The sequence below is a fragment of the Crassostrea angulata genome, chromosome 10 (genome assembly GCF_025612915.1).
Source record: "Crassostrea angulata isolate pt1a10 chromosome 10, ASM2561291v2, whole genome shotgun sequence".
In the NCBI taxonomy this organism is placed as follows: Eukaryota; Metazoa; Mollusca; class Bivalvia; order Ostreida; family Ostreidae; genus Magallana; species Magallana angulata.
In genome coordinates, this window is record NC_069120.1 from 33,335,459 (window position 1) to 33,401,319 (window position 65,861).

Consider the following 65,861-nt stretch of genomic DNA (forward strand, 5'->3'; position numbering starts at 1 on the left):
CATAGGAATATGTAGAGTAAATCTTTAAAAATCTTCTTCTCAGAAACTAATCAGCCAGATGATTTTTTATAATTGTTAAGACTTTGGCCACAGGACAATTCTTCGGCCATACAAGAAGGTTCAGAGTTCAATTGTTAAGGATCTTTTTGAGAACTACTTAACATGTGATTTGACTACAAAATCATCCTGTTTGAAAGGGGACTAATGATTATAAACATAAGAATATCCAGGGAGAAAATGGATTTTATTTATACCGGATCTACATGTATTATTGTGCATTGTCCAGATAGTTTGTATTATGACTCCATTAAGCTGATTTTATCATACCTATTGTTCCTCAGGTGAGCGATGTGGCCCATGGGCCTCTTGTTTAAATTTCTAATTATTATACGTGGGAGAGGGTATGGAGGAAGGTGAATTCCCCGAAGCCCGTGAAGATCTGGCTGCCCTGGAGAAGGACTATGGGGAAGTGGGCGTCGACTCCGTGGAGGGGGCAGAGGATGAGGAGGGAGAAGAATACTAAATGTGTTCCAACCTTTTTGACATTAATACATTGATCATAATTCAGGGATTTTTTTGATATAATTTTCACCATGTTGAAATTAAAATAAACCTTTTTAGAGGAATTATGCGTTGTTGTTATTTCATTATATTAACATTTGTCGGTGCGCAAGCAGAGATTGCATGATTAAAAGAAATGAAAATCACATGAATATGTCAATATTCTAATATCAAATTGATTGAAATTATATAAGTGTTATTATTAGATGTATAAAGTTCATTAAGTACCACATGTAGTACCAAGTCTTTTTTTAGGGAAAATGACATAAGTCACCTTGAGGGTAACATTTATTTGATAAGGTCATTATTAGAAGAAAATGACTTTCCAAGATAATTGGTTTCAATTTGCTTGAAAAAGAGTCAGACATGTTATGCTCTGGATATATAATTATATTATAGTACTTACCCAAATTTCTAAGTGTTGAACAAGTATAATTTATTTACTAATTGAAATAAGCACATTTATTTGTCATGCTGTCGGGATGGCTGATTTCTGCTTAACTTTTGAATAATTAGGAACGATATATTGACCTTGACCTCTGATTGCAACCTGAGACCTTGACCTTTGCTAAATATCATAAACACTTCCAGTTCGGTTGAATTTCGCTCAGAGCTTTTGGATGTTTTAAGTTGCCAATGGAAATGACATTTACGCTTAACGAAGAGAAAATACTAGCATAATTATATCAAAATAACGTTTTCTTTGGATTGCTTAATATTTAAAACAAGGTCGAGAACAAAATATCTTATCTGCACTATGGATGGACATATCAATTACAAAACTTTGAATATTTCACGTTATTTCATTTCGTAATTTTCAAATTATCCTATTGATCAGCTAGAGTGAACGCATTGTAGTTTTAATGTACAGTAATATACTTCAATAATTTTCTAGATGCCCGAGAGCAAATCATTGAGTGGTTTGCCGGAATAAATTATAAATCTCTTGCAACAGAACTAAGGCATTATTATGTAAGACATTAAATATTGAAGATTAGCGAAATAACAGATAATTAATTACGAACTGCCTATACTTAATTCATTAATGGGGTATGAGTGAGTATCGTAAGGACCCCTCCCCCCCCCCCCCCCCCCAAAAAAAATAAATTCAGCTCTTTCATAATGGTAAATGTTTCATTCTTTGTCAGTCCACGTTTTTCAAACTTAACGATAAGATCTTATCTTAGTTAGGATGAACATTTAGGAGATGAATTCTAGAGCACTCACTAGACTGAGGTTTCCTGTTGTCGGAGCCACGGGATCCTTGTGGTATAAACCGTTAACGTGTTTTCGGCTGATCATGCTTATAGTGGTTGGTTTAAAAATATACACAGCATACATATAATGTTGATAAGTCAGACAAAGATTAAAAAAAAATATTTTAATGATTTGAATACACAGTCACCTGACGTTATAAATTTTTCTTATCGTGAAAAAAATGTATGCATCTCACAAATAATACACGTGTATTATCAGCTTGAGGTTGGGGTAAACGTTTTTTTAAATATGAGAAAAATATATACCATCAGGTGCTTGTGAATTGATGTGATGTTTTAAAAATGCTAATTTCTCGGCTTTCAAAGAGATTCATTCATTGTTTCTTGAGGATTTTTCTGAAAAGTAAATTGTTGATAAAGGGATTTTTCTCTCTCCAAAAAAAAAATTGAATACGAATCCAAGGGCTGCCCATAGTTTTACGTCGACCTTTATTACCGAATTTTCCTCGAGGAAGCACTAAAACCCAAAGTACCATCAAGATAACCTATTCATGTACAGCAGGTGGGTGTGGCGGAAATAAAATAAAGTTTTCCTGATCAATGGCCGCAGGTGCCCGATATATTTTACTCGCTAATGATATATTAACAGTATGTATGGTGAACCCAAATTTTTTTTGAAGGGACGTAACTCAACATACAATAATGGACCTGAACTTTTATGGCAAACAAATTCTATCTAACGGAAACCATTCCAAATGCTATTTTAAATATTGGGTACAGAGTCAAAGGGTCTGCTGTACATAGTATAATTCCAACAGCGGGAAAAGTACAGCTGAGTTTTCCACGACATATTGATTGCGTGTCCCCGGAGCATCAGTACTGGAACAGTTTCCATGGCTCAATCTCCAGAAAATCAATATGCAAGGCCATTAGAACAAACAGAATTACACAAATTAATCTGGGAGCCTGAGAACAGGCGGCCATCAAAGTTCTGTCACACTGATCTGAGAGACATCCTCCGCGAAAAATAACGAAATGTTAGGCTGTTGCCATGGAACATTTAAGAGCACCGGTTGCAATTTGTAATCACTCATTTGCGTCCATGACAATGTGTTAATACAAAGATAAAGAAAGTGTTTGTCTGTCATAGGTGCTAACTGAACGGAAACACAGCATGCGAGATAAACAAAACGATAACATTTGGTAAATGTGGTTTTTTCATTTTTAATTTTCTTCTCCATTTTATGTAGAAAGAAAATATAATTGTATATATAAATACAAAAACAAAGACATAACTCCATTCATTCATTCATTCATTCAAACACATATAATGCGATGTTTATCTCAACATCCACCGCCTAAACAATAGTTCCCTTTGGCATCAAGGTGGCATATTGTATATCATAGGTGTATGTAATATTACACAAATTCAGTTCATTCATCATTCAATCAAAGGGTAATAGTCATTTGTACGAATAAATAAATAATTTATTGTAAAGCACCAAATGCTGCTCAAATCTTCTATCAACCATTGTATAAAATCTTAGGTGTAGATTAAGGCTTAATGGATCAACAAGTGCAAAAGAATAAAGCCACTTATTCATCAGGAAATGGTTTCAATTTTCATTTTTCACCGTACCCTGTTATCAATGAATCTGAAAAGGTACCCCATAGCAAAGAAGTCTCACATCCCCAATACATACAGCTTGCACTCAAAAAACACGAAATAAAATCTGACAAAACAAAACATCAACAAAGTTTGCAAGGCAAAAATTAGCAGACATTGTAACATACACTTTGACACAGGCAGTTATAAAAAAAAAACAAGAACAAAAATTAATCCATTGCAGCTCTTTCCTCTCATTAACCATTAACTTATTAATCCCTAAGAAAAGCTAGATATTATGAAGTGATATTAAAAAAAATTAAACCAGTTGATAACATGAAATGAGGTAGAAAACAATTTCAGATGGAAAACAATTTCAGATGGAAAAAGTAACAAAATGAATTTGAGCTGAGTAAAAATCCTTAGATTTCCTTTTGGAGAGAGAAAGCAATGAAACGACTATTAAAGAAAATGCACCTACATGAGTATAATGGATAAAATGATAATGATTTTACTAATTGTACTAAGGTCAATATAAAGGCAAGAAGAAGACTTGGTCTCTTCACGAACACCTGTGAGAATGAATCATGCTGGGCAGAAAGGAAAATGATGAAGCATAAATTAAATCTTGTGCAGTTCTGATGATTTTTTCTCTCTTATCTAATATCACGTCATTGGACTACGATGGAGTGTTGATGATTTCCCTGAAAGTTTCTTTGGAAGAATGTGGAATGCAACCCTTAATTGTCTTAGTTGGAATATCACAAAAAAGATTCTCACTATCTCGTATACTCAATCAGTAATCTTGGGGGAAAATATACAAAAAAGATATATATCTCTTTAAAAAAATATACATAAACCAAAAAATAACTCAATCTCTAGATTCCCTGATGTCACAATTATTTCATGATTGGTTCATAAATTCATTCACATCTTTGAGTATAAAATTGGATTTCATTCTAAAATCAAATTCCATATGTTCTCAGAAATATACAAGCATTCATCATTTCATTCAAACTTCAGGCATAAAAACATTTTTTCAGTGCTGTCCAGAAAATGAAGCACTGTAACAAAGAGATTGTCTGCTCTTGCGTTTCGTTGTTCTTCGGAGAGTCATGTAACTAGTAGCACCTAGTTTCTCTGAGCACCTTGGGGAGGACATATCCGAATCACTGGAGACAGTGTTTTTCCTGGAGGAATTCAAGCTCCAGATGTGAGAGGAATGTCCAGAAATGCCTAGCGGCGACTTTGGCACAAATGCATAGGAACACGATGGTGAATTGTCTGAGGCTGTGTTGGGTGACGAGGAAATTCCAGAGGAGGATTCTTGGGCACATGACTTTTTGGGAGAACTATGGGTAATTTGATCGGACGAGATTGTGGAGAAGGAGAGATTGAATGGCATTTCATTATTTTTGTCAGATTTGGAAATACTGGCAAAGTAAGTGTCACTCTCAGACCCACATTCCAAATCAGAAGGGCTGGTGTGATCCTCACTGGAATCTGCAAAAATTTGTTGAAAAGAGTTAAGTCACAACATAATTAACAACAAAAATACACAATTCTCAAATACTTTCTGAACCTTTACATCATCACAAAGCTTTCATAAGAATTGACTGAATATCTTACCATCATATTCTTGAAATGAGTCCTCGTCTCGATCGCCGTAGTAACCTGACATGGCTGATTCCTCCATGATGGCTGAGTTGTCTTCAATGGATGGAGTGGCTGCATTCTCTCTGTCTTGTAAGTGTGGATAAACTCTGCAAACAACAAGAAAGCCATATTAGCTTTCATTCATGCTATATGAGTTTTTTCCTGTTCAAATACCGTACACATTATTTGAAATGTAATTTTGTTGCCAAATAGATATGTACCTTTCACACTTTCTCTTTTTTCTTGACGGTGACAATATCAGTTCGTCAGCGTTCCTAAACTTGACACAGACATCTGTGCCCTGAAGGATGTGTTCAGTGACTCCTAGCATGGAGCACAACTCTTCGTAACTCATGATCGGGATCTCGCTGACTTTGTGGAACTTTTCCTCCCCGTACCGCAGTTTGACGGCCTGCAACTTGACATCTCTGTGGTCCACCACTGATCCTTCCAGAAAGCTGTAACAAACATATACAGGTGTCAATTTTTAAGAAAAGCTTATTCAGTGTCAAATGTTTAAAAGATATAAAATGCAGCCACATCAATGATCAGAAATTTTAATTTTGAGTCAAGAAATGAAAATTGAGTTATTCCCCTTTTCATAAACTACCTGCCTGTCACACTGTTTTGAAATTTTGGCACCTGAGAAACTTAAGAATAAACTTTTTTTGGCCTTAACAATTAATTGTTCTTTTAAAAAGTATCCACAAGATCTTACCATTTTTCATGGATGTGGAAGGCACAGCGACTAATGTCTTCTACAGAAAATCCACTAAAATTCACCATTCTGTCAGGCCATGGCATCTCTACGGAAAAGAATAAAAATCACATCAAAAAATTGATCTGCTTGAAAAGCATGTGAAACACAAGTGCATGTACCACACATTTTTATCAAGTTTATGGATAGAACACATTTTTTTTTTCCTTCTGAATTTATTTTTTGAAAATTGAATAATCAACCCAAATACATTAAAATCACATGTTATAAAACTGTAGTGAAATAATGTCATACCAAGTTTCATGAGCAGTCTGGCCAGAAGAACACAGCTAGCTGCTATCTCAGCGGGACTGTACTGCCCCATCTCGGCCTGTAGAAGAGTGAGCTCACAGATGTACTCGGCGAGAGAGCTGCACTTCTTGTCCAAATCAGCCACGCTGCAGAAGATTTCAACAAAGTCCAGGCTGTTTGGAATGCGGATGTTTCCTTTCAGTGTTGCAGTTATTTCTCCCATCATTCTCACTACGTCTTCATACTTGTAGGTGTTGTCTGTCAGCCAAGCTGCCTCTCGAATGGTGATGATGTCTTTTCCAAGGAACCTACCAAAGCACAAATTAATTACTGGTTATTTTACTTCAGATTCTCCATGCCTAGAAAGCTCAATAACTTTGTCGGGATTTTTGGTTTTTTTTTGTAATTATAAGAAATTGTTTTTTTTATTTCTTACCTGGAGCACAAAACCATGGCTGACACTCCTAAAAGCTGGAGTCTGGACCTGGATGTTTTATGGACTTTCAAATAGCGATCAACAACACTGACTGCAATGTGTAGAGTATGACTAGAAAAGTCCTTCATTCCGGCTATTTCTACCAACCAGTCCACTAAAATGTACCTGAAATTTCAAATTAAAAAAATCCACATTATTATTTTTTCATACTAAAAAATAAAACAATCTTTGGGGTGCAGGTTTTGCATTTTCATAACTTTTTGGCACTTTGAAAACAATTTGTGCTTACCTCATAGAAGTAGTGAGTTCCTGAGATGTTTTGAAGCATTCCTGAGTATTTGAAGGGGTTGTAGACTGGACTAGCTCCTGAACAAACATGGCTGCCTGCGACTGGCTGATACCTCCATACATTCCATTAGCATACATCTTACACAGTGAAAGCTTGCTATCTAAGTTATTCATTTTGGCTATCTCACGTAATTGTCGTATACTCTGAAGATTTCGTGCTCTGTCTGTAACCTGCAAAAAAAAAAAAAATTAAATTAACGCGAGACAAAAAATCACAAACATAGAATAAAATGTCTATCCCATCGATGTAATAACCTTTAAATATTCTCTGTCCTATTCATACATTTATAATTTATAAAAGTCTAAGAACACAAAATGTCTGATCATGACTTACCACACAATCTTGGTACTGTTTCTGCCATAACAAGAACGCGGCAGACCCAGATCCAAGCTGACTAGCATTGTTAAGGAACACATCGGATTCGGACATTTTCTCTTCATCATCCAACAACAGCAGAGTTTTGGCCACACACACATGAACATTCTTTGTATCTTGATTGTCAGACTGAAGTAAAACAAAGAAGGTAAAGTTTCCTTATTTCTTTGTGCATTACTGTTGCTCAATGTGATCTCTTTCTCTTTACATAAATGACAGATAAATTTTTAAACATCTTACATCTTGTAGATAATTCTTCATGTAGACGAACACACACTCTTTACAGCAGGCACCATTGATTGACCAGGGTGGACGGATAAAGAGCCAGGTGAACGGCTCAAATGAGGTCATGGACTCAATCTGACAGAAGAGCTGGGCTGCTCTAATCCCATTACTGGTCACATTTCTCCCCTCGAAATCACCGGGTACTGAAGAGAGAAATATAATTTTAAGATTTTGATATTACTCATACACGTATACAATTGCAGATGATGACATTCCTCCCCTTGATAGTTTACATACAAGTACATGTTGAACACCTTCTTTAAAGAGATTATATTTTTTTATTCTGATGTATACTTACATCCTTCATTATACAGATAAGCTATGGCCATTTTGATGAGTGCTTCCATGTTATCAAATTCTGCAGCTCTTTAATGAAACAAATAATACAGACTTAGTCAAAGAAGGCATGAACCAATTAACGAGTATTCCTTTCATTTCATGGTTAAGTTTTGTGTAATTTTCATTTTCATATTTGCCATGCTTACAAAATAGTTTTAGTGATATGTACATACTTCTCAAAATGCTGTATATTATTGGATGAAGGCCAGACATCTTGAAAGCTAGCTGTATTCCACAGAGTTGAACAACCATCAATGATGTCTCGAAAGCTGGAATTCACCTGCATTACAAATCATATTCTATTATACATGTAAGCGATTGATTTCCATAAGTAATAAATTTTGCAAATAAATCATGAATGTTTTCCTCTCACAAAGAGAGATGGAGAGGACTTAGACCAAGTACTCACAGCTCGCATGCTGAGTAGGTCTCGGATGGGGAGACCCTTGAGTATGTACAGGATGAGTTCTTCGGGCAGGTTCCATAGCGACACCTGACTACTTCGAGTTCTCGGGCCGAGATGCATGTGGACGGGAATGAATGTGTTGGGGGATTTCTTTAGCCGATGAAGCGCGGACAAAACTGCAAATAAAAAAGAAACATTGATAATGGTATTTTTTCAATTAATAAATTAAAAGTCACACTCCAAAAACCCTAATAAGGTAGTGTGTTAAGTTACTATAGCAAGATTCTGAGGTGCTTGCACAAGGTGATAAGAATGACATCCATCACCCTGAGGATCCTTGCAGATATAACAGCTAGTTGAGGCTGATATAAAAAAACAACAACAGTGAAAAAAAACAACAACCCCAGAATATCCTACTTCAAGCAATTTTGTGCCTTAACATTTCAATTGTTAGAACACATTTCTAAAATGACAATCAAATGAGCCATTCATTTATATGCACAAACCTGTGGATTAAATCAATAATTTTTTCACTGATCAGATGGCATCATGGCACCCAAACCTTTCGTTTTTTGACATTTTAAAGTTTATATTAGTAACTGAATGCATTATAGCTAAGTTACTAAAAAAAGAACAATATGAAACCAATATCATAATGAATTACAGGTACTGATTAAACTTACAGGTGACACATCATATTAACTTATATTCACCTGTTATAACCTGATTTAGTGTCAATTGATTATTGAATTAAATAACTTTTATGGGACTAAGCCATGTTACATGAAACACAATGGCCATAAAGGACCTTGAGAGGGATTATCGGTACCTGCTTAAATACCTAATTACTGATCAGGACTGATTCTATTATTAAAAAAGGCACACCTTGGCAATTTTATAGATATATATTTTTGAATCTCCATAGACCAGAATTTTACAATCTATGCACTCATAAATCATTATTACTAGACAATTGATCTATTAAAAAAAACAATACTGTCTTGACAACTATCAATATTATGAAATTACACTCTGAGATTAATTAAAATAACACAGAGTTGTTTTATATACTAGATAGTATACAGCTATAAATTAAACTCACCTAAGAATATATTTACAACTTTTCTCATCTACAACTGATTTGTTCTAAATTTACACACTATGAAACACAGCTAGAGTACATATATATAAACGGTAGTGTATAGTTCCTTGTTCCAAGGAAACAAACGTTTACACTTGGGGCCTTGTTTAACCATGTAAAACAAGGGGCAGCGAAGTGCAATATTACAAATGACTCCATAACATTACTGCCTTGTTATCATGTCACAATACAACAACTGGGAATCTATCACAGAGATTGTATCTAGACATGATTATTACTTTGACAGCTGTCACACGTGTAACATGATGTACAATGCAGGCATGTTTGACATACTTTTCAAAGTTTGAAAACAAATTTCATACTTACAGAATGAAACAAGAACCATATTTCAGTCCTTGTGGATATGTTAAATAAAATTTATGCACCAAATAACTCAACCATCGATGTATTAAATGCTTAGCGGCTTCGTTACAATTCCGACAACCGTCTATAATTAGTAACGGCGGGGGTGTTCCCGCATCTGATTGGTTGGCAATGTAAACAAGCAAGCACATGTCTGCGTCGTTGTCCAATTAAATGCATGGAAACTGAACATGTTTGTTGACATTCACAAACCAACATTGATTTTCAAATGAACAAGTCTAAACATATACAACTATAATGATATTCGTCGATATTTGCATGTATTGTTGGTAATATTTGCATGGATTTACATATTCATTAATTATCGAGCATGTACAAACTGTCATGTCGATGACAAACGACGACTGCTGTAAACAAACTTGTCGCTGATTTAAATTTCATCGATTACGTAGAGGATAAGGCTCACTATTTACAAGAAGCAAGTGAATATATATTACCTTAGGTTAAATCAACAAACATGTTTTGCACGGTTTATTGTGTATTAAACTTGGTCCGCTTGTTTTGAGGGTTTTTTTTTATTTTTTATGTTACGCGTTGACCTAATTTGGGAATTCAAATGCACTTATCCAATAGTTCTAATTCATAAATATATCCACCTTCTGAAACTTGATTTATCTTGGGCCTTACTACATTTTAACAAATGTAATAATACTATCGAAAGATATAGGCCTATAACAAAAATACGCTAAATGATTGAAACATTTCGAAAATTCTGTGCCATTGCCATTGGGGTTATAACATTTACAAGTTGTAGATAAAACTGAAAATTCATAGCCTCTTCTGTCTCATTTATAACAAACGGTCACAAAAATAGTTCTTCACCTGAAACCAAACTGTTCCAAGTACTAAGACAGAAACAAATCCGAGCGGTCAACAGATAGCCTAGCCCCACGTCAGTTTGAATATGCCGCCTTCCCTTTGGACGGTCGCTGCGAATTTCAATCAATTCCTAATTACTTACTGGTTAGAGACAAAAGTTGATTGCATAACGGAATAAAAGCTTTAATTACCTTTCATTGTATGTTTCCTTTCACCTTTATATTGCACATGAAGTCTTCAAATTTTAAAATTAAATCGCAACGCTCTTACTCTCCACTACATACAAATCATAGCAAACTCTCATCTCTTCTCTGATTGGTCAATTTCTTGGCTCGTTTGTAAACGAGGGGAAGTGGCTTCCCCGACACCTTCCCAGGGTTCACTTTAGTTTTCAAATATGTGTCAAAATGTAATAGCCCGAGGAAAGTAACGGATTATAGACAACATCTGTTATTATCGACCGTTATCGATTTTGCAATTTAACGGCAACTGATCCTATCATTATTTTTTACAGTAAAATGCACGAAACATTGCGCGCAAAATATACAGGCCTTACAGAAGAGTTTTGATATAAATTGAAAAAAGAAATATACCTTGAGATTAAATCATTATTCAAAATTAACTTGAAACTTTCAAGTGTTGTTAAAGGATTTTTTAATTATTGTAACATTACAATTAATAAATTAATACATCGGTAATTATGATATAATTATTTACCCCCCCCCCCCCAAATTAAAACCCCCCTTTTAAAATTCTTACAAACCTTTAATGGGTGATTTATCGGCGTGGTTGCTTATTTTGATTACTAACAAAGTCATCATATATCACAAAAGAGCAGCGGGCAAGAAATGATGATATATGAACACATTTCTCTTTGTTTGATTAATTACAATCTATATGAAAGAAACCATGCTGTGACGCCGTTATGATATGTTACTAATTATGATAATTAAACACTGATATCTAATCCAACTGTATTTTTAGCGATCAGCAGGGATTAACTAATTTACGGCATCACAGTAAATCACCCCATTTTTTTGTAAGCATGCATTGATTATATATATTTTTTCGTATTTTCACAAACTCTTAATTGCGAATTATATATCAGAAAACTTGCATGATAACAAATATTTTATTTTAATTATTTTGTTGGTTTTCTCAAGTGATAAAAAAGTATTTAAAATAAATTTGCATATGTCACTTAAAATTAACGAAATATTGTTAATGAACAGTTTCTTCCGCCAATTCCTTTCGTGCACGTAATTTACAGAACATAATTGTATATAAAAGTCTCAATTTTTAAAAATAACATGTGAAATACAAACCAGTAAATTGGATAAAACCTCGTCACAAGTAAGATATCTTCGAAGTGATCACCGTTAAAATGCAAATTGATTTTTAAAAGCTGTACACATTATACGTGTATTGTGTGGCATGCGCGTTAACATAAACAGTAGCATGTATATAATATATATTCAAACGGTAGCAACTAACACACTGGGCTGACACGCGCCCCTTGCTGCAAACTATACACAATGTATATACGTGCACGTGCGCTTCATAATCTTCTTACTGTCAGCTGCAGCTCAAAACAGCTGCGTGTATACATCATTAATTTGAATATTTGTAAAAAGTTATAACGTAATTACATTTTCAATATTTCACTGCTAGTAAAAATGCGTGAAATACTATTCATTAGGTCACAAACTGAAAATTGCATTATAGTTTATCGCGGTTTGGTAATTGTGTTGTGTTATATTTTAAATACAGGGGAACTTATTTTAAGGTATCTGTAATGTGCTAGACAGATTAATTTCAATCAAAATGACATACCCCAACACCTCAGTTCTATCTCAAATAACAAGAACAGCTGACTATTGGAAATCATTGAAATTTCATCCACCTGCCTATAGATTTTTTTGTAAATGATCTGAGCTTCCAGACATATCAATTTATTTGTCAGATTTCATTGCAAGTCTCAATAAACTGTTAAAGACATACTGGTATAAAGACAAATCATTCACACGAGCATATTTAGGCAGAAGTTCTTAACTCTTGGTATTTTTATATATTTGTTGTTAAAACAAAAGATATTATGACTATAAAACTCAACAAGCTCCTACAATTGATGAAGTCAACAATAAATAACAATGTTAATTATTAAGTATCATAAATAATAATTTTATTACAAACCAATAAAACAAAATTATAATTGACAACATTTTTCAAAAACAATTTATGCCTTTGTTTTTAAATACAAGTATATCTTCTTGAGATACAATATCACAGATACTGTTAAGCGTGGAATGGACTCTACATAAAAATCAAGTGTAAAGTGGACGGACTTTTCTCCTTCTATATAGAATTGTACAAATTTACACATGTAACTTGTAAGAAATAATTTAGACTTTGAAAATTAGTCTTTTAGTCCTGTGCCTGCTCGGTTCTGGTTGACAGAGCCAGGTTAACCCGGCGCAGAGCCGGTTGTACGTGGGGGAATTCCTGGTTGAGGCGGTCTACGATGGCACTCAGGGCCTGCATTCTGTCCACCTGCTTTGTGCTCTCGTTCTCCAGCGACGATTCTGACTTGCACAACATCGTGTATTTTCCATCCTTGGCCTGTTGAAAGTATTTAGCTTTCTGCTGTTTGCCCAATAATTCTGACATGTTCTGCAAAAGATAAATATTTCAATCCTTATTTGTTTTTCTACAGAAACAGAATATGCATGTTTCAACAGCCATCTTTGCCTTGCTATTCATATTAAAGCTTAGATAATTTGAATTCAATACACTTGTGGTATTATAAAAAACATTTCCAGTACATCATTAAAGCAGATGTTACAACTAATAAATCCTACTCATCTCCTCATCAAAGTGAGAGGCAGGAACAATATTGATCCCTGGATGGTTTACCTTCTGCTTGTTTTCAAACAGCCTTTCGATGTCACCGTCCAGTGTGTCGGAATTGCCCTGGAGGTGCTGGACGTTGACCTGTTTGTCCTCCAGTTGCTGACTGAGCTCCACCTGGTGGCCACGCAGGTCCTGAATCTCGTCATCACATCCATTGGCCTCCTGTATAAATGGAGAGTAGAAAGTCAGTGTCTATATAAAACACAAAATATTACTTATGGTAAAGGTCAAGGTTTTTTCTATCTCTATCATATTGAATTTCCATCTCTAACCTGAATTGTAACTTTGATTTTCTTCCTCAATTCTCCCATTTGTCTTTCAAATGTTCCCTTTGTAAGCACTTTCTTATTAATCTTCTGCTGGGCATCTCCTCTTGTGACAATGGTGTCTCTCCTTTAAAGTATCCCATTTATATCAATATATCAATAATGATAGATGGTTACATTTTCCTGGAAATCATTCCGTTCATGTTTTGAACTTTTTAGCCAGAACATGGTTAGATAAATTAATGTTACCTTGACACTGCTTTCTCCATTTCTTGTATCATCTTCTCCTGCTGCTTCATCAGCTGAGTGTATCTGACCTGCATCCTGTGAATCTCGGCGTTCATGGCCTTGATCTCACCCTGACCAACTTCTGAGTCAACAGCGGCCCTTGTTTCGCGGGCAAGCTGAGTTTTCTTCTCCCATAACATGATCTGGCGCCTGAAATGCAATGGAAATGCATTGAATATATGTGTATCACAATGCAAGAATAAAACTCATACACCACAAAATGGGAATCCTTCTCCGATATGAAAATAATAAATACATACTCAGCCTCCACTAAACTGTTTAGAAGTCTTTCCTTCTCTTCTTTGATTCCATCTAGATTTTCTTGCAATTGTATAGACTCCATTTCTGCCTCCTACAAAATGTTAGAGCAACATCCCAATGATAAAATGATTCTATACATAGAGAGTAAAAGTAAGACAGAGAAAATTTGAGAAGGATTGAGATCTGACCTTCAGAGCCATGATGAAATCGTTCTCCAGCAGAATGTTGTCCTGGTGGAGGTTATCATGGGTGCCCTTCTCTTTGTTCAGTAAGGTGTTCAGTTTGATCATATCATTCTGCATGTTGCTAATGCTTCTCTCGATGTCATAAGTCTCCCGTCTCTGCTCATCAATGTCACCTAGCAAAAATTTAACAAAATGAAAACTTCTTTTCCACAAATTTCAGGGAATCACATTTTTGTTTAAGCCTATAAAAACTACAAATAGATATACTTGAAAAAGAGCGGGCATAGAATTACCCTGTACACACTAGATAAAAACCAGAGAACTCTTACCCTCAGTTCTGATCTTTTTCTGGGACAAGATGGTGAGTTGTTTCTTGAGCTTGCGGACATCCACAGACTGCATGTCTTTGTCCTTAGTGAGCTGTACAAGCTCGCTCTGCTGTCGGAGCCACATCTGCTGGAGCTCAGCGATCTCCTGTTGGCGAGCTTCAATAGATTTCTGTAGCGAGTTGATGGTGATCTCCAAAGGACCAAGTTCAACACCCTGTAAAATAAAGGAAAGTATCAGGAAAAGCTCCCACCTAATAATCCAACATAGTAACATTAGCTTAATTTCTTTTTTGGACCCCCCCCCCTTTTCTCCCATAAAACCCAACAACAATTGTGAGAGAGAGAAAGAGAAATCCATTCATACCCCAGCTTTGCTGATGAGGGTCTCCAGCCTTTTATTGTACTGGTCAATGATGTTCTGTTTCCTCTCAATGATGGCATTCCTCTTGACTATCTCCTGCTCACTGCGACTGATGATCTCGTTCTTCTGAGCTATCTCTTCATCCAGTTGGTCCATGATCTTCCCTAGCCGCTCAATGCGAGTTTGAACATTGGAAATTTCTAGAGAGTCTCTAGAGATGGTGTTTTCTACCTCAGCCGTTTGTGTTTCCTGAAAGGATAAGAAATGAATAAGAACCTTCTCTACAAAGCTAAACATCACAGTGCTTCTATGACATTCTGCAGCAGCAGACAGTACTCACCAGGCTCTTGGTCAAGTCACGCTGTTTTGTCGTCAGTTTTTTTGTGTACTGAGACGCCTTGTCCATCGTAAGCTGAGTTCGCATTTTCTCCATGATTTCATCCTCCAATTCCACTTTCTCCAGGTATTCTCTCTCTATCTGTTTCCTCAAGGCATTCAGCTCATTCAGTCTCAGAGTTTTATCCTGTGAAAAAAAAAATCATAAAAATCAAGCATTTGATGATGAAACCCCAACATTTTCATACATGTACTAAACCATTTCTTTGGTTTTTAACATTTACCAGTAAGCAATATATTTACAATGACTATAAAATCTCTTCAGGTTTAGCAAGTAGAAGGAACAAGTTTTTTGGATACTCACAGTGACAGCGCGGTTGAGTGCCTGCTCGGTCTCGTGTAACATCCTGGTGTAAGTAGCATACTCAGCCTTAAGAGCGTCATGCTTGGCCTGGCACTGGCTCAGCTGCTTCTTAACTGTTTCTATGTCTCTCTCAGTCTTATTAAGAATAAGAGTTAGTTTCTCATTCTGTTCCTGCTCTTGCCATATGGATTTCTTGAAGCCTTCCAATTCTGTTTCTAACGATAGCACCTTTTGCTCCTGTGTACTACAAAGTAAAACAAAATTATTCAGTTATTGAGAGAGAGAGACAAAGTACCGGTAAAACAAGAGAGAGTGAGAGGAAGAGGAGGGAGGAAGGGAGGGAGAGAAGAATTGACGAATAAACTTACTTTAATGCTTCTTGCATGGCAGAGTGAGCCTCATCTCTCCTCCTCATCCCAATCAAAGAGCTATTCCACTGTTGGAACAACTGCTTCTTTTCTAAGTGTATAGCCTAAATACAAAGAAAATTAATAAAATAAATAATAACTGGGTACATTAAACTTCTTAATTTCATTTTCAATACACCAAAACACCAGTGTTCATTAACTCACCTCTATTTCCATATGTGCCTCCATCAAGGCCTCTTTGGCTGCTTTTGTTTCCTCAGTCTGTGCTGCAATTTGTGCTTCAAACATGGCTATTTCTTCTTTCAGTTTGTCAACTGTTTCCACCAGTCGGTCCACAAACAAGTCCTGTCTTTGTTTCTCTACTTCTGCCTTGGATACCTCTGTGTCAGCCTTTTCAGCTGCTCTCCTCATAATGGCAATATCTGACCTGACATCCTCTTTGGCATTCTGCATGTAGAAAAGACGCAGGGCCAAATTCTCGACTTCTCCCTGGAGTTCAGCACCTACAATATGGAAATACAAAAACCATCAAGGTTTCGCTCAAAAATTTCAAACCTAAATCTTTTTGGTTTTAAGAATTGTTTACTTCGGCCCAACTTACACTTCTTTTTCTCTTTGTTGACAATGACTTGAGTTTCCTTGTATGTGTTACGAACGTCATCCAACTGAGCTTCCTCTTGTTGGCGGCCTTGGTTAAGGTTAGCGAACTCGTCATGGTTTTTCTCCAATAACATCTGGAACCTGGCTAGTTCTTGTTGAATTCCATACAAATCTACACCTAGATCTTCACGCTCCTTCTTGCGATTCCTCAATGCCTCTGTTAGCTCTCTAAGCTCGAGAGTTACTTTCTCATTTTGAGAGGTCAAATGAGATTTCAAGGCATTTTGGAATCTTTTCATGAGAGGCTGTAGGATAATTCAAAAAAGAAAATTCATCAAGTGTAAGTGGTCACAATCTGAATCAATATGCAAATAAATGATATGCAAGCACAATAGCTTCCTTCAACTTACATGATCTGGGTCGAGGACAACCATGTCAGTCTCTGCTTCACTGCCCGCATCTGACTCAACCCCCTCCTCATCATCCATTTCCTCATCATCGTCCCCACTGTCTCCACCTCCATCCCCACCATCAGGACCAGGGTGTGGCACTAGGTCCTGTGGTGGTGGCTGACTTGGTTCTTGTGGCTCCTGTGGTTCCTGTGGTGGTTCATCTCCACCACCATCTCCTCCAAAGTCACCACTGTCCATTGGTGGCATCTCTCCTAAAATAGAAATATAATGCACAAATGCTGGGTTACTGTGTATCTAAAATTATACACCTTGTTGTGGTTTTTGCAAAACAGTTTTATAGTTCTCTTTCGATGAATATAGCAGAGTGTTATAATTACCAAAATCATATTCTTGTGCACCTTCATCACCAGGACCTAGAAAATAAAGTCAAACATTTATGATTAGACAGTGCCTGTGATTTCTCATTGTTCAACATTACAATACGGTATTAAAATGCTAAGAAGTCAATAAAATCAAATGTGTATCTATAAAACATACCCATATCTTCCCCTGCGTCATCTTTGGCTGCAGAAGGAGGCCTTTCATCTGAAGACATTTAACATGGCCTTTTATTATAATTTCATTGAAATCAAACATATTTTTTTTCAATTACATGTACATATACTTTACCCATTATTTGGAGCAATATGTGTGTGTTGGGGAATAGAGTTGTAGTGAGGGCAACACATAAAAATTCAGAGCAAATTTTTATTCCTCAATATCTATGCTTGAGAGGAAAAAATCAAACTGTCATACACATAATTGAAAAGAAAATACAGCAATTATAAAATTGTTTGAATTCCATTAAATTCTCCTAAAGACTCGCTGATGACTGGCTGTCAGTCAGGTGATTGTGCTTTATTGAGCCCCATACATCAACAATAGGTGGACATTTTAGACCACAATGACCAGACAACATCCCCCCAGGGCTAAACAAATGTCCCTAAATGCAAAACAAGCAAGACTCTCATGTTGTTTTTGATCATTACATAATCTTCAATCAGAAAAGATCAATGTTATTGCTTGTACTTCACCTACAGGTGTAATTTAAATAATTTACAGGTTCAATCCTTTGATATATTTTTTCACATCAATATTTATCGTGCAAAAGGTGAGAAGAAATGTTTGACCAATGATAGATAATTTTGGACCAGATAGTTTGTGTGATATGGAAACATCAAAAAGAACCGTAATTGCTTGGACGAGGTGTATATATAAGTGTATACTAAGAAAAAAGGAAAAAGATGACTGAGATACTAAGAAAAAAGAAAACAAAAAAAATGATTGGAAAATTGTCAAAAGAATCATACATGTATATGATATTCATATTAATTTGATTTTTTCTCTCTCCAAATTGTCATACATGGATAGTACTTTAAATATAATGTGGAAATTTTGACTCTTTCACAGAACACAGAATAATGACTGTATAAAACGAAAACATACAAGAAAGCTTTGTTCAAAGTACTTGTCAAAAGTGCATACAAAGAAGCCTGGGGGTATTTTTGTAACAGAATAAACAGCTGCCTTTGATAAACTGTCTTGTTTTCACAAACACCAGTAAGTACATTATCACTGTAATCTTCTTATACATCTCCCTCCCCAATCCAATAATGATTTGATGCCTATCTGAACATCAGATTACAGACAGATAGCAAATCCATAACTAATGCTCAGTAAAAGACTTATAAGGCTTCAACATAACCCAGGACCCCCAACTGATACCGAGATAAGTCTACTCTGCGTGTTCAATCCATTTTATGCATCCCCATTTATGGTAATAAAACAAAAACAGCTAGTATTTGTGACCAAACAAACGATAAAAACAATAAAACTTTAATTTAAACAATCCCACTTGCACATGTAAATTCTAAACAATCATAATCTGTCAATTATTAAAATTATGTATTTGACCAACTTTAATAATATTCAATAATTTTGAAAAATAATTGTTATATGCTCACAACACACGCAGTGTTCGATCGGCTATGCATGAATTTCATGTTATGTTTCAGTTTTTAAAAGGCTTTAACATTTAGGTTTACATCAAGCCATTTAATATTTCATCCGTTTGCTGTGCTATATCTGATTGTCTAATGGTTTCAACATTTAAAAAAGAAGAGCTAGTTTAGTAGAGGTTTGATTTTAATCATAGAATAGAAATCAAACCATGCATAAAACTACTTGGTTTTTCAAAATAAATCAATAGCTACTGTATTACACAGAGAAATCACTGAATTTGTATCACACAAACTTGTCTAGCATATTATAGTAATATTTCATATTCAAATTTGCATGAAGTCGTGGGGTAAAACTACTAAAACACTTGCTATACAAAACACGGTGCAGCTTATCTCAATGAATGGCTATAATAAGCTGTTTATATCCTGTGGCATTTTTTGTAGTTAATGAAAACCTGCATCAGACTGGGCTGATTTCTTTACACGAAGTCTACACAAGAAAGCTCTAATCAGAATATACAAAATAGCAAAGTCAACATTTAACAGGAAAATTACATTGAATTTGCTCATAAATAACTTCTATTATATGGCATGCTTAAACAAAGAGTGGATTAAGATTTAAACCATATGCCATGAATAATTGCTCAGAAATCTTTGACGAAAATTTGTTCGAAAATTTAAATTAAAAATAAACAGTCATCATTTAATACAAAGTTGATGTCTGATTGGTACAAAAATGAATCCCACTATACGGCATATTTAAACAAAGAAGGAATTAAATTTTCAAGCATCTGCAATTATCCACAATAGTTGCTGAGAAAAATGCAACAGAAATTTGTTACTGATAGAAAGACAAGGGTAAAACAGTACAGTAAAACTTGGTTATAGCGAAGTCCTCGGGACCAATGGATTTACTTTGTTTTATCCATATAACGAATTCGTATTATTAACTATAGCAAATTTACTATAAACATATTTTCTTTCACCAGACTATAAATTTTTGCTTAGAATAAAAAAAAAACCCATTCTTTTGATACCTTTCAAAATCGGATTGTAAATTAAAAATATTCTGCGAAAATAAATTCATTCAAACTATTATGTTTAAGTGCAAACTTTTTAAACTGTAAACAAATTCGTTATAAAAGTGTTAAATTTCGTTATTATTCACCTTTACGGGCCTCAAAATCAGTTCGCTATATCCATAAATTCGAATTTTACCGGGGACTAAAAAAAACTTCGTTATATCCAAGAATTCGCTATATTCGTCTTCGTACTAAACAAGTTTTATCGTAGACTCCCTCTCCTTCTGAGCAGGGGGTTTAAAAATACTTCATGATTCCTAAAACCCTGAATATAAGACTTGTAGTACAAGAATTTTTTTTGTTAAGTACAACTGTCATTTATAGCTCTCCAAAGCCTGAGATTTATACCTTTACTAGCACTTGGTGGTCTGGAGTCCTTTTTGCTTGCAGCACTAGTTGGCCTTGACCCTTTCTTTGACCCCGCTGATGGAGGTCGACTCCCGGCCTGGGATGGAGGTTTACTGCCGGTCTCTGGTTTCGGAGACCTTGCTGAAGTTGGACGGGAGCTTGGTTTGGCTGAAGTGGGTCTAGACCCAGCTTTAGAACCTATGGGATAGTATTCAATTTTATTCACCTTGAAAGGTTAGTGTTTATCATTTAAAGTGCATAATTTTTCTATCTTTCACAATAAAGATAAAAATCTTAATGGGTCAAGTGTTACCAGGTAATTGTTTTTCTGTATAAAAAAAAATAATACAGCAAGGAAACTTCTTTCCTGATATCCAATAATTGTATGAGATTCCAGTTGTACAATTTTAATGAATACCAATCAGAAACAAGTCATAATATGTTTATACAGCAGTGTATTAATTTGATATGTGTATACCTGGTTTTGCCGAGGTGGGCCTAGACGAGGGTTTCCCAGATGGAGGTCTGGAGGAGGAGGGAGCCGCATCTTTACCCGCTTCCATCTCACCAGAATCAAACTGATCAAAATACAAATAACATTGCTCTGTTAGTGACAACACCAAAAAAAGAAATACATTTTCAACTATTTTCAGTGTAAAATGATATACTTTTCATAGAAATGTAAATCAGTCAACAATTGTACAAATTCTTGTTTTATATTATATACCTCTTGCAGAGCTTTTACAGTTGCATCTGTGACAACATCCCCCATGGTTTCCTTGCCCTGTCCAGAAGGGGGTCTGTCAAGTAATTCAAATGTAGATTAAAATGTAGTTTATGAATAAAAATGACTTTTAATATAGTTTAAAGCTGAAAATGTGATTCGTAAATGAATGCGAAAACTAAACCATAGTTTGAATTATAATTTAAAACAATGATTTGTGAAACAATGAATACGCTTGTCTATAGTTTTGATATGGACAAAAATTGTTGCTTGCAGATGTGAATATATATTTATTAGCAAAATCTATTATCAACATTTATTCATATAGAGACAAAAAAGCTAGTTTATCAACTTTTTGAGAACATGCCTTTCATCATCCATACATTAATGTATACCACTAACCTACACTACAGCTTCATGTATATTGAGTCGACATAGACAGTGTACGAAATCAATATTATTTTCTTTTACAGTCTATGATATCTCTCCTGCAGGTCCAGAACAACCACTAGATTTAGCTTTGTAGCTTTATTTACCTACCTGAAGTACATGTAGGTTTATTTAACTACTTCATCATACTTTTTTCTTAAATGAGCCTTTGTTTAAAGCCACAATTAAGTGCAGCAATAATATTCATCTTTGAGCTGATTTGAAAAGTCCATTAAAAGTATGCACAGGAGCTCATCACATCCCTTTCCTTTTACTATTGACCCCCCCCCCCCCCCCCCCCAATTCTATATTAATAGCAAACACTGCAACTGCCAAGCTTTAACGACAACCTCTGAGCGAGGAGAAAATTCAAATTAATGACTACTTTGCCATTTCTAAAATAACGGTTTATTCTGTTATTCGGTCAGTATTGTTACTTTGACAGAAATTGTTGAGTGATGTCTGCTCTACAAACATGCATCACAATGTCTGTAGTCTGTCCCAAGATATTTATGCTGCATATTTGAACAATTTGTAATAAAAATACACATACCTGTGACAGAAGTGCAATTAAAATCGATGAAAGGGAAATTCCCAAGATAACTTCATTCAAACATTATCATTTTTCCCTTGTAAAATTTCACAGGAACGAAAACAGATTTCCTACAGAGATTTATAATGGGGAATGTTGACATCTTTTCTCCATTCAGAAGTACTTGGGACACCTCGCGCAATTTTTCAATGTTATCTTCGGCGTCTTCATCTCCTTAGCAATGGAAAAACCCCGTAGACATTTTATTTTAGCCGTGTATTGATACCCGACAAGCTAGAGGGGGGTTTCAAAAGGGAAATCTTGGGATTTTTTGTACTATGGATGAACATGGTCTGAACCAAGAGGTTTTTATAAATATCGAGTAATTAAAGGAAATATGTGTCAAAAAGATCTTGGAACACGCGACTTTTAGCATAATGAATAAATAGATAGGCAGATCCAACTTTGCATGTTTCCAATGAAACTGATAGTGAAAATCACCATTCAAATGGCCACACGGTAAAACATTAATGTTCATACTAGTATACTGGAGCATAAAATATTTTATTTTTATTCAATTTTGTTTATCCATCCATTTGGTAAACCACGTACGTATACGCAGGATACGCTATAATTAATTCATCATTATGAAACATATATATGTACCTGTGTATATTTAATCATACTGCGATCGCTTCAACAATCGCACATAAAATATATTATTATAAGGTGGTCACATGGTAAGAAGACAAAAAGTTTGGTACGAGTCCCTGTGAATTATGTGATCCAGTGGTTTCAACAGAGTGCACTCAATACAAAACATGCTTGTTTTTGAAGAATATCCAGTGTAAAACGTGGACAAACTATTACCAAAGCTTAGTTACGATAGCAATACTGTCACAGACTGTAAAATTAAATAAGATGTGTCCATTATGTCAATTAAATACATTCATTTATACCTTTCTTCTTGATCTGCCATAGTTTTAGTTGTTGCTATGCAGGAAATAATAATTTGGTGGATTGTGGGTAAGTTTTAAAATCGGGATCTCTCGGATTTCTTCTACGAGTTCCGCAGGATCCAATCAAATTTCGCGTTACATTTAATATTACATATGTGTCAACATCAATAATGATGAGATGAAGACTGGAGTAGAAGAGCATGATAGATTCAACGTATTTTTATAAAATCAAGGTATCGTATAACCGAAATATTTAAGCTGTATCGGTTTGAAAAAAAGTAACTGTATTTTTCTCTGATTGTTTACGTTGATACATAGTTTTTGTTAGGATGTCAGCTGTGCTTCATTCTTCACATCAATGACAATGGTATCTTGGATTAAAAACATGCTGCATATTTTTCCTTACCATAGAATGAAGACAGTTAGAAGTGTAAACAAATTAGTAATCATTAAAACTTGTTACGTAATATTTGGGATGTGGAAAAAATATTTATTTAAGTATAAATTTAAGCTGCATGGGTTATCATTATAAAGAATTTTGCATATTGATTTTTTGGCAATGATTACAAAATAATTTGCCATTGCCTTTCCCCGAAAGAATTCAATGGAATGGGATTAGTTATTAGGAAAATACATATTGCATGCTTTGCAGCTAACTGCTGGATAAAATAAAATTACATGTATATGAGAAAGCAGAAATTGAAAAAAAATATATTTATTTCAAATAAAGTTAACTGATTTTACAATTGATTTTCAATTGATAAAGAAGTTTTATAACTTAAAACAATATTTTTCACTGGCATGGAAGTAAGTGTGAAGAAGAAAGGTAGTGTAACAAGGTGGTATACAAACTCTCCTTCATGCTGGGGTAGAGGGGATTGGGGGGGGGGGGGGGTAAATGGCAAGCCAAATTCACAAAAATGAGGTACACATAGTTTCACAGTTTATTAAATATGTATATTGTACAATCCTTTAATTATAGCTTTTAATGTGAATTTGGCATGCCATATATACACGTAGATCCATAAACTATAGTATGCAGAATATAAACTTATTTTGTAGATTGTAATACTATATTTAGCTCATTTTGTACCATTGGTGTCTTTTAGTTTGGAATCCCAGAACCACACTATTTAACAATATTTAGAGACGAAAGAATTTGTGCTTTTACTTTCTATCTTCAACTTTGTATACAGGCTGCTTATAGCAAGAGGAAGTGCCTTCAATGTGTTCGCAAAGCATTGAGTCTGTTATTGGAAATTCCTGTTCCTATACTACCTTGTAGGCAAGATACAGACTACCGGGTATATACCCTTTGTAGTAGAATTAAATAGGTTTCGTCTGGAGGAAGAATCCTATTTTTTATTAAAGGTCAAAGGTTATTGTCTCCATATTTTTCTATTTTTTACATCAACTTTTAACAGAAACTAAATGCCTGTTTTGTGACTCAGTAGTTGATGTAAGTGTTGCATAACAAGTTCAAAAGTAACAAAAGCTTTTTGATGAAGAATTTTGAACAAAATAATGTGATGGACGCTTTGGGCACTGTATTCCATTTGTTTCTGTCTCAAACTTCAATCTTCCGAGCAATGTGTGAGAAGAATGCATTATAAACTGTTTTATAAATGTTTTTTTACTTGTAAATTTACTCTCTGTCATATATGAGTCATTATGTTTCAGTCAAGTTTTCTGTCTATTTTGAAAATAGTTGCTACATGCTTGAAGATGGTAATTTATTGATTTATTAAGTTAAATTGAAAACAGAATTTCATCAGTGTGCCTTTTATATTGATGAATAGATGTTTTTTTCTGGTCAAACAATATACACTGTGACAGAATATGATATTTCATACCAGTTGTTAATAATGGATTAGGTTTGCTATTAATCTAATTAGGTACATTATTCATATTTAGGACTATTTCCTTTTAATCTGCTATAAATAAAGCTGAATATTAGAAAGAACAAACACATCACCTCTATTCTATTCATTTGTCTAATCATATGCAGTAGGTCAGTTTTCACTAAAAAAAAAAAAAATAGCCTGGTAAGTGCATGTAAAACAGTGACATTCTTGTTTATAGAATTACAAAAAAGTGGCCAGGGTACAAATTCCCGCCATTACTGACTGCAGAGTAGATATCAGTTCTTTAATTTGATAGTATGATTTGTGGATATGTACTGCTAAGCTAATATTGGGTTCTGTCGGTATCATTGCATGGTTCATGACTTGGCAGACACTGATTCAGGAAGCTTTCTTAGGGAGTTTCAATTTAAGGAATGTCATTTTTTTTTTCTTGGAGGAGGTTGTGCAAGCTCTATATCCTGGAGAGGGATGCTTAAGATTTAACTTTATTTTTGGCATGTTTAGAATATTTTTATACGTTAAGTCTAAAATTTCCAGGGGAGGGGGTCTAGACCTCATTGACCCCTACCCCCCCCCCCCCCTTAACCCTCCCAAATGCCATCTAGATCTGAACATGACTTAGTATGATAAACGACAACAAAATTTTTCACTTCATCAGGCTACTATTCATCAGCACATATATTTACAAGTAGCTTTAAGTTCAATGTGTACAAAACAAAGTTGATACACAGAAAGTCAATTTACATCCTTTTGGGTGTTCGTGGTGATGAATCATCAGCTCAGATTTCAAGCCAAAATTTACTGCAAAACATGGAAAAGCTCTATTTTTCATCTATCTTTTATAGCAATTAAGAAAGGACACTGCTTTTATGCCAGCCAGCTGAGAAGCAATGGTTTTGTATTGATCTTGTTTAACTTGCTCCAAGAGAATGAACCAAGTGGCCCAAAATCTTGAAGTCTGAGAAAAATGAAAAAAATTCTGATGGTACCGATACATTAAATTCTTCTCTCGTAATCGTGACTTTAAATATCAATTAATACATTTAAAAAACATATTTAATACAAGTATTAAAATCTCGTTCAATGATGAAACCTAGTGAAGCTTGAGGAAAATGTAATTGATATACAAAATAAGCAAATAATGTGAGAGGTTACCATTTGGCTTGGGTTGAAAATAAATTAAATCTGGCTAGTTTGGCAGAAGGAGAAAGAAATTGAGAGTCAGTCGATGGAGTATGTTTTTATTTTGGAAACAGAAGATTCAGTCAGTGATAGATGAGTTGACGTGGCTCTAAGATGTAGCTGTGGTATTGATTGGTACATAAGGACTGATTTTGGTTTGATTGTGCATTCTGGCATAGCTTGGTCCATTTGTCACCCCCATATTGATGCAGCTAATGATATAGGATCAGAATAATAGAATGGATATTTGATAAGTTTGACTGATTTGATCTTAATTGATTTATGTCTTAATTGCTGTATAGATTTACACAGATTTATTTGAAAGTTAGAACATATAAATGTATGCATGGTGAATAAAAAACAAGATTGGAGCTACCAGTATACTGAAACTCTTTTAGTTTGAACATGAGCACGATATGCCAAGGGTTTGTGAGGAGCGGTGCGGATCAGAGACCATTGGCTAGCAAAGATGCCCTAGGCCTGGCAAATTTCTTTACAAATCTTTTTATAAATTGTATAAGGAATTTATGGATATTCTGGGAATGAATTTTCAGTTTTGTTAGGGGTGAAAAAACTGAAATATTCATTTTTATAACAAACTGTGTAATAGTTGTAAAGTTAACCATACCAATTGATAATATATTGTTTAAAATTCTTTGATTAACGATTCAATTCAATGAATTGATAAACAATTCAAAAATTTTAGTTTCCAAAGAGAGTTATGTATTTAATGCTTCAATGGCACAAATTAGTTGTATGTGGAAGACATGTATATTGTGAATTCACCATATAATGCTTATTAATGTTTTATCACAAAGTCTATATACAGATTGATATAAAAAATTACGATATACAATATACTAGAAGCTAAGTGAATCAACTGGCCTCTAGGAATTTGCTATGACAAAGTTTTACTGTATTGGTACATTCAGGTACAAATAAAAAAGTTCGTTTTGTAATTGAGGACCTGATATTAATCTCTGGGATAACATGTTGTCCTACTTTGCTCACTTCTAATGTGTTAAAATTTAGCAAATAAGACAATAACTACCGGTATTATCTTTCCCAGCCTGTGTAAGTTTACTCCTGTGAGTGGTATAATTGGAGGAAATGGGATAAATTTGAAGACGACTGTCTATGGATTTCTATTGATCTCCCAAAGACTGAATGAGATTTTTATGCAGTAGTTGCTGAGCTCCAATAAACTTGGTGATCATCGTCTGTGCTGAAAACTAGAGATAATGGTTTGCCTCTATTGGTCAGAAGTAAACATGGGAATACCAGGACCTCATTCCGGCAATTACATCCTTTCTAGAGAGTTTTTTTTTTTAACCAATTAAGGATGATCTGTTGACATATAGCAGTTGGTAGCTTTTAAAGAATTCTGGTCCCCTGTGGATTGAATGACTTATTGGGAACTAGAACAGAGTTACACATGCATATGTCTTCTAATTAGTTTTATTATGCTAAGACATGCCAGTGTCAAATGATGTCTTTAGTCTTATTGTTTTTTCTTGAAAGCGTTTGAGCACACTTTTTATATCAGTTTTTCAAGGGAAAGCAGTTCAAGGAAAGTTCAGACATTGACTTATAAAAGTGACTTGCAGATTATTTCTCATCTTCGCTAGCCAAGGGTTTTCGGTCCACTTCGCTCCCCATAAACCCTTGGCGGATTTCATTACGAAAATTCGGTGACAAGCTCCGTTTTATGATTGGCTGCAGCTGCGAGTAGCTGATCCAATCGCAGTGCTTGTAAATATAAACTTTAAAAGAAAACACAAGTTTGATCTTGTCTAAAACATTTGGTACTTTTAACAAGTTGAGACACAAGTTCTCGAGTACAGTGCCTCCCAAACGATGGTCTAACCAGATTGCTTTAAAAACCTGTATGTTTTACAGTGAATGAACATAGTTCTACAAACTTACCGTAAGTCAAGGCTAGCGTGAAAGCATGAGCTGTGTTTTATATATTTCTTTGGTCCGCAATATTCATGACAACGATACCTGGTTATATGGCATGAAAGCTTTAATATAAATCGGCGACTTTTTCACTCCCGGTACAGGTCCTTACAAAACACTATGAATAGTATATCCCGTGCTTTCCCTTTGTTATAACTTAATTCGCATTTATAAACATCGTTAATTATGTTCTGATATTCGGTAGTCAACATGTTTTCAAGTTGTATTAATGCCGTAGTGTGTATATAACCGGTTGTTTAATTTCGATTAAAATGTAAATATGCAAGGGGCGCAACTCAAGGTGCTTGCTAGATAGCGCCACCACATCACCGAGTTTTTGTAATGAAATCCGCCAAGGGTTTATGGGGAGCAAAGTGGAATGAAAACCCTTGGCTAGCAAAGATGATTATTTCTGTTCAAATTATTTCTTTATATACGGTGACTCTGGTGACTGTTATGGCCCATGGGCCTCTTGTTTAAACTACTTGGTAATATGGTGTGGAAGCAATGAACAAAATAATGTAGCAATATCAATCATAGGATATGTGATAAAAAAAAATTCCTATTTAGATCAGCATTACAAAATGAATTGTAATGCATAACTAACCTTACACTTCATGATCAATTCCAGTGGATTATCTGGTTAAGAGAAACCACTTGTATTTGCATAGAACAAAGTTCTTTTGAGAAAATAAAAAATGATTCATCATTCATAGTAATTAACTTAAGATGGATGAGATAGCCATATTATTAGCATTACAAACTATGACATATTTTATTGTATAAACTTTTGATCTTTTTTTACAGACTGGACCATGTCCTTGCAGTAGCCGGTAGAGGGTTGGTGTGACAGAGTAAAGTATCCAGATGGATTCCATAATGGCCCTGGGCACCATCTTCAAGAAGGCAACTTCTATACTGGGCTTGGGCTCTGAACATCTGAAGCCGCCCCCGCTAGATGGAGAAATCATCTACTGCAAGAACAATGTCTGTGTTCATCCCCCGGCCACCCTGGCGGTGGACTCTGAGGAGCACCACCCAGGATACCTGACCCTAAGGTCACAAAACGATGATGATGTAAGATCATGTGTCTGCATAAAATGACGTTGAGTATGAAAGTCAAAAATTTCTTCTTGACCTGATTTTAGCATAGACTTAAATCTCGATTTGTTTGGACTGTACTTTTATCCATCAACCATCCGACTGCTTGATTTATCTGTTGACCTTTATTCTTTATTTCCTCCTATATTTATATCATTGCATTAGTTGGCAGACTAACGAGTCTAATTTAAGAGACAAACCAGCGGCACTTACAAAGTGTGACGTTATGGCAAACCCATTCTGTAATGAGGGTTACTGTCTGACAAATTAATGCCTCTCTGAAGTCATAATTACCCTAGTAATGATGATTTGTAGTCCATTCTGAATAGTTACTGTAACCATGGAGACAGGTGGGGGTTTCATGGTTTTATTTTACAGCAAGTGTCTGCTGATAATGGATGTACTTTTAACGTCTACAAATAAAGTATTTTCTAAGAAACACAGCTCTATACTGTCTGAATGAAATTATGAAAGTATCTTCTTTTTTTTTGTTAAGTCAGTATCTTATGGAATAGGTTATATGTACTGTGGAATCATTTAGATTTCATTATGGCAAATTTTCTAGGTAGGATTTGGTCTTTTCGGCGGTTTTTAGCTCACCTGAGCTGAAAGCTTGAATAAGCGTTTTGATCACCTTCTGTGTTTTGTACTTCTTGGATTGCGAAATCGTCGCATTGACCTCAAAATTAGCAAAAATTATATTAATAATACATGTACTTCATAATTCTTTAGGGATGTTAACTTGAAAAATTGAGCCTACCAAATTATACTAGTTCCCATTAGGTATTTTTTGATTAAGATTTTGCATTTGACTCTGTATTTGAAGTTCACCCAAGATTTGGTTGGCTCATTATCAAAGTCACTGGTTATCTCAGAAACATACATTTACATGCAACATTGGTACATGGATATTTGTTTTCTCTGACTGTTTTTATCTATGTTCTCCAGACATGGTTTTTTCACACATTTTCTCTTTACAATGCTTGTTTGGAATTGATTTGAATATCTATATAATTTTTTGGTTGGGAACCAAGTATAAAACTTTCACATTTTATGCCCTGTGCTTGGTTTTGTATGAAGAATTGATGACCTTTATAATCTATGATTTAAAAGCATTTATCTTTTTTGATATTTGATATAATGCATATTAAAATTGGTTTATGCATTGTATATAATTCTCTTTATAAACAAAACAAAAAGTCTTGAGCTAAAACAACTTCTGAACAAAAATTCATAATTTGACATAATTCAAGAAAAAAATCTCACTAAGTGCCAGTTATAGTGATCTGTGGAATTAAATTTTATTTTTTAACTGACTGTATTCATATCTGATTTTATTTGTATTTTAGAAAAATGGACCAACCTTAATTTTAACATGGATTCCAAATTCCTCTTTAAAAAAGAACCCCAAGAGCATTGAGAGTCCCAACAGATCTTATGCAACAACACCAAGCCCAAAGCGAACCCCGAGGCAGGAGTTTGCTCGCAAGCAAATCACCACCCCCTCCCCGAGCAGTTCTCCGCGGGGGTCCTGTGTATCAATGGGTAGTGATGCCTGTGAACAGTATTATATGGACAAAGCTCCTGTGAAAAACAAGAAGAAACAGAGCATAGATAACTCAAGCATGAATTCAGAACTTTCCTTGGGCTCACGGGAGGACTGTTTGGATAGCTGGTCCCAAGTAGAGGAAATCAACAGGAAGTCTAGCACGAGTAATAAATCACAAACCGATTCCGGCATCGATACGGAGGATGTGGTGCAGAATAATGAGAAAAATGTCCCTAAAAAATGCTCCACTGTGGGCCGCAATGTTAATGACTTGCATGTGGACAAGGAGAGTAATGCAGAGTGTAAGACAGACAATAGGCGAGGACCCGAGGAGGACATTTCCTCCTCAGACACAACAGACAGCTTGACGGCCGAGGAACAACTAGCGGCAATGTTAAAGAGAAATAAACTCCACACAAAGGCCAGAGAGAGGCTGCTGGAGTCTAACAAGTCGGTCAGTATAGAAATGGATGGGGATAATCTGGTTGTTGTTACAGAGGAGATTGATAAACCACAGACAGTGAACATGGACAAGTACATCACAGAGAAGAACCTGAACAAGAATGAGAGCAAGTTTGACACCAGCTCCAGTTCCCAGTCCACAGATGCTGAGGGAATAAGTCTTAGTTCAGACTCGACTCATCCCAGTCCATCAGGTGCTCATTACAACCGAATGATCGACGAACTCAGAGAGGGCGTCTCGGTCCAAGACAATGGCTCGAGTACGTGCGATAGCTCAGACACTGTAACAGAAGTGACTGCTAAACCTACCACGCGGACTGGTGTTCCCAAAGATTTGAATCTGAACACCAATGCTGGTAGTGATGGATATTACTCTGTTCCATCACTGACAACTCCGGATATTTCCGTCACAAGGTGCAGACAGTCCTCTTCTTCCTCTTCCTTGACCTCGGGGCCAGACTCAGTGCCCCCCAGCGATGATGAATCCCCTCCTCTTTCCCCTACGTGGAACAAGTCCCCCGACTCCCCGAGCAGTGACAGCTCTGCCCCGGTCACCCACAATCTGACATTTCCTCACAACTCAGTGTCCTACTCAACTGGTTCACAGGAAAGGAAGAGCGCCAAGGACCAGATGTGTGGGGTCTTCTCGGTGGATCTGGGTAAGCTTGCCTTAATTTAGAGAGGGCCATTTCAAGGCACAGTTTATACCGGTCATGTATTTACAAGAAAGAACTTACCTTGTCTGATTCATCTTTATTTTTAACAAAAATATTGTCTAATTTTCATTTTTTGTTCTTGCCTATTATTGTAAAATGTGACAGATTTCATTGAAGGCATATGACTACAAAGAGTAATCATTACATGTATCTATTTTGACTATTATAATTAGTCCCACAACATGTATAAACTCCTCATACCATTGGTGTATACTGTGGTTTCATTAATATTCAAGGGTATCAATTTTCGTGGATAAAGTGAAAATCACAGTTTCAAGGATACTTAAATTCGTGGCCAATGACCCCTTCAGTACAAAATGTTAATATAAATTGCGTTTCGATGAACATTAAATTTCGTGGATCAACTTAACAACGAAATCCACGAAAATTGGTATTCAACGAATATTGATGAAACCACAGTAGTTCAGTGTGGTACAATATTCCTTTCAACTAGAAAAGAAGGTCTGCATGATCATTAGGAAAGTAGATCTTTTTACTGGGTAATGTCTTGCTGCAAATGTACATTTGAATTGATAGGGCATAGAGAAATAAGGTTACCAGTAATAAGACTAGAACTGTGTACACTTTAATGCACAGTAAACTTAACTTTTTTGAATATAAATAATACCGGTAGTAGCTTCACGGCATATAAATTCAAATATTTCTGTAGAGCAACAGTTTTGGAATTTACTGCTAAGATTTGTTTTTAAGGTTGTTCTAGTCTGGCCTCTTCTTTCTGACAGGTCAGATGAGGTCGCTGAGACTGTTTTATTCCGACCCCTTCTGCACGAAGGGACAGGTTGTGATAGCCAGCAGGGAGAGCCAGTACAAGATTCTACACTTCCACCACGGGGGACTGGACAAGCTGGCCGAGATCTTCGAGGACTGGAATCTATTTGCCAAGATGAAGGACAAGGTAGGCAAAAATATTAAATGTTTTTTAGAGTTTTACAGTACTGTAAACCAGCTTTTATTTGCTTACAAGAATATTTCACGGGATTTGATTGCGCCTTGTAGTCCTTAAATCTTGTAGTTTTGTATTTGTTTAAATAGTAAATGTAGGATTAGTCACAAAAACCAGTTTGTCACCAGTACCAGTAAATCATGAAGTAAATTCATCGCGAATATTGGTTTACTGTATGCAATTAAAAATCATAATGTAGTCTTTTAAATAATTAATAGCAGAAGCAACTTATTTAGGGATTAATTGGGTTATTTCACTTTTAATAAAAAAAATTCATTCCTAGTTAATCATGCCTGATTTTAGTGTATTTTCTCTCACTGGTAAAAAATCATTCTGCAGCAAAACAAGGAGAGTGAGGGCCAGTACAAACAGTTCCTGATTGTCCGACCTCAGGTGACCGATGAACAGTGTCATCCGGAGGAAGGCATCTATAACATGGTCAACGAGGAGGAGTGGAAGATCCACATGACCAGTGATGGAAGAATAGAGGAAGACTACCAGCTCAGAAAGGTTAGATTCCAAAGTGTTATTGGAGTATATGTTTGAAGAAATTTACCGGTACCAGAAATTATTTCACCAGTTATTTCTCATGTAAAAATGATGAGTTATATTTTTTAAATGTTTCCTTTGATGAATGAACCTAAACATGTATCTTTTGGAATATGAACCAATGCTTGCTATAGCCCTGATGTATTGTATATGTACATTAACTTGTTTTTTGCATTTTCAGCATATATTCTTTGGGGGACTGGACCCCCACCTGAGACACGAGACCTGGCCATTCCTGCTTCATTATTATCCCTGGGACTCCACATTTGAGGAGAGGGAGGCCATCAGAAATGACCGCTACATACAGTACCAGGACATCAGGAAAATGAGGTACAACACAGGATTTCAAATTCTAAGCTGTTTGATAATTCAGTAGCAAAAAAAATACAAACACATCCAATTATAAATACACAGTAATGACCGAATAAAACTTTAAAACAGGCTAGAAATCTGCTGAAAATGAGAGAAAATGATATGATTGAGATATATATTGATCATCATTTGGGGATGCACAGTGGAAACTGTTTTGTAGGGAAGACATGACTCCTCAAGAGAAGGAACAGTTCTGGAGAAAGATCCAGTCTACAGTGGAGAAAGATGTGGTCAGAACGGACCGGAGTCACCCATACTTCAGGGGGGAGGAGAATCCCAATATAGAGGTCCTACAGTGAGTGAGCCAGTTCAGTTTTCACATGCTAATGATAATTCTATTGTTGTCAACTTATTATATTATCATAATAGTAAATGTATAAACAGCAATATAGAGTTCAATTTTTCGTGTTTAAAAAAGTGGAACAATGCTTGAAAAAATAACACATTGTAAAGTTTTAATAATAACCATTGTAAAAACTTTTTACAAATTGCAAAAGATGTTTAATTTTTGGATTTTTTTTCTTCAGAAACATTTTGTTGAATTATGCGGTGGCCAATCCAACGATGGGGTACACACAGGGGATGTCGGACCTGCTGGCCCCCGTTTTAGCAGAGATTCAGAACGAGGCCGACGCTTACTGGTGTTTTACTGGGCTGATGCAGGGAACCATATTTGTCAGTTCACCTAGAGACAGCGACATGGACAAGCAATTGGTATTTTCACCAAAATAACAATTACATCCATTCAAAAACCTTTCGGGAATTGTTAATTTAGATTGTTCTATTAGAAGGAAAATACATATATTTGTATGCAGAAGTATACAAGTGTATCAAGAATAGTTAGTGTTGCCAAGATTAAGTATATAAATTGCATCAAAATTGAAAACTTTTGTACAAAATCATAGTTATGGCCTACATGTATTTATGATAGAGTGATAAATATTTTGAATGATTCACATGTTTCTAACTCTGTAGGATTACTTAAGGGAGTTACTCAGACTGATGCAGAATGATTTCTACATGCACCTGAATCGCCTGGGAGAGGATGCACTGGAACTGTTGTTCTGTCACAGGTAAATAAGTCTACAGATCATGATGCAAGAATACGATCAAACTGTGTCGAATTAGGATTTAGGTAAAATCAGATAAAAAATGTACACATGAAGACTTAAAGACTTTGAAAATATATATAACACATGATATTTGAAGTACGAAATTGTCAAATTTTAAAAGTGTTTCACAAGAGATTTATATTAAAAATACCAATAATGTCTGAGTATTGCTTATCCATTTAAATCCTTACATTAATATTTCCCAGGTGGATATTGCTGTGCTTCAAGAGGGAATTCCCTGAGACAGATGCGCTGAAGATCTGGGAGTCATGCTGGTCTCACTACCAGACCGATTACTTCCACCTCTTTATCTGTGTGGCCATTGTCAGTATCTATGGCGACGACGTGATTGACCAGGGCCTGCCCTCTGATGAAATACTCTTACACTTCAGCAGTCTTGCCATGCATATGAATGGGCAGCTTGTTCTCCGAAAAGTAAGTAAACGTTTTTTGTTTTCAGTAAAATGATATGCATGAACAATATCCTACAAATATTGCCTGTAAATACATGTACATGTATTTTAATTGAATTATGTTTCTAAATGCATCTACAGCAGATAAAAAAACAAAAGTTTAAATTACAGGCAGAATGTCTCATTTTCATCAATGTATTTCTTAGGAAATTTGATACATATATAATTCAGTTACATGATGTTGGTTTTGGTATATTTTGCTTATTTCATTTCAGGCAAGAGGACTTCTACATCACTACAGAAAACTACCCAGAATTCCTTGCACCTTGCATGGGCTGTGCTCCCTTTGTGGACCAGGGATGTGGGATAGTGGGCACGTGCCCATTGTGGAGTGTGTGGGCAACCACAAAAATGACATGTGTCCGTACAACAGTAACCCTGGGTCCCCTGTACATCCTCCCAACTGATCCAAGAAATTCCATCTATAGCAGCCATGACAACTATATCATTAAGATCTGGTCAAAAGGACTGGTACAATATACAGTGTATATCATAAGGACACCATTAATTTAGAAACATTTGTTAAAAGTAAATACAGTGTAGAACTTAAGAAGATGAAAGCAGCATATATGATAATCAGATTATCCAATCGTGTATGTAGCATGGTATATTATGATATGAAAGTCATGATCATTTTCAAACTATACAATAGATTTCATGTTTGTTACAAAGTGGTAACTAAGGTGATCATCTTGTATTTGATGCTTAGCATAAAATATTTAGGCTACGAATATCTATCTACGTAGTGGCTAGGTTAGCGTACTGTTCCTCTATGTAGCTGTACATAGCAGGTATGATCTTGAACGCAGCCCTGGTGATTTTGTGTACATGTTATTATTTAGGGATTCTCATGCATGCTTGTAGTACAATGTATTTTACATCTGTAACAAAAAAACACAAAATACTTAATATATTTATTGTTTTGTTGATGTTACATATATTTGAAATTTTACTTGATGTTCTCAGAACTTATTTAAAATTGCTTAAAGTAGTGCAATATTTGTTATTTAGTGTCGGTAATAGATATGATATACAATAAGCGTAGTCAGTAAGGGGAGGTAAACAATGATCTAGATCATTTGTCATGGAATAATTAGGTCATTTTGGGGGAATTATAGATGAATTTGTTGGTGCTGTTTGAACCTCATTTGGAAACAATATAATCGGGTCACTTTGATGACAAGATACACCATATTGGTCATGAGACTCGTAAGTATAGGGTTTGGATCAATATGTATAGTGTACATGTATATAGAGAAATGCTGTAATCAGGTTGTGTGATACATGTGGTTATTTGGTATTTGAAAGCTATTGTGAAAAGAAATTCTTTTACCTTAGAACGTGTTTAAATTTTAAAAAGAAAAAACATGTCTGGAAAATGAAGGTTGCATTTAATATGGTAAGGGTAGGATGTATCAAGGTGATTTGAATTTGTAGAATTTACATTGTGTCAGTTTATATGTTTCTTCATTAATCAAGATTCAGTATTATACAGAATCAAAGAAAAGGGCCAGTTCTAGGGGCATTCTCAAGCAATTTTTGGTTGAAAGAAAAAAACATTATGTAGAATTATATCGTTTAATGAGGTCTTGTATGAATTTGTTTAAGCCAAGTTTCTGTGAAACTCTTAATCTTAACGAAATCCAGTCAATTTGAACTTTAATTAGAGCTCAATGTGTTTTCTGTTTTCTCAGTGCTTTTTGTCTTTTTCAGGATCATTTTTATTGACCCAATCATGCTATACATTTATTTATATTACCAATGATAAATTAATTGTTTACAGATGGTTTCCAAACTTGAGACAGTATATTCTTTAACTGTTCTTTTTGTAATATTCATATGTACAGTATTTAATAGCTTTATTAATTTACATCTAGTTTACAGTTTGATTGCATTTACATGAACAGAAAAGCTAGGCTATTAACTGTTGGCTTCTGTGATTTACTTTACATTTTATTTCATTTACTTTTGGTGATAATTTTTAGCAAAGACACTAAATTCATAAGTCTTTGTTAAATCTTTGTTTTGAATCTTGTCTTGTTTCTGTCTTTGATCTTTACTATCTTTGATGTACGATACATTTAATTGAACTGTGTAGTAATGTATACCAAAATGTGAATCTCGTGCTATCTATATTGCCATTTTTTTGGGGTAGATGCATTTATTGGACACAATTTCTGATATTTATTTTTCGAGATTTTGTGACAAAAGTCTAGGCATTGAGATGTAGCCATTTTCCTACATTCCAGCAATTTTTGTGCAATGGTTTTACAGTGTGTGTATTGTATTTTATTATTTCTTTTGTGTTCATTTGTTACCTCACTTTGATGATAATTTAGTCAAGAGGTGCCACTCTTTGATATTATATAAAAACACAAAAAGGTTGTATAAAGTTATGTCATGTGATTATTACTCGAACCTACAAAATTGATATACTATATGATTTTTTTTTGGGGGGGGGGGGGGGGGGTTGAAATTTTGGAAAATTTATATTCTTTTCAAATCCTGCTCCTCCATTTGTCCGGGTCTAGTTAAACTAATCAATTTTATAGTCATCACTTTTATTTCATGTTGCAGTTTCACAAGTCAAGGGAGATTATCATCAATAACTTAGAAGACTGCAGATTATTAATTTTTATAGTTTGTGAATCAAATCTTGTACATTCTCATGAAATTTTGAATAGGCATTCTCCGTATTCCAACTAACCCTTAAATGAGATTTTAATTAATTTAGTATACGTGACAGCCTTTTCCATGTAGTAAATCTACTGACCCATATGAACTGCTGTGTAATGTGTCTCATTGTAGGATCATGAATATAAAATCAGTTTTGTTGTTGTTGTTGTCCTGAGCTTGATCTTTATCATTATCTACAAACACATTGTATGTGATTTATTTCAGAAATAAATCATTAACATTAATGCCTTCTTTTTCTTATTTAAGGAATCAAGAAGTTCTCAATACCTTTAATTTACGCGTTACAAACAGCTGTACAATTATTTTATAATTAATTCGTTAGTAGACCCCTTCACGATAACTGCGGTACTGCTATCTTGCAGGGCAAAATGATATACTTTGCCGAAATTTCAGTAGATGGATAATTAAATGACGTAATTGAAACAATTGACGTTACGTCATATTTCACCAAACTGCAAAAGAGCAGTACCGCAGTTACCGTGAAGGGGTTAGTTCTGGTAGGACCCACATTGATTTGTTGCACTTACCTTTTTTTAATAAATTCAAAATTTAATTCATTACTGTTATCCAGTCATGTGATAAACCCAGTCAAAGTGTACCTATGTTTTAAATTAGATTATGTCAAAAAAAATTATTTCATGCTCTCTAAGGATGCAGTAAAACATCTCGATGTAGGTGAAAAGACCAAAGAAACTCAATAAGGAATAAAAAATACCGGTACTCTATACCGGTATTTATAATTCTGTGGCCCTTTTCTCAAAAAAAACTTATGACTAAGATAAAAATTTCACAACCCTGTAAGTTTTCATTTAATACAGATGTTCACTTTTTAAAAAAATATTATTTACAATATTGTCAAAAGTAAAATAAGAGTTTTTGTGATATTTTACAGCGTAGATACTTTTTGAAGAAAAGGAAAATATTGTCTTTAGTCGTAAGATTTTCTGTGAAAAGGGCCGCTGTTCATTAAAATGATCAGTATTCAAATTTCAGTTTGACAACTGACAGTGATAATATAATGCTTCTTTGTGACATTATGGCATGAAAACAGAAAGAAAAAAACTTGAAACACAGTAAGCATTTCCTTTATTTCATCAATAACAGTTAACATTTTGGAAATGATTTATCACATGTCATGAAAGAGGATGAGATACCTAGATACTGTTGAAAAAAAAAAAATTACTATCAGCTCTACAATGATGCTGTATAAAATAATCTGTTTTGTGGTCTTTGACCAAAATGCATAATACAAAGCAGAAACCGAGATCACATACCTCCAACCAACAGATTCAGAATGGCTAAAAGCAGAGTCAATTGCATACATAATCAACAATACACAAAATAAAAGAAAATAAAAGATCTTTTAAATTAAAAATATTGAAATTAATACCAAACCTCTTCCTTCAACACATACATGGATGATTTGAAAGAAAAATGTTTTTCACACGTCAAGGCATTGTTCAAATTCTCCGCATTAAGGCACCTCATGTTCCCATACAGCAGTTTCCTACAGAAAAGCCTAAATGTGCGTAGATACGCTCAGGTATTGAATATGGACACATGTACATAACATATACGCAATATCAGAGTAAAGCAAATTTGGCAGTTTGGATTTCAAAGATGTATAATATAAATGCTTTATTTTGGTTGATATAGCAATAATTTATGATCGAAGCAAATCTTCCATGGGAAAATATACTTGCAAATAGCAAAAGAAAAGCACATGTAAAAAGAAACAAACACAGAAGAGAAATCTAAAACAAAATCAACCATCCCATGATACATTTAAAGGATAAAACTAAAAGCTTATCAAAAGGAAGGTCTGTTGTTTTCATTCTCTCATATGAATACTCCATGGTTAGTTTTCTCTTCATTTCTTCACTCAAATGAAAACATGATCACAATCGTACATCACGATTAACATTTATCACATACATGTAAATGCCATGAATTAAGCAAGTTAAAATTAAGTTGAAAATTCCAAAGTTTCTCCTTCTTCCTTTTTAAAAAACCTGCAAGTTTCCAGATTTGTCTTGTATGGATTAAATGTAATGAAAGACACGTTAGAAGACTTGGATATTTTCTCCTTCAGTGACAAAGTCAATTGTCAATATTAAAAAAAAAACATGGCACAGTCCAAAAGACTAGAATTACAAACACCCGGAAGACCACAAAACAGTTGACACAAACATGTTCTCTGGAATTTTTGTAACTCTTTCTTAGCCCTGAGTAGTCTATACTATTCGTCCATATTAACACTGCAGGGTCGTCTGAACTCTTGACCTCTCTCGTGGATCCATTTATTTGACACCCATTTCTGGCCCACCAGGACTGGACAAGCCGCATGTCTTGTGTCAAATATTCCGTCACCACTGCGATATAAATTGTACCAAAATGCTGCAGCTCCCTACAAATACAATTTGTCAATTGATTTTTTCATCCCTTTAAACTAACAAAAAAATACATGTGTACCAGGTAATACAAAAGAATTTTCTGTGTGTTGAAACTTTTTGGTTTTCAATAAGAACAAATTATCATTTAAAAAAGTTTTAATAACTTCTCATCACAGATGCGAAAGGTCTTTATTCTAGATACATGTATCACTTAAAACACGGCAATCAATTAAAAATCAATTAATGGGATTTACCTTGATGGGAAATAACTTAACACCAATGTGGGTAAACACAGTTGCACCTCCGGCGTCCACATTCGTCATCTGCTCAGAGGGAAAAAATATCAGTATAAGATACTCTCGTGATGAGGCTTCTATATTAATGAACTATAGTCTCAATTTAATAATTGCATAGCCTCTCTAAGAAACCTTGACCCTATTTCTGATCAAAATTAATTTTCAACTTAAAAAAATAATTTACATGTAATCTATTTTCTTTATGTTCAAAGTTCAGATTTAACCATTGAACAACATTCAGTATATTTTAAAACGTTTCAAGTTTTTCAAGATTTATTGCATGTATGATTTATTTATAGAACTTACAGAACAACAGAACACTGTGTGTTAAGAAAAATGAATACAGCAAGGCATCTGTATTTACAATAAAAATGCATTGTTGAAAGCTACAATACAGCATTATGATGGATACAGAAATGTTATTGTGAATAATTATCAATACAAAATATAACAAACACGAGAAAAATATTTGATTCGAAACTCAAAAATTGCTTTAACTTTTTAAAAATTAAATATGCACCATAAAAATATTACTTAAATATTTATTTAAATGTGCACCACATATTCACCACAAATAAATCTACTGTTCAGTATTGAACTACATGTACCAATAGTATTAAATAGTGCAAAATATGATATAAAATAATGGAAAGTGCATGCTAAAAAAATAATAAACTGACATATCTACTAAATAATTTTTATATTTAGCAAATATTTCTTTATCATATTATCTTTTCCAAAAACAAACATAATGGACCCTCACAAAAAATTCATCAGTATTTGTCTAGCATCTGTGCAATGCAGGTCTTTACTTTCACGTACAGGTAACTATAGAGAAGTTAGGTATATTGAATTCTTTTGTCTTTCTTTATTTAGGTATCTATCATGAAAAAACTTATTCTTTATCATAGTCTAAATGTGTGTGCTGGTACTGTGTTAAATCACATAGTTTAGACAGAGTGGTACTGAGATTCTAATACAAGTACTAGCTGGGCCAGTAAGTTAACTTTAATAATTTTCATGGCTTGCTACTTACATGTTTGATGTAATATTTACAGAAATTTAATGCACATTTCAATGTACATGTATATGTTAGCTTCCATAATTTACATGTACTGCTACTAACAAATTTGACATGTACTTACATAAGTAAGCCATGTGGCTATTCTGTTACCAGATCCAAGGTCACGAAAAGCTTCTGTTTCTTCTCTCTGAACACAAACATTATCAAAACATACAAATAACCCACAATAAACTCATCATACGTTAGACCATGCCAACAAAAGGGGTACCAGGATTCAATTCGAAGCTTGGGATCAAACCCGGCCTGCACTAGTCTCCCTACGCTGCCTTACCTAGCGGTGCCACATGCATTTGTTTCCACTTAAACCTGCAAGCCGAAGGTCTTGAATGCATTTTTTTTACACTCGCTCATATGTTATAAAAGGAACCAAGATTTTTATATACTGGTAACACATAAATGCTTGCGAGTATAGAAGTTGTTTTTGACACTAGCAACAAGACAAGATTAAAAGATTAACAATTATGAAAAGTGCTCCCAAAAGGGGAGAAGATAATCTCAGTTCCTTTTAAAGATGTGTTAGTAACAAAAGCGACATAAAAGACCTGACTGACTGCATTAACTTACATAGGTAAGAAAAGTTGCAATTCGGTTGCCACTTTTAATTTCAAATGCCGACGGTTCTCTTCTCTGAAATGGGATTTGAAAGAGCACTAAACAATTCTACTGCCATGCGGAATTTATCCAATAGCTTTCTTACTTTTGCTTAAATTTGCTGCTCAAATTTAATGAGAATTCATGACATATCTGTAAAGAGCAACATCTAACTGTAGGAATCTTTGGGAGTAATATTACCTTGGTAATCTATATTACCGGTAGTCAAAACGTTTTGTTAATTTGGGGTGGGATATGAGCTGCAACTCACCCAAACAAACTCTTTGTATTTCATATGAGGAAGAATACTGATTAAAATAATAATGCATTGCCTATCCCAGGGAAAAGTACATACATGTATCAATTCATTTATGGTACATAATTTACGTGTACACTTTAACACTTATTGATAGGACAAAAATCGTAAACTGTGGAATCATTATTGTTTGTTGAGGACCAATGTTCATGGCTTTCTTGGGTAACCCTTGCCCACAAATTTACATCCCCACGAACGTACCGGTATAAGCAAGCATATGTTTCATATTTATTTACAAAATAGAACTTGTTACCAACGAAATTACTTCCCCACAAACCAAGAAAATTTTGGCTACCCTCGAACATTGACCCCCATGAATAAAAATGATTAGGTCATTCCACAGTAATCTTTCCATTACTGATTCATGCATCTTTCTACAAAACTCTTTGATTAAGCACTGGGAAATAAATTCAAAAGAACTGATCTTTAATAATACAGAACCCAGCTGCAGAAATGTACAGGTAGCTTTACTGGAAGACCTAGCTTAACAAACTGGAGAGCTTTCATTCTGCTTGTACAAAAACCTTGCAAGTTATTTTGCCCTTTTTTAAAACTTTTTTCTTTAACTTCATTTCACAAAAAAATCTTCAGACATATGATGTTAAAGAATAGTCAAATGAAAGGCAAACTCTTTTGCACAATAAATTGCCACAGATCTGCAGCTAAGTCTGTTATTAGCGGTATACTGGTGTGTAACTTACCCTTGCAAAGTCAAAATGGGGTTCATATTGACCTCCAAGTCCATAATTAGCAATCTGAAAGAAATTTCACAATCACTGTCAAAGAAAGATGAAATTCTCATCAAAACATGAGCTTGGTACATGTACACGTATATCTGTACTAGTAATCTAGTATCTATGCACATAAATACTTACAAAAACATGAAAAGGCATATTACAATAATGAATCAAACTATTAATGCACAGCATGTGTACATGTAATGCACATGTAACGACACAAAAACACACCTGTAATTCCTCCGCTGTTGCCATGGAGAGGCCTGTGATGTCAGATATCCTGTTATTGACATTATGTATCACGGGGTCGTCCCCATCTTTCAACCAAGCACTGAAAACCAAACAGGAAATATGAGATCAAACTATCTCTAATTTGTGTTGATCTATATCAAATATACAGGTAGTATGTTTTAACCAGTAAGGATATTAAAAACACAAAGCAGAACAGCCAGCTGTAGAAAGTAATACCATTAACAAGGCCGGTTGGTCGACAAATTCCCCATCATATCTGCCTTTAACTTTAATTTATACTGTTTTTGGCCATGAACAATTATTTTCTAAGAAAAACTCCAAATACTGTAATTATTCATGATCATGGTTTTAATTTCACTATGTTTGCGATCTATCATTCTTCCATGAAATTAAACTTCACCTGAATACTATCACTAAGTTTTCAAAAACATTTCAATGCTTATACTTTGATCATCACACATTTCTTGCAACATAAAATTAATTTTCAAACCATCACAACTAGTACTTTAATATGAAATTGTAAAATCTTAACACCATGGAATTAGAATTGTGTTTTAAAATTTAAACATTTTTCAATATCTTTAAACAGAGCTTTTAGGAGTTACATATAGCCTAAGAAATGGCAACGACGACCCTGCCCCTCTAAATACTTTAAAGCAATATGAGCTGTATTATCTAGAATTTTATTTTGCTGCTAAAACCTGCTGGTATGATAAGTCTGCATATAGCTCAAATTCTTATGATAAATAGGACTTGAAAAAACATTATTTTTTGTCTGAAGAAAGATTTCTCTTCTAAGGAATATATGGCAGATCAATTTTTGTACAGGATGGCAAGAATTCAATTTTGCTCCAATTAAGGCTTCTCAATGGCTTTCCCCACAAAAATATGGCAAACAGACATTTAAAAGCCATGATATTTTTTGTCATTTTAGTAGAAAATAACATTTTCGTAAAAAAAAAATTCAACATGAAAATTACAGTTCATATTGCTTTAAAAGTTAGAGATTTTTGGTAAAAAGTATTTATAGGATTGTTACGTTTTTTACTTTCTCAATAACAGCACATGTACATTATATTTACCAATAAGTATAGACTGTTCACTGTAATCACAGGCATTCATGTAATTCACATTAAACATGTACTGAGAACATAATTTATTTTTCTCCTCTTTGAAAAATGAAGCATAAACATTGAAGCTTTTGAGTATACATAAAAAACAGGGGTAAAAAAATTACAACATTTTTTTTTTTGTCAGTGTGTGAGTGAAAGTTTGCATGCATATGACAATGTTCTGAATGATTCAGTTTATTACTTTAATTATATGTTTATAATTGGTTTGTTTGGGTTGAAAAAATAATTATGAAGGAAAAAAACAACACATTGATTATATTTTCAATCAACCAATTTAGTTAGAAATATACTGTCAGTAAAATTATCATATTCAGTTCAGGCCATAGAAAACTATTTATATAACTATACATGTTTTTCTGTGATGTAAAATATCAAGCTATATTTACATTTTCCAGTGTCTTTGCCTGTGACAACACTACATATCGATTTTGTACTATATAAACCATAACTTCAAATGGCGTATAATTGAGGCTCCAGCAGGGTTTGCTAATTCATATTTAAATATTTAATCCTAAAATGGCTTAAAATTATATAAATATGAGCAATAAGGAATCATTCTTTGAATATTATGAGGTGATAATTTCAGTTGTGGCATTATTAAATCTATCATAAAGCCCTTAGGGCTTTATTGGATTTGATCACACCCCGACCAAAATTATCACCTCATAATACTCAAAGAATGACTCCTTATTCCTTAAATATTGGACAGATGGACAAACAAAAATGTACCTTTTGCTGACCCTGTACTCTGCTGTCTCTAGTTTACCAGTTCTAGGATTATGGACTGTTGCTCTGCTTAACTACAAAAACACGCACCAAAGATAAAATATTATAGATAATTATAATAAACTGGATTCAGTAAAAGTAGGTACAGGTATAAATATACATTAATTATACAAGTATATAAATTACTGTACATAATTTCACTGAGATGGAAGCTGTAATAAATCTGGGATAAACCATTTTTTTCAGTCAGCTCTAACTACCCAATGACAAGATCAAGAAACAAAATGTCAATATTTGAATTCATAATACTCTCAGTTTATTTTATTGCCTGTATGTTAGATTCAAACCATACTCTGCATTTCCAGTATCTATAAGGTCAAATTGCTAGTGGCAGGCCGTTTTTTTGGTCAAAAGAACATAGAAAAATATCTGTTGCTAATTTGTCTGTCAGTGAACAGTGGTGTCTTACTAGAGGTGTGGCGATCCGTTTGATGGTATCTATCTCCTTGTCTGACACCACGTCGTGGTAGATGACGATCCATGGATTGAGATATACCTCCTCCTCTTTCGCTGGCTTCAGTAGCAGACGTGGATTATTGTTGTGAACGTACCGACACTTCAGCTTGTGTTTCAGCTTATAATCCTGAAAGAAACCATTGTTTGAAAGATTAGCTAATAACACTTCTGATGCTCAATGACCTTTAACAGTACAGTGTTCATTCTACATTTTAAGGCAATGTTGTTTTTTTGTTTCAATGGACTATTTATTCACAAGTGCTCAATTAAGGAAAGATATTTCCTCAAAAATTTGCTTTCACACTCAAAAATTTAAGTTTTTTATGATAAGTTTTTTGTACTTTTCCTAAATGGTCAAATTACTTAATTATAAAAATGGTCTTACAGAGCCAAATAGCATAAAGAATTAAAGATAACAGTTTGAAAGAAGACAAAATTACATGTGTATCTTCTCCTCTACACAGGCTCTCATATGTTTGGAATTCGTCTGATTTACGGTATTCGTCTAGAGGTCGCTCTGTGTATTTATTTGGTTCCTCGGTATTGTCCTCCTCCCCACCATCTTCACCGCGTCTATACTGCTTCCTTCGCTGTTCCTCTAACAACTTTTCATAGTATTTGCGATTATTCTGAGCCCGTGTGTGGTGAGGCACTGAAATACAAATAAAACAGTTTTTGAGTTTTCTCTTTTTCTGAAATGTATCGGAATATTTTGAAATAACTGGCTTTAAAAAATGCTGTGATCAAGGTATGAAACTTATCTATACTTACATAATGCCAAAAGTTCATTGGTCAGTACAAGGGCTCTCTCTACATTACCTTGCTAAAAAAAAAGAAAGTGAAAATAGAAACTACAACTGAAAATTGTTGCAACTTGCAACTACGGCATTCTTTAACAATTCAAAAATGTTGAGAAGAAACCCCTTATTAAAATATCATTTGATTATGAAGTTTACCAAGAGAATCATGTACCAAATAAGGTATACAATCATACTAGTACATGTATAAACATATGCACATCAAGTACTTAAAGAGAGAGAGAGAGAGAGAGAGAGAGAGAGAGAGAGAGAGAGAGAGAGAGAGAGTATAAAGGTCTCTTGAATTTTTGGAATGAAATGCCTTTTGTGCATGATGACCACCATACCATCAAAGCAGCATAAGACAAGTAGTCAAGAACCAGTTCCCTAGGTATTGTTTTGTTTTTCTCTTCTCCCTCCTTTTCTAGGGAGGCCTGCATCCACATAGCGGTGTGGTAAAAGTCTTCCCTCAGATAGGCCAGTCGTCCAATCTCAAAGCAGTCATTGGCTGCAAGGAGGAGTAACCAATGGCCAGTCAACTCACACCGAGTTTTTTTTTAGTGTTACTTCTCATGCTTTGGTTATCAGACGCTGACTTCATGCATGACTTGTTTGGCGAATGATACTATGTACTTCCATGCTTGGTTGATCGGATGCTGTTAATCCTCTTTCAGTTCATGATGCATTATTTTTTTTTTAGGTTGCTACATGTATACTATTAGTTTGATAGGACAATGACTAGCAGATTTTTTATATTATTACATCAGCAGTGAATCATGTTCAACATCCATGCAAGTGTTTCTATTTCATGAGATTCTGTATTCTGTACATACGTGTATTAAATAAAAATGCTCTTTTCTCTCTTTACTAGCCTGCACCTATTATTTGTGGGATATTCTTTCGGTATTTTGCAAAGGAAGACTACTCAATATTTAGAGAGAGAGAGAGAGAGAGATCTGCAGTGATAAGAGATTCTGTGCTTGTCATAGATACTGTAAGCTGGTTACTTTTGATGGGAGATTCTACAGTATTTGCTTTGTTGATGGAGATTCTGTCCTTTGTGGCATCAGATTCTGTGCTTACCTTTTATAACGGGTACTGTAGTCTGTACTTAATTTTTAAAGGCAGTGTGTCTACACTGTAAAGAGAGTCCGTACTATGTAGAGAGAACACTGACTACTGCATAACACTTAATTACTTTGTAGACGCAGAGTCAGTACTATGTAGAGTGATATTCTGTACCCTGTCCCAGTACATTTGTAACGTACTTACTTTATAGATGCAGAGTCAGTACCGATACCTTGTAGAGGGATATTCTTGTACCCTGTCCCAGTACATTTGTACTTACTTTGTAGACACTGAGTCAGTACCAATACCTAGTAGCGGGATATTCTGTACCCCATCCCGGTACTTACTTTGTAGAGAGAGAAGGCTAAATAATCCAGAATGTCCATTCTCTGAACCGTGCGGTTTTTCTCTAGAGCCACCAAGTTCATAGCTTTCTCCATCCACAGTGTAGTGTGATAATAATCGTCATTGTTATAGGTCATCTTTCCAATTTCAAAGCAATCAGAGGCTGAAATGACATCAGTCACATGCTGCATGCAGAGATCACACTGATTATATCATTATTACGTACTCAACAAAACTAGTTAGTGATCACTACAGAGATCTAACATTGATTATATGATTCAGTGACTGTGCCGCTATAGTTACAACTGTTTGAGCCTTGAGCGGGATACAAATAAAAGTTGTGTCAGCTAGTCTATATGCTGTACACTGACTGTATGATATATATGCGGTAGTCATACCAAATGATTTTTGCTGATTCGCATTCTAAGATATATATTTGTCAATAAAAAAAACAAATGGAAAAATCATTTCAAAAATTTTTGGAAGACATTTTGTTCTTCAATTTTGGTAACCTATCTCTGATAATTTAGGATGATACAAACATCTTTAGTTCTATATGGAGAATTTTACACTTAAAAAATTCCCTACTGATCCTTTTCCTCATTGGTTCTTTATTTATACATTTTTGTTAGTGTTTGTTTTTTGTTTTTTAAATCAGCCTATGTAAATGCATCCCTTTACAGAGAAAGAATGAGAGCAAGCAAGAGAATGCTACACACGGTGTATGTTACTTGATCTGAAACGCACTCATTCAACACTGAGACTCATTGATGAAAACTTCAGATTATTGGCTAAGTTATTTAAACATGCAAACAAATTAAACTTCCAATTCATTAAACTGACGTACAGCAAAGCCTTCAGACCTTTAAAAGACAATTTACCATGCAGAACATTTTTAGGGTTGAATTCTACATCAATACTATTGAAAAGTAGAAAACTTAAGTAATATACCGTTATATGGACACGCAAAAAAAAATATCCTAAAGAGTTCTTGATCATCAAATGAGGTCTATTACATTTTAAAATATCCATTGATGTTAAATAAAACAAGTAAAGCAGTTTTACTATTGGTGGTCACAGGATGTTAATCATAAGCGTACCTGACATCTGTTTGGCCATCATTGACCTGATGCGACCCTGGGCCAGCTGATTAGTGTCCAGCTGGTAGGTGTCCTGTAACCGTAGCAACGCTGTCACCGCCCCCCTCAGGTCGTCGTAGTTTGGGAGGTATCCCTTCAGTTCCTCGATCTTTTTATGGACTGCTATTGAAGAAATAGAAATTCAGAGGCTCTCAAAAGTGTAAAACAATATTGTACAATAGCAGACAATACATGTACTGTATTAGCTACTAAGATGATGTAAGAACTAAGTACCCATACATACAAATGTACCGACATAGTTATAAACAATGATATCATTTATAATATTAATTCATTGATTTCAAGGTAATTTTTGTTGCTGAAAATTGATCTCAGCATGAACAAAGGCATATCATAGTTACAAATCATTTATAATTAATTCGTATATCCTTAATGTAGCTAAACTATGTAATCCAAACCCCATTAACTAACATTTTTCTCAAAACATGAAAATCAACACAAAAATTAATGAAAATGCATATGTTGTTGTAATATGACATAATTTTACATGTAAAGGTACTGGCGTTCTAATGTTCCTCAATGTTTGTATAAACCATCTTTTTATTATGATTACCACTTTCTGGGTCGCTCTGGAAGTTGGGGGCCACTTCTTTGTCCCAGTCCAGGGTGAAGCGCTTCATGTAGAGGTAGGCGTTGATAGGATTGGCCAGGAGGTTCTTGTCGCCGGCTAAGGCTGCCTCACTGTGATCCGCAAAGTCACTGGCAATTCTGTAGAATAAAATCACCCAATTATGTTAACATTACATGTGTAACATTTGTCTATCATCATTAAACAGTTATACATGAATATTTCAAGTACTGTACAGTATTACATCTCCACATGAGGCACAAATAAAATGAACTGAAATTATGATCATATCTAATGGTCTACCCCTTTAATATTAATTAATCAACCCATACTGGTATCCCCTACATTCAAATTTCTCCACAACAGTGTTGATGTTTTGCTGTTTTAATGTTATATACTGTAGTTTTCAAAGCTCTGCTAAAGCTGATGGAGAGAAGTTTGTAAGACCCCCCCCCTGGCACATTAAAGAGCAAAGCATAGAGAAGAGAATCACCTGGAGCAGAAAAATACTCTAAATGTACATATACAGTTAAGTTTATAACCTTTAGACTTCTAACTAAAAAGCACTTACAAACAAAAATTCATTTACTGGTATTGATTTCTATCATATATATTTCATACATTAAAATTAAAAGTCAGATAGAGAGAGAGAGAGAAACCATTGATTCGATCTACATTTACTTCTGAACCACATTATTTAGATGCATAAAAGTGATATAAATAACTGATATTCTTAATCTATGTCCCATCAATTACAAATGATGCATGTTTTAAGTCTTAATGTTTATCAAATTCTTGTATTATGCGATTCAAAAATTTTCAAATTCATTATTATAATACTATCAGAAATTTAAATCTTTATTGTGCCTGTACCAGTAACGGAAATAAAAATAGCTTGAATTTCTACAAATTTTCTTTATCAAAATGTGCACCAAAAAATGAACAGCATTATAGTTTGTTGTTGCTTCATATGTAAGCATACAAAGCATGTACCTGTAAATGTTTTCTACATCCCAGATCAAATGCAGTGTCTGTGACAAATGTTACTGAACGTAGAATACCAAGTGTCATATGTTATTGCATATTAATATCAACTCTGCATACGACTCTGTTATGATTTGTTTCCTTTCAATCAATTAAATTCTTCAAAAAGTTTAGAATGCTTTGATTTTGGGGTTTGGGTTTGTGGGGTCTTTGATTTTTTTTATTGTAGTGGGGGGGGGGGGGGGTATCCAGCATTATAAGGACAATGAAGGACAATGCAAAATTTACCATGCTTAAAAAAAGGTACGGTTGTCTACATAACTTGTACCTACATGTATAATGAATCATATTTTTCACACAGTACCAACAAGATGTACTTGTTGTTTGACTACCGGTAACTATTTAGCAATGTACCTATTAAAAAGTATTTAGAATTAACTTGTATATTTTCAAAGGGTCCTTATTTAACTCTTTTCCCCCTGATGCCACCATATGACGCATTTGTCATTTCCCTACAAGGTTTTCTTAGCTTCCCCCTGAAGCTTTTTTCACTGTTTGAGTGGTATTGTTTTACTATAGTTATTTACAAGAATTATTGTCTGACCATGCCATATGATATACCATTGTGATCGGGAAAGATTGAACTTTAACATTATAACTTTAGAGTACACAAATAAATTAACAGAAATTAATTAGGTGAGTTTATTCAGGTAATTTTACCTGTACGTTAAAAAAAATTACTGTAAACATGAAAATTAATGAATGAAATTTTAACATATGATCAAATATTGTTCAAAAATATTTTTTCATGTTTTGAATAATTTGTTTCTTGTTTTATCTTGCGAATTGAGACCAATACACAACAATCAGATTTAATCAAAAGTGTAGAAATTCATCCCTAGAGTAATATTCTATCAAACTATCATGGTTCATGTATCACTGCAATCAGAATTTTTCTAAGTTTTGCATTTATAATTTTTTTTTATATAAATTATATCAGATACCTGTAGTAAAGGTACAGAAATTCAGGTAAAAATACCTGTACACTTTTGTATCTATTGTCTGCACAGTTACATGTATAAAGCAATATTTATTTCAAAATAGTTATTGTAATTCAGTCAAAACATTATACTATTCAAAGGGGGATTTCAAAACATTTAGATCAGACCCAGGTATGAACTAATAATTTACCGACTTCGACAAGTTTCGTTTTTTGGCACCCCCCCCCCCCCCCTCGCCCATATACAGCATTGTATATTAGTTTCTATTGGGTTTTATTTCTTAAATAATTTTATGGAACAGTATAACTACAAAATACTGGGAAAGATCCACAGTTAATGTGTTGAATTTATAAGTTAGATTATGCCCAGGCTGACGCAATGCACATGTGCCGATGTTCGGAGGCCGCCATTGTTGTTGTCATGCAGGTGTCATGAATTAGCCCTAATTCACCGCTAATCAACCAAATTCCTGTCATAAACTTCAAAGGAAGTGGATTGGTCATGTTTATTTCCACTTGGGAGTAATTTTAAACACACAGAATCATCTAGAATATCTAAACCAATCTCTGTCATGATCGTCCGATGCCGCCATTTTTTTAAACTTCACAGGTGTGTGTATCACGTGATATCTGTCAAACCATTGCATAACCTGATTGTGTATATTCGTCTGTGTAAGGTAGACACCATTAGGTGTTATTTGCCATTCAATTTTGCTTCAGACAAGTAAAATAAACAAAGAAAATTGGGGTTCTATACGGACGCGTCATAAGTCGTCATTAGGGAAATGACCAATGCGTCATATCGTGGCATTAGGGGGTAAAGGGTAAAATGCTTCAGGGGGAATAGAGTTAATATCCAATTTAGAACTTTTTTCTCTCTATTCTTCTCTATTCTTAATTGTAAATCTTTCAACACTTGGTCATCTTTCAATATGTCAGAATAGCGTTTCTATAAAGATCTGTGTTTCAGAAATATACCTTTAGTTATTTTAATCAAGTTTATTTCTTGAAAAGTTCATGGTTAAAACAAGTTTGCTTTCATTCAATAGAAATTACAATAAAATTAACGAACTAAAAATCCACTATCTGGTAAATCACTTGACTTAATTTCTTAATTTTTCTATTTTCATGGTTGAAGTATATAGCTCATAAAAGAGTTAAAGAATTACAAAAAATAGATTTCTATGTTTGTACATTGACAGCTGAATATAATTTTAGCTTTTCACTCCAGTTCTGTTTTTGACAACTTTATATTTTTGTTTCAGACAGTCTACACTTTCGGTACCTACTGGAGACCCCCAAAAGAATGATTGACTTTTAGCATCTTTTTAAGGAAAACTTCTAAATCCATACAAATGACAAATAGATTTGTCACTAGTTATCATAAATAATTTCCTCTCAGCTTCCAAAACTGAAAAGAGACATTCAATTATAAAAGAGTGACGGATGATGATAGATATGGTGTGAACACTGGTGGATTAGATACAGAGGAAATTGATTTCAACATATTAATATCCTGTCGACTCAATTTGTCCATAATTGTAAAATAAGAGAAGAAAAAAACATGAAAGAAGGAGGCTCAAATTATTACTTCAGTCTTCTGATCTTTGAAAATTTTTAAATTGTTCCACATCATTCAACTCGGTCTAAAAACTTAAGAGTAAATATAGGTCTTTTTCAAAATGCATGTTTGATAAAATTTAATTTCAAACCTTTGCATACAGTAAAGGAAAAAAGTGACCTCAAACTAAATCATTCATTCAGTAAGCAAAAGGTCAGCATTCATTTTATATGCATGAGTAAGACTGTTGGGTTTCCAACAATTTCCAAAGAAGAAATTAACAAATAGTGATAGTTCGTTTCAGCCTGACACTGTTATAACAATCTCTCAAATCTCTAGGACCTGCTAAATAAACCTAAAGTATTGTTGTTAATACAATCATATTCCCTTCTTATCTATTATATTATGCAACGAATATTCAATCCCTTACTGATCTAGAAATCTAACTGCCACATAGAGTTTAATATTGCAGTATCGACTAAATAAATAATGCACTGGTAACTGAATGTATTTTGGTGGCCAAATAAGTATAATAGACATAGAATATTATTTCCCACATGTATTCCTATCTGTCTATATAAAATCTGAATTTGGTCAATTTGACGTATGATTAAACATAATCTCAACAATCATTCTATGTTTCAGAAGTCAGATACAGTTACTCAATATGTAATGTTACATTTATATTTGTATTCTAAAAATTCTATATGAAATGTTTTGTTATGATGTTTTACGAGAGAGAGAGAGAGAGAGAGAGAGAGAGAGAGAGAGAGAGAGCGTTTATGTTTAAAAAAAAAAAACAAGTTTTATTTTAATGTTACGTTCCGAATTTTCTAGAAACAGTAGGCTTCTGCAGTAGAATCATCTGCAACACAAGATTAAAAAGTTTCTGTGCAGTGTTGATACCATCAAAGTGTTGGTACTCACTTTTTCAGTTTGTCAAGTCGTTTCTCTTCTTCGTGAATATAGTCTTGGATGGCCACGGCGATGTCCCTTTCAGCATACAAAGCGGTCTCTAAATGTGCCATGGATGAAAACAATTCGGCACTAGCAAGTGTTGCCACGCAAGCAAACGCCAAACAAGTTACCCAAAGTTTCATGACTTTCTTTCTCTTGAAGACAGAGGAAATTCTTTCCAAACAGCTGATCGCCGTTGACAAACTCCCAGTCAAGTCGCTTTGTGACAATTTTCTCGATCATAAATGGCGAATTTACTTTAAAATGTGTCTTACGTGCACACTGGAGAATCGGAAATGTTGAATGAGATGAAGCATGGGCATATAAACAGAGCCTGCCTTATCAGGTTACATTTTTTACCAACCAGGCGAGTCTATCGCCCGGCGGGGGGAACAGGTTGTTTTTCAAAAGTTCAGCGACCGCATACCGAGAATGTACTGTGGCGCTGCGCAACAATTTTCACTTGAATTCCAAACATATGGTGTGTGGTCATGACTGACTTGACTAAAATCAAATCTTTTCCTTCGAATCTTATTAACAGAAATGCATTTCTAAAGCATTGTAACTAATAACAGCAGAAAATAGAATTTATTTGACCAAAATCGTGAGCCTCGGCATGGTATTACGATTTTGATCAAATTCTATTTTCTGTTTTTATTTACAATGCTTTGAAACGCACTTCTGCCGATCAAACGAAATTTGAGAGTCAGTTGTAGAGTTATAAGCAAGATACAGGGCTCACAATTCTTTGTCATCTAAACAGGGCTCGTTCAACTCATTGTACAGTGTATTAACATGTGTACATATATTGGATTAATGAAAACTACTAGTTTACGTCTAAATTTACTGATTAGAATGTAATGACTCAAAATATGATTATTATCATTATATGGATATAAACTATAATCTAGAACTTGGTGAACTCGGTGTATCTTTTATTGATGCATGTAGGAGCAAAATGACCGGCGCGAACTGTCTCTCTATAAAGTGTGAAACGTCCCGCAATCTTACTAAGCCTGCTGCGCATTTTCATAAAGCGGAACGGGGGAGCAATATTGCAGCAAATACACTATCATAGTGACTATGCACGCTTTGCTTAAAAATGCGACTTTTTATTCAAACGACTTGATTGAATTCACGTTTGTAAAAGAGACACTTTTAGGTATATTAATGTAATAAGGAACAAGAGTAAATATAAAATAAAGCAATTCAAATAATTACAGATTAAAAAAATATTAATGCAACATAGAATTAAGCAAGCCATGAAGAATTAAAAAGGAATCAAAGAAAAATATGATAACCATTGATATAAAAACACCAAAGTGTCAATCATGTGTAAATGCACAGAAGAATAAAGAAGTTAAAGCAAAATGAGAAAAAGAAAGATCTACTTTTGGCGAAGTTATTTTTTTCATAAAGCATGCTTGAGAATCAAATGTGCATATATTAGCACCATAAATTTTAATTAAAAATGCCATTTTCATTGTACTTAGTTATTGATAATGAATAATTTTAGAAAATTCTTTGAATTGTACATGTAGTTTATAAAAACAGTTCTTTATGTGGTAGAGTGTTATTTTTAATTTGTTTTTATTTAAATGATTAAATATCAAATGCAACCAATAATTTCTACAATTCGCGTTTTGAATATCCGCGATGACTTTCCGTAATTAATAAAAGCATACAATAGTTTTGGTTTTTTATTTTACTTATTCATATAAGTCCTGAGGCTAGTTATTGAAATCCTTGATTTTCATTGGTTGAGGGAGATTCCCGCCAAGTTCTTGGTACTGGTCAGTCAGAACTAGAAATATTTTCAGCCAGTTGTGAGGTCAATCTTGGTTCCTGGGTTATTTGACTATATATATTTACATTAATTAATTACGAAAGATTCCAGGACATTGACTGTAAGTTGACTTCTTTTTCATACTAATTCTTTATTTTCCATTAATTAATCTGTTTCTTACTTTTAATGTAATTTAAATGCAATATACTGAGTTTCACTTAGTAGTGATCAAATTAAACTTTGTTTGAATCAAAGTACATGTATATGAAGTTTGTATATCGGTTTTATATGTTTATTAATAGGGCTATTGGCCATTCAGTATTTTCACCCATTAATCGGGCCATACACCTAATCGGAACCCTGATCCATAATCAGGTATACATGTATAGAAATATGTATTATATTTATTATGAATAAGAGCTGTATAACTCTTATGATTCTTTTGCATAATTTACTCAGTATATATTGTCAACTTTTAAAGAAATTAATTCATGTATAATTCTATGAAAATGTCATTGTATTAATATAATATGTTTATTGTTATAATGAATGCTTATACGCTATTGTTGACCTTTTACAGGGTTCATAATGAAATTATAATAAATCCATCGAACCTGAGACGTGGAGTTTTCATTTATACATATATAAAGAAAACGCTACTACAGAAATGGCGCCCACGTTGGGACCCTGCATTCCATTCTAAGACGAAACCTGGAGGCGATTTCCCGAGCGACGCACATTGCCAGTGAATACAATTCATAGATCTACTGGACCATTGCGACTAACGGGACATATACCGTGTGTACGTCTTCAGCGATCCATGAACTAATTACGAACTTCACTATAGTGACTTGTGTGTGAAATACCGGTACTACCTGGCCAGTCTGATAGAGTACGTACGTACGGTAGGATTGTCATTGACGTTACCTTTTTGCACGTGCTTATTATCATTTTTTTACCTCTGTACACGTTCAAACTTTGTTGGTTAAACTGCAGTTGAATTTTTTTTAGTTAGTATAGTATTTTTTTGGCATTATTTGAATTGTGGTTATTTAAAAAAAAAAAAATAGTTGCATTCAATTTTTCACGGTCAAGTCAAAGTTAAGCAAAATGTGCATGCTTATATAGATACTAATATCCTCTTTCTGTTCTTATTAACTTTCTTTACTTGACGAGAATGACATAAAGACTGTAAGAACATTTACTGCAGACGATTCGAACATTACCTGAATATATCAGTGTTAGCAAATTGTCCATTTGTGGTATATTGATTGTCAGGTGCCGGTGTGTTTGTTTTGGTCAGTTCGTCATTGAAAGTCTGTCGATAAGGTGCATAGATAGATGGAGTGTGTTTGATTGATACAAAATCTGCTTGACAAAGGTATTTTGTTATAGAAAATCCCCTTTGATCTTAAAACAGTAGTAGCTGTGCGTAAGTGACCTTTCGTGATCTAGATCAAGCGCGGATCGCGTTTCATCAGCGGCTTGAATTGATTGCGATATTTAGCGATTATAGCTGTTGTGATACAGCCATATGTATTTAGTTTAGAGATCTAGATTACATACTTAGTTGTGGAATATCTCTAGTTTCGTATAGTGCTATAAATAGATTTGAACTTTCAGCCCAGGAGTGTTGTACGGAAATTCGTCACGCTTGATTACACCCGTGTTACTAACCAGAGTTATCTTTTCTTAGTTCAATATACATTTAAGAGTTATCTTTCTTGAAATATCAGTTTTCAGTTTACCTGGTGTATTGTGATTCCAGATTGAATTTAATTCTTTGTGAACAATTTTTTTTTATTTTTCAGCTGCAACTTTATTTGAAATGCATTGATAATTTGTAATCAAACAATTTTTTTTTCAGAGCTTAATTTAAAAGAAGAATTTATTTCAGTTTATGATTATTTATTTTCATATAGCCCTCATCTATTACAGCTGATCTGTGACATTTCACCTGAAACAAATCCAGATAACTAATTGCTATTAATTTTCTTGTCTTGAATTAGCAAGTTAATTAAGGAATTTATTATACTTTAGTTAATTAGCTAAGATTAGAATCATAGGAACAATACTTAGTATTACTTACTGGTTAGTGATATTAATTAGATATGACTGAATCAGCTGATCAAAGTGTACATTTGAAAAAGGGTGATCAAGAGAGTGAACTCTCTCAACAACAAATTCAGCGTATGATTGATTACATATCAGAACATACTGATTACAAAATAATTACAGATGATGAATTTCAGTTACTTAATAGACCAATGGCGCATAGCACACCCACTGCATGGGGTGGAGCTCGGCCTAAGAATACAAACACTGTCAAATTTGAAGAACCACCAACACACACATCACAATCAGATACATGTTCGGGCTTTGTATTCGACTCATCTACTGTCCGTCCCCGTTTCTCTATCTTTTCTGGAGAAGAAAAATGTGAGACATCATTTGATGTGTGGAAGAATGATGTACAGTGTGCTCTTAGAGATGGTGCTTGTTCAGCAAACATTGTTATGCAAGCAATAAGGTCTTCATTAAAAGGAAAAGCTAGGAGTCTTTTGTTGACTTTACCAACAGATGCAACTCCTGAGCAGATAGTGACTAAATTGGATGGTGTATATGGTAACATTTACCCAACAGAGAAGCTGATTCAACAGTTTTATGCTTCAAAACAGGAGGATGGAGAAAGTGTAGTTGATTATGGCATGAGATTAGAGAGCATACTACAGAGATGCATTGAGAGAAAAGCAATCAGTAATGATGCTAAGAATGAGATGCTTAGGACTAAACTATGGTCTGGACTAAGGGATAGCAATCTCCGTAATGCCAGTCGTTACAAGTACGACATAATCAATGACTTTGAGACATTGAGGAGAGAGTTACGCACTATTGAACTGGACTTAGAGCTGTCATCAGTCCCTTCTTCTACATCAACCGACAAGAAGAAATCACAAGTATCCAAGATTGGAAAAGGAGATGATGATTCATCTTTGGAAATGATTCTGCAGAAATTAGAAGCTATGGATAAGAGACTTGGAGATGTAGAGAAGGAAGTTAAACGAACAAACCCAAAAGACCAAATACCTATAAGGTGTGACCAGAACAATACTAGGAACTACAATGGTACTGGAGACCGTGGACAAGCTGGTAGAGGTTATCACCATTATGGTAGAGGTCAAGGTCAATACAGAGGAGGATATAGAGGAGGATACAGAGGCGGTGACACTTATGGCCAGTCCTATCCCAACAGAGGAGGATATGGTGGATACAGAGACAATCGCCGCAGGGATTTAAACCAATAGAAGCCACTAATGAGGGACAAATTGGGGGCTTCAAAATAAAACATTGTCCCATTGAAACAAGTAATGATTTAAAATGTACAAGATCCATTTCAAAACACAATGTGACTCTTGTTGGGTCATCTAATGAATTAGAAGTACATGTACAAGGTGTGTTGACAAGGGCACTCATTGATACTGGCTCGTCAGTGTCGACTTTAAGTCGTAGTTTTTATGATACATATCTTCACGATATTCCACTGCAGCCAGTTGAGTGCTTATTAACACTTGAATGTGCTGATGGTACTGAGTTGCCATATCATGGGGTCATATCATGTGAGTTACAAGTAGATGGCATTGCTGATTCACCGCAAACAATCCAATGTCTGTTTCTCATAGTAAATGATACCAAATACCATGAGTCGGTACCAGTTCTAATTGGCACAAACATTCTTTCAGTACTTTTATCTGAAACAAAAGATAGGTATGGTGTTCAGTTTTTACAAAAAGTCAAAGTACATACACCTTGGTTTATTGCATTTCGCTGCATGACGCTGCGCGAGAGGGGATTGTCTCGGCGTGCATATGTATTGGCTCGTGTGAGATCAGCTGAGGAACGACCTGTCACTATAGCGCCCAACAGTAGTGTGACCATCCAAGGCTACTTGTTTGATAAGCTCCCTTACAGGTATTATCCTGTCTGTGGGATGGTGTCACCTACTGCAAGGTCTCGTATTCCAACTGATCTTGATATAGAGCCCAGCGTGATAACGTATGACACAGCTGAGAATGCCCCAATCCCAGTGCATGTTAGCAACATCACCACAAATACTGTGACAATAAATCCTCGTGCGTTACTTTGTGAGGTACAGCAAGTTAGCATTCAGAACTTTCAGAGAAAGGAACAGTTATCAGAGGCATCTGATGTATTCAGTCAAGTTAATTTACCTCGAGATGAGCTTTCTGAGGATCAACTGCAGAAAGTTCAAGGATTACTCAGCAAGTTTGACTCATTGTTCTCCAAAGGAGACACAGATATCGGATATTGCCCATATGTTGAGCACAGGATTGAGCTCAATGATGAGTCTCCGTTTAAACAACGTTTCCGACGCATTCCACCATCTATGCTAGATGAAGTACGAGAACATCTAGAACAGCAACTATCAGCTGGAATCATTAGAAGGTCTCACTCACCTTTCTCGTCCAACGTCGTACTAGTCCGGAAGAAGGATGGACAGTTAAGGATCTGTATAGACTATCGCCACCTTAACAGCAGAACAAAGAAGGACAACTATGCTCTTCCTCGTATCGATGAGATACTTGACTCACTTGCTGGGAATACTTATTTTTCAGTCCTGGATATGAAGTCAGGGTACTATCAGATCCCTATTGCAGAGGAGCACAAGGAGCGGACTGCCTTTACGGTGGGCCCCCTTGGATTCTTTGAGCATAACCGGATGGCAATGGGATTGGTTAATGCTCCTGCAACATACCAGCGCCTTATGGAGGAATGCTTAGGTGACCTTCACCATCACATTTGCTTCATATACCTGGATGATGCTATTGTGTTTTCTGGAGAGAATTTTGATGAGCACTTGGATAGACTGAAGCTAGTATTTCAACGCCTTATGGATAGTGGCATCAAGTTGTCACCGAAGAAGTGCGCATTATTTAGGAGAAGCGTGAAGTATGTAGGACACGTTGTGTCTGCCAGTGGCATCGAACCAGATGATGAGAAGATCCAGAAGGTCAGAGAGTGGCCCACACCCACTAAAGCAGAGGAAGTAAGGAAGTTTTTGGGATTTGTGGGGTACTACCGCAAGTTCATCAAGGATTTCTCTAAGATCGCCCGACCCCTTACAAATCTGATCCCATCGACAACGAGATCAAAGACAACACACAAGAAGACAACAAAGAAGCCTGATTTTGTGTGGGAAAAGGATCAGGAAGAAGCTTTCTCAACATTGAAAGAGTGCCTAACATCAGCTCCCATTCTAGCCTACCCTAATTTTGACCTACCATTTGAAATCCATACCGATGCAAGTGCATCAGGATTAGGTGCTATTTTATACCAAAAGCAGGAAGGAAAACATCATGTCATAGCCTATGCCAGTAGAGGACTTAGCAAATCAGAGAAAAATTATCCAGCTCACAAACTGGAATTCTTGGCATTGAAGTGGGCTATTACAGAGAAATTTCAGGATTATCTCTACGGCAAGCAATTTACAGTCATTACGGACAACAATCCACTGACTTACGTACTTTCCACTGCAAAGTTAGACGCAACAGGGCATAGATGGATAGCAGCATTGGCAGCTTTCGATTTTGACATTTTGTACAGACCAGGTCGGAATAATTCTGATGCAGATGCCCTCTCTCGATTACCTGCACTAGAGTCAATTGATTATCTGCCAATCTCAACAGATTGTATCAGAACCATATCTAGTATTCATAGGCAACCCCATGAACCGTACATAGAGAGTGTGAGCTTCAACAGTGAAACTCTTCACCCTCTGATGTCCATTCGGTGCCAGGAAATACAAGAGATTGACATTGAGAAGGCGCAACACCAAGATCCAATCATCAGGGATTGGATATACTTTGTTGAACAAGAGAGATTCCCTGAGAAACATGATTTACCTCCAACACAAGAGTCGACAATCTTCAGGAAGAATTTCAAGAGATTTAAGATCATTGACAACAAGCTGTACAGAGAGAGAATGACAGAGTTTGAAACTCATCAACAGCTTGTAATACCACCAGAGCTAGTTTCTGAGGTACTAAGAATGTCGCACGACAATCTTGGTCATCCAGGCAGAGACAAGACAACATCTTTTATTAGAGAGAGATTCTTTTGGCCTGGGATGACTGGTGACATTGAGCAATGGATTAAAGGCTGTAAAAGATGTCTGCTAAGGAAATCACCAACCAACATCAGAGCTCCATTAGTGAACATTCAGACTTCACAACCATTAGAATTAGTTTGTTTGGATTATCTTTCATTAGAATCTTCAAAAGGAGGATATCAGCACATTTTAGTAATAACTGATCACTTCACCAAATATGCCGTTGCTATACCAACCAAGAATCAAACCGCTAAAACAACTGCTGAAGCCTTTTATAACAATTTTGTCATTCACTACGGACTTCCAAAACGTCTTCATTCTGACCAAGGTGCCAATTTTGAATCGAAACTCATTAAGGAACTTTGTGAACTTACAGGCATTGAGCGATCAAGAACTACCCCATACCATCCAATGGGTAATGGTCTCACGGAAAGGTTCAACCGAACATTACTTCAGATGTTAGGGACATTAACAGTTGAACAAAAGCAGAACTGGAAGAAGTATGTTGGTCCTATGGTGCATGCCTACAACTCTTTAAGGCAAGAGACCACTGGTCAAACTCCATACTTACTGATGTATGGGAGACAGCCCTTGTTACCCGTTGACATAGCTTTTGGCTTGAGTGATGGTACAAAGAAGCAGCCAATGAGTAGCTATGTTGCAGACTTAAAGATCAGACTAGAGAAGGCACACGAGATAGCCATGAAAGCAACAAAGGTAGCACAAGAGAGACAAAAGAGATTTTATGACCAGAAAATAAGAGGAAACAACATCAAAGTTGGAGACCGGGTACTAGTTAAGATTGTAGCATTTGATGGGAAACATAAGCTTTCCAACAGATGGGAAGAAGACACTTATGTTGTACTATCACAACCAAACCCGGAAATCCCTGTATTTGTTGTGAAGAAAGAGAATGGTGAAGGGAGACAGCGCACCCTTCACAGGAACCTTCTCCTTCCAATAGAGACCAACTTTGATGATCAGGATAAATCAGACAATAGACCTATACCAGCTCCCAGAAGGAAGAGAAAAGTCCGTGATGTCAACAGACAGCCTGTTGAAATAGAAAGGACTGATGATGCAGATGATGATTCAGATGATGAATCAGAGATTTTCTTTGTTACCACAAAGAAAGTGAAATCAGTGCCTAGGCATACAGCGCAAACATCAGATATCTCTCTTGATCCGAGTGGTGACGACTATGAAGACAAGAGAAGTCAGAGTATGGAAGCCGAGGAGGACGCTTCTCATTCCGTCATGGAGGAAAATGCTTCCACATCTGAAAATAGTGTAAACACATCTACTGATGATGTTACAGAAGGAGCTGATCATGATGAGGTAAGTAAATCTTCAGTAGAAGATACAAATAACAATATCACAGATAATGATATTTCAGGTACCAAGACCAGACCACCATTACCTCTCCCTCGCAGATCCCATAGAACAACAAAGCCTCCCCAGTGGATGCGAGATGGAGAGTTTGCTATAAATATGGTGTGCAGGGCCATGTTAAATGCTGTGTTAGACAAAGAGTAAAGGTGTATCATAATATTTTTAATTCCGTTTGATATTTCAGTTTCTATTACATATTTGCTCCATGTGTAATGACGAGGACGTCATTTTGTGAGGAGGGGGCATATGTGGTAGAGTGTTATTTTTAATTTGTTTTTATTTAAATGATTAAATATCAAATGCAACCAATAATTTCTACAATTCGCGTTTTGAATATCCGCGATGACTTTCCGTAATTAATAAAAGCATACAATATATAGTTTTGGTTTTTTATTTTACTTATTCATATAAGTCCTGAGGCTAGTTATTGAAATCCTTGATTTTCATTGGTTGAGGGAGATTCCCGCCAAGTTCTTGGTACTGGTCAGTCAGAACTAGAAATATTTTCAGCCAGTTGTGAGGTCAATCTTGGTTCCTGGGTTATTTGACTATATATATTTACATTAATTAATTACGAAAGATTCCAGGACATTGACTGTAAGTTGACTTCTTTTTCATACTAATTCTTTATTTTCCATTAATTAATCTGTTTCTTACTTTTAATGTAATTTAAATGCAATATACTGAGTTTCACTTAGTAGTGATCAAATTAAACTTTGTTTGAATCAAAGTACATGTATATGAAGTTTGTATATCGGTTTTATATGTTTATTAATAGGGCTATTGGCCATTCAGTATTTTCACCCATTAATCGGGCCATACACCTAATCGGAACCCTGATCCATAATCAGGTATACATGTATAGAAATATGTATTATATTTATTATGAATAAGAGCTGTATAACTCTTATGATTCTTTTGCATAATTTACTCAGTATATATTGTCAACTTTTAAAGAAATTAATTCATGTATAATTCTATGAAAATGTCATTGTATTAATATAATATGTTTATTGTTATAATGAATGCTTATACGCTATTGTTGACCTTTTACAGGGTTCATAATGAAATTATAATAAATCCATCGAACCTGAGACGTGGAGTTTTCATTTATACATATATAAAGAAAACGCTACTACATTTACAAGACTAAGATTTGATTTATAAAGAAAACATGAATGTGCGTTACAATGTGCACGGATTGTGTAAAAAAAATATGCATTGATATAAATGCATTATTATTATTTAAAGTTATTCATCAATAAGTTATAAAAAGAATTTAGTAATGATATCTTCAAAAGCAATGATTATATTATGATTAACAAATAAAACAATGGCATTGGGGCTATATACCTAACATAAAAATGACGTTGATGAAATCATACGTAACGTCGCAAGGTGAACAACGTCATAAGTAAAAAAAAAAATGACTTGAACACCATTTGAGATCAAAAAATTCATTTTTATATTTTATGTATAAAATGGTTTACTGGTGCATTTTAAATGATTGACCAAAGTATTGAATGTTAAAGTCAAGTTGCAAGCGATATACAGAGGTAAGAATTGGTTGTCATGTAAACAAAGCTCGGGTCTTATAGTTGTTTTCAAAAAATAAAATGTAGAGAATTACCATTTCATGGACAAATGACATGTAAATAACAATTCAAAATAACTCAATGTCCTCATAAATACTATTATCAACAAAAGAAAGTCACATTTGATTGAAACTTACG

At 34.8% G+C, this 65,861-nt stretch overlaps 4 protein-coding genes across 8 annotated transcripts; 1 reads left to right on the top strand and 3 right to left on the bottom strand.

Moving 5' to 3' along the window:
• Positions 1–2,977: 2,977 nt before the first annotated feature.
• LOC128165607 (cyclin-F-like) lies at positions 2,978–10,887 on the bottom strand. 2 transcript variants are annotated; one of them, XM_052830311.1, is made up of 13 exons: positions 10,775–10,887; positions 8,243–8,415; positions 8,007–8,113; positions 7,793–7,860; positions 7,450–7,637; positions 7,168–7,338; positions 6,775–7,004; positions 6,486–6,650; positions 6,053–6,357; positions 5,759–5,846; positions 5,262–5,498; positions 5,014–5,147; positions 2,978–4,887 (listed from the first exon to the last, which is right to left on the bottom strand). In XM_052830311.1, the coding sequence occupies exons 1-13, from the start codon at positions 10,779–10,781 to the stop codon at positions 4,424–4,426; spliced, it is 2,337 nt and encodes a 778-aa protein (XP_052686271.1). In that variant the 5' UTR covers positions 10,782–10,887; the 3' UTR covers positions 2,978–4,423. The 2 variants fall into 2 exon arrangements, with proteins under 2 accessions (XP_052686271.1, XP_052686270.1); XM_052830310.1 differs by lacking the exon at positions 10,775–10,887 and adding an exon at positions 9,708–10,739.
• Positions 10,888–12,748: 1,861 nt separating this feature from the next.
• Positions 12,749–23,404, bottom strand: LOC128165606 (coiled-coil domain-containing protein 40-like). The gene is made up of 20 exons (XM_052830309.1): positions 23,339–23,404; positions 21,422–21,494; positions 21,173–21,272; positions 20,695–20,892; positions 17,802–17,849; positions 17,642–17,677; positions 17,262–17,515; positions 16,853–17,156; positions 16,456–16,754; positions 16,252–16,355; positions 15,884–16,127; positions 15,524–15,706; positions 15,187–15,432; positions 14,823–15,036; positions 14,497–14,666; positions 14,308–14,399; positions 14,009–14,197; positions 13,766–13,886; positions 13,497–13,655; positions 12,749–13,253 (listed from the first exon to the last, which is right to left on the bottom strand). Exons 1-20 carry the CDS (start codon positions 23,356–23,358, stop codon positions 13,008–13,010), a joined length of 3,300 nt encoding a protein of 1,099 aa, XP_052686269.1. The 5' UTR covers positions 23,359–23,404; the 3' UTR covers positions 12,749–13,007.
• Positions 23,405–23,476: 72 nt separating this feature from the next.
• Positions 23,477–38,563, top strand: LOC128166830 (TBC1 domain family member 16-like). The gene is made up of 11 exons (XM_052832236.1): positions 23,477–23,571; positions 29,152–29,421; positions 30,795–32,115; positions 32,916–33,088; positions 33,476–33,646; positions 33,867–34,015; positions 34,218–34,352; positions 34,585–34,771; positions 35,033–35,130; positions 35,376–35,604; positions 35,858–38,563. Exons 2-11 carry the CDS (start codon positions 29,212–29,214, stop codon positions 36,047–36,049), a joined length of 2,865 nt encoding a protein of 954 aa, XP_052688196.1. The 5' UTR covers positions 23,477–23,571; positions 29,152–29,211; the 3' UTR covers positions 36,050–38,563.
• An 845-nt stretch (positions 38,564–39,408) lies between these two features.
• Positions 39,409–55,211, bottom strand: LOC128166619 (prolyl 4-hydroxylase subunit alpha-1-like). Of its 4 annotated transcripts, XM_052831907.1 has the most exons (15): positions 54,794–55,211; positions 50,307–50,461; positions 49,694–49,855; positions 48,596–48,756; positions 48,188–48,263; positions 47,528–47,688; positions 47,155–47,206; positions 46,824–47,035; positions 46,337–46,510; positions 45,871–45,941; positions 43,988–44,087; positions 43,721–43,774; positions 42,174–42,239; positions 40,987–41,055; positions 39,409–40,746 (listed from the first exon to the last, which is right to left on the bottom strand). In XM_052831907.1, the coding sequence occupies exons 1-15, from the start codon at positions 54,964–54,966 to the stop codon at positions 40,579–40,581; spliced, it is 1,854 nt and encodes a 617-aa protein (XP_052687867.1). In that variant the 5' UTR covers positions 54,967–55,211; the 3' UTR covers positions 39,409–40,578. The 4 variants fall into 4 exon arrangements, with proteins under 4 accessions (XP_052687867.1, XP_052687864.1, XP_052687865.1 ...); XM_052831904.1 differs by lacking the exons at positions 48,188–48,263; positions 48,596–48,756 and having other exon boundaries at positions 54,794–55,209; XM_052831905.1 differs by lacking the exons at positions 42,174–42,239; positions 47,528–47,688; positions 48,188–48,263 and adding an exon at positions 42,677–42,739 and having other exon boundaries at positions 54,794–55,209.
• Between the last annotated feature and the right edge of the window lie 10,650 nt (positions 55,212–65,861).

Coding starts and splice junctions, on each gene's coding strand:
- LOC128166830 (XM_052832236.1), top strand. CDS start 29,212: ATGGATTCCATAATGGCCCTGGGCACCATCTTCAAGAAGGCAACTTCT. Junction 32,116..32,915: donor GGTCTTCTCGGTGGATCTGG/GTAAGCTTGCCT, acceptor TCTTTCTGACAG/GTCAGATGAGGTCGCTGAGA. Junction 35,131..35,375: donor GAACTGTTGTTCTGTCACAG/GTAAATAAGTCT, acceptor AATATTTCCCAG/GTGGATATTGCTGTGCTTCA.
- LOC128166619 (XM_052831907.1), bottom strand. CDS start 54,966: ATGAAACTTTGGGTAACTTGTTTGGCGTTTGCTTGCGTGGCAACACTT. Junction 48,757..49,693: donor GATGGCCAAACAGATGTCAG/GTACGCTTATGA, acceptor ATGTCATTTCAG/CCTCTGATTGCTTTGAAATT. Junction 46,511..46,823: donor GTAGAGGAGAAGATACACAT/GTAATTTTGTCT, acceptor GGTTTCTTTCAG/GATTATAAGCTGAAACACAA.
- LOC128165607 (XM_052830310.1), bottom strand. Junction 5,499..5,758: donor TTCCACATCCATGAAAAATG/GTAAGATCTTGT, acceptor TGTTTGTTACAG/CTTTCTGGAAGGATCAGTGG. Junction 5,148..5,261: donor AAAAAGAGAAAGTGTGAAAG/GTACATATCTAT, acceptor TGTTGTTTGCAG/AGTTTATCCACACTTACAAG.
- LOC128165606 (XM_052830309.1), bottom strand. CDS start 23,358: ATGGCAGATCAAGAAGAAAG. Junction 15,037..15,186: donor CCCTCATCAGCAAAGCTGGG/GTATGAATGGAT, acceptor TTTATTTTACAG/GGTGTTGAACTTGGTCCTTT. Junction 14,667..14,822: donor GAAAAAGATCAGAACTGAGG/GTAAGAGTTCTC, acceptor AATTTTTGCTAG/GTGACATTGATGAGCAGAGA.